Source organism: Nicotiana sylvestris, chromosome 8 (assembly GCF_000393655.2).
Source record: "Nicotiana sylvestris chromosome 8, ASM39365v2, whole genome shotgun sequence".
NCBI lineage: Eukaryota > Viridiplantae > Streptophyta > Magnoliopsida > Solanales > Solanaceae > Nicotiana > Nicotiana sylvestris.
Window position 1 is genome coordinate 224,163,370 of NC_091064.1, and position 72,089 is coordinate 224,235,458.

At 38.7% G+C, this 72,089-nt stretch overlaps 4 protein-coding genes across 11 annotated transcripts; 1 reads left to right on the top strand and 3 right to left on the bottom strand.

The window, feature by feature from the left end:
* Positions 1-2,497: 2,497 nt before the first annotated feature.
* Positions 2,498-12,588, bottom strand: LOC104222821 (putative late blight resistance protein homolog R1B-16). Of its 6 annotated transcripts, XM_070152985.1 has the most exons (5): positions 12,479-12,493; positions 11,537-11,618; positions 7,880-8,056; positions 3,609-6,233; positions 2,498-2,893 (listed from the first exon to the last, which is right to left on the bottom strand). In XM_070152985.1, exons 4-5 carry the CDS (start codon positions 6,217-6,219, stop codon positions 2,871-2,873), a joined length of 2,634 nt encoding a protein of 877 aa, XP_070009086.1. In that variant the 5' UTR covers positions 6,220-6,233; positions 7,880-8,056; positions 11,537-11,618; positions 12,479-12,493; the 3' UTR covers positions 2,498-2,870. The 6 variants fall into 6 exon arrangements, with proteins under 6 accessions (XP_070009086.1, XP_070009085.1, XP_009772438.1 ...); XM_070152984.1 differs by lacking the exon at positions 7,880-8,056 and having other exon boundaries at positions 12,479-12,588; XM_009774136.2 differs by lacking the exon at positions 12,479-12,493 and having other exon boundaries at positions 7,880-9,001; positions 11,537-11,755.
* A 10-nt stretch (positions 12,589-12,598) lies between these two features.
* Positions 12,599-15,084, bottom strand: LOC138876426 (putative late blight resistance protein homolog R1A-10). Its single transcript, XM_070155346.1, has 3 exons — positions 14,109-15,084; positions 12,806-14,022; positions 12,599-12,691 (listed from the first exon to the last, which is right to left on the bottom strand). Exons 1-3 carry the CDS (start codon positions 15,082-15,084, stop codon positions 12,599-12,601), a joined length of 2,286 nt encoding a protein of 761 aa, XP_070011447.1.
* Positions 15,085-19,539: 4,455 nt separating this feature from the next.
* Positions 19,540-51,377, bottom strand: LOC104215746 (putative late blight resistance protein homolog R1A-3). 3 transcript variants are annotated; one of them, XM_070155593.1, is made up of 4 exons: positions 51,069-51,377; positions 21,268-23,903; positions 20,767-20,882; positions 19,540-20,225 (listed from the first exon to the last, which is right to left on the bottom strand). In XM_070155593.1, the coding sequence occupies exons 2-3, from the start codon at positions 23,885-23,887 to the stop codon at positions 20,806-20,808; spliced, it is 2,697 nt and encodes an 898-aa protein (XP_070011694.1). In that variant the 5' UTR covers positions 23,888-23,903; positions 51,069-51,377; the 3' UTR covers positions 19,540-20,225; positions 20,767-20,805. The 3 variants fall into 3 exon arrangements, with proteins under 3 accessions (XP_070011694.1, XP_070011693.1, XP_070011692.1); XM_070155592.1 differs by lacking the exon at positions 51,069-51,377 and adding an exon at positions 24,412-24,677; XM_070155591.1 differs by lacking the exon at positions 51,069-51,377 and adding an exon at positions 24,073-24,402.
* Positions 51,378-63,282: 11,905 nt separating this feature from the next.
* LOC138876428 (tropomyosin-like) lies at positions 63,283-64,101 on the top strand. The gene is made up of 2 exons (XM_070155347.1): positions 63,283-63,507; positions 63,655-64,101. The coding sequence occupies exons 1-2, from the start codon at positions 63,283-63,285 to the stop codon at positions 64,099-64,101; spliced, it is 672 nt and encodes a 223-aa protein (XP_070011448.1).
* Positions 64,102-72,089: the final 7,988 nt, after the last annotated feature.

Genomic DNA, 72,089 nt, shown 5'->3' on the forward strand with positions numbered 1-72,089 from the left:
AAATATATATATATATATATATATATATATATATATATATATATTTTTAGAGCTCCATAATTTAGAGCTATATAAAATATTATAGCCAAAAAAAATTAGCCTAAATATTGTAGTTCTATCCAAGTTTTATTATAAATTATCTTCAAAAAATATTATCTAAAAAAGTAACATACTTAAAAAGGTAAAATATATTTTATTTTTCAAAAAAATGCCACATATACAGAAAAATTCACGTAGCAGGCGAGTGCACCCACACTTTTTGTCCATCAACGTCCAGGGAGTAATTTCTCTCAAAAGGCCAAGTTGAAGGGGGTAATTAAGACCACGAATAGTTTAAGGCTATAACTAATAATTCATGTCTAAATTTATGGGGGTTTTCAAGTATTTTGCCTAAAAAAAACTATTGATATATTATTTCACTCTCAAGTTTCCTAGAACTTAGCTAAATAGAAATTTGTAATTTTAAAAATGGTTATCCTCTACTTAAGTAAGGAGAAAGAAAACACAGCTAGGGAACATTGTCTCATAATCCCTAGTTGTACAGGTACGGCCGAGGTTCCATGAATGTTCGACTTGTAGCATTTTGTCTCACGATTAATTCTGGATTAGATATTGCTCTACATGACAATTATTATGTGGTAAGAAGTGAAATAAGCCTTAAAAGGCCAAACTCCGGACAAGTCCTCTTTCTTCGCGCTTACTAAAAACCATCCTAATCTCCACTTTACTTAGTTCGGCATTTGAAGCTACCTCCATAGATTTGAATCGTGACATCTTGATGTGGTAGCCTTCTAATTTAATGTTTGATACATCAATTATATGTCACACCCCTTTCTAACAATTTGGCTAATGTTTCAAATAGGTTTTAGTGGATAAAATATTATTGCCCTTATTTATTTATTTATTTTTATCTCTCAATTTTACTTTTTACTTTAGCTCTTTCTTGAACATCTATTAGTAAGAGTAACAATTAAAAAAAATTAATTCTTTCTTGATTTTTCAATTACTTTAAAAAAACAACAAGTAAATAGGACCAGAGAGAATAGATAGATTCCACCAATATAGCCCAATAGAATATAATAAATTAGCTATTGGTTCATCTTAATTAAGTAATTTGGCTTAAACCTTATATTTGTATTTTTAGAAACTCCACCAAATAGCACAAATAATAAATTTCGAACCTAGAGCCATGATAGAATTCTACTCTTTGCTCACTTTTTATCAAACTAAGATGTTGATGTAACACATATCTAGGTGGGCACGTCTAAATATATTTTGTATTAAGAGAAAATTCATCATCAATTAACTACTCCCTCCGTTCACTTTTACTTGGCATGTATACTAAAAATAAAATTTTCATTTTTACTTGTCACTTTACACATATCAAGAGAAGACAATTTTTTTCCCTGTTATATACACAATATTTATTACTCATTTCAAATCATTTTCTCAAATACAATAAAATGTGCATCAATTAATATGGGTATCATAGTAAATTATGCACTTTATTTATTATTTCTTAAGGGGCGTGAAAAGTCAAAACGTGCCAAGTAAAAGTGAACGGAGAGAGTAGTTTATACTAATTGTCAACCAACCTCAACCTTCCTCTTCCGTCCAGACTTGGGATCGGCGACAAGACTTTGAAAAAGGGCAAGTATAATTGCATATGTCGACAATCGTTTTCTAAAATAAAATGAAAGAAATACTTTTTTATATCATTTTGTTAAAATGAAAAAAAAATTACTTTTCTATATCATGAAAAGAAAGTACTACTTTTTTTGCATGAAAAGAAAATATTTATTTTGTTGAAATGAAAAAGAAAGTACTCTTAGTAATATCTCTATTGTGTTGGATGGGCGTTGGGATGGTAGGACCGCAAGGGTGGGTGGGGTAGGGTGGTTTGGGGGGTGGAAGTAGGTAGGGGTATAGGGGGCGGGTTGGTGGGGATAAGGAATATAGTGGAAAAGATTGAAAGAGAGTTTTGGAAAATGTTTTCCCTTCTCTTGATAAGGAAAATATTTTCTTCTAACTGAAATATTTTTTCAAAATATTTAAGCCAATCAAATATAGTAAACAGTAGTTGCAATGTTTAGAAGGAAAAAAAAATTACTGATATAGTCAACCACAGTGAGAAGAAACATACAAAGAAAGAGGAGTTGGAATAGTAGCATTTTCAGTTTAAAAAACGATATCATGTATTTTGAGGGAGTAAAAGTTTGAAAGATAACTTACTAGGCTAACCCAAATTTTACCCGCATTTTATCCATGAATACCCATATTTCTACTGGTTGAATATGAGTTGAAGCCCAAATTTTACCCTACTTAAATACCACTCATTTAACCCACTAAAATAGGGGCGAATTGAGCGGGTTGACAAAATATGGGCTGATTTTGGCAGCACTAGTTTGACTCAAATGAACCAATCAAGAATGCCTGCTTCCTACCTACATACCTTAGGGATAACAGGTATATGAACATTTCTAAATTAGGAAAGGCATAAATAACTCCAGCAGATTATTGATATAACATCTGAAAAACAACAAAACATTGTCGGAATGATCTCTAAATACCCGTTCGGACATGCTAAATATGAATATAAATCCCACACATTATTACAGAGCACATTAAAAAAAGATTACCACAATTCTTGCTAAGTATGACTATAGAATCCCACACCTTATTACAAGAGCACATTGAGAATTTGATCTCTGAGAAGTTTTGAGCAAAAAATCACCACATTTCTTGCCAGAGAAATGACATGAAAATTTTAAAGAAAAACCAATAAAGAGAACACAAGCATATAGCAGGCATAAATTACATCTTCCTTTGTATCTTCATCTGTGCATGTTCCTTGAATCTTTCTCCACTTCTTACAAGGCCGTGCTTTCTGAAGCTACTCTGTTAAAGAAAAATCTTCAAGATGACTCTTGAGTAAATGTAAAGAGAAAACAGCGAGAAATTTAATTTATATATAAGCAACACATATCCACATAGCTTATATGATTCAGCATATTTAGTTACAAGTAGTAGATAATAGGTAATGATATGGTTCTCTAAGCAAGGCACCTTCCCAAAGGTTTGTTGTTCCTAACATATTTCTATTACCAAATCTACCTAAATTAGATTTAGGGCTCTTTCTTCCATTGTAGAACAGAAAGATACACAATGTACATTAAAATACACAGTTTAAAGAATCGAACAAACTAACCGAGGAATCAAATTCAATTTGAGAGACCTAATATTATTTGTAGTTCACCTTTACATGTTTGTCTATTCCATGAACAGTACTGATTTAGTTTTCCTCTTATATCAATTACTGCATTGACAGAGACCACACTTAGAAGAGTTTACTAGAACCATGCAATGATTTTTCTGAATCTTTCCACTGACCTTGTATATCATAATTAAAAGACCGTAAAACAAGCACATGCAACGAATGTAACAAACTCTTTATTACAGTCAACAATATACTCCTATTTAGTAGTTATGCAGAAGAAATCCTATTACAATCAATAACTTAATTCTTCCCTAATGATTCAACACAGTTCATGATCAGAAGTCAAAATATTTAATGGATATTGAAAGTTCATCCTTGATGATTTACTTACTTGAATCAAAGGCATAAACTTTAAGCATGTTGTTTCCCAATTCCTCGTGCGTTTCCTGGATCTGCTTGGCAAAAGTGACAAGAGGATGATAGCATTTATGTAATTCAATTAGCTGCAGCGTCACACTATCTGCAAACCCTTCTGGGATCTCTTGTAAGAGTCTGCATTCTCTGATGCAGACACGCTCAAGGCATTGAAAATAATCATCGGTGGCTGTCCAATATCTAAGATACAGATCCTCAAGGAGTAAACACTTCAATTTAGGGAATCCCATCTCTGTTATTTCCCACTCATCGCCTGAGAACGCATAATTTTTCAATTCAAGCACCTCGAGATTGGGCAACTTGCTAAAAATGTTCATGCAATTCCATGGAAGACAAGTACGGCTAAGGGTCAATTTCTTGAGATTTGGTGGGAAAGAACCTGGACCTGGATTGATTAAACACGGCAGCCGGTCGGAAATAACAGCAGGCAGAACTGTAACATTTAGTGCCTCGAGCTCTTTTAAATATTTAAGATTAGTTTCCCATCCCATCTCGCTCTGAAATTCCTTTGCTTTACCAGCAATTTCCAATTTTTTTACTTTCTTAATCGCTTCAAATATTTCTTTTGTGCAACAAGAAGGTATCAACCCAGAAACAGTTTGTATGTTTTCCAAAACCAAGTTCTTCACCTCATTTTCTGATACCATCTGAGGAGAATCCAAATACATACACCAACAATGGAGATGCCTTAACTGAGATAATTTCCAAATAAAATTTGGTAAGGAGTACATTTTCCCTGAACTAGTGTATATTGGATGTGGACGAACGGTGAGAGTTTGTAAATTCAGAAGTTTAGAAATTGGTAATATTCCAGACCTCCTAATCGTCAATGCCAAATACCTTAACAGAACTAGGTCAAGTATAACTATGGGGAAATCAAAGATCATCTTTTTCTCCAAGTCCAATACCCTAAGAAGTTTGAACGGAAAGCTTTCTACATTACGGACTGTTCTAGAATTGACAGAAAAGGAACGTAATTTGCTATAAGCAAGATCAGGGAATCGACGGCGAAAATAAAAGCCCCATGAATGTTGTGACACCCACCTGCAGCCTTCAGGAATAACCCATAGAGGTCCATCAATATCGGTATTCACAATATACAGAAGATTCTGGCTGTCGGCTTCTTTCAAGCAGAAATCATGAACAAGATCGTGAATCATACATGTCATGATGTTACCATCCATACTTCTCTTACTAACAATAACTAGACTTTTATCAATAAGATAATTTAAATGACTAGCGGCCACTTCTTCCAATCCCTCCATCCCATTTACCTTTAGGAGCCCTTCTGCAATCCATAATCTAATCAACTTTTCCATAGAAATTTCACTAGCCTTTGGAAAAAGTCCAAAATACAGAAAGCAACCTTTCAGATAAGAAGGAAGATGATTGTAGCTTAAAGCAAGCACTCCTGAGCATTGTTGATAAGCATCAACTTCTGCTAATGAGCTCACACTTTCAGCTACTTTTTTCCACTCGTCCAGTGTCTTCTTGCCGGAGAGAATCTTGGCAACCACAGCAATGATAAGTGGTAAACCATTGCAGTTTTTGGCAACCTCCTTTCCGACATCCTCAAATTCAATCGCAAAACCTTTTTCTACAAATGCTTTTTGGTAAAACAAATTCCAACTGTCCTCTTGGTCAAGTAAATGCATCCTGAAAGGATCCTTCGGAGAGCTAGCATATTGAGCAACTTCAACGTCTCGAGTAGTCAACAGTACCCGACTTCTTTTACCATCATCTGGAAGACACAGTCTAATCTCATCCCAAGCGTTTTTGCTCCATATGTCATCCACAACAATCAAATACCTTCGACCCATTAAACTTTGTTTCAAGCAAACGGCTAAATCTGAATTGCTTTTCTTATCAAGGTCTTCTTCCTTCCCAATATTAGCATCTATTAGGAGGCCTAAAAGCATATTTCTATAACTATAGTTCTCAGATACGGTAATCCATCCACGGATGTCAAAGAAGCTCAAAATTGAGGGATGAGAAAACAACTTTTTGGCAAAAGTTGACTTACCAATGCCGCCCATACCAGTAACAGAAATGACTTCCAGTTCAGGCGAGCCACTCGTGAGTTGACTCAGCATGTTTTCTTGTTCAATGTTGTACCCCACCATATCGTTCTCAAGGGTTGAAGCATGCAATCGTGGTGAACTTGAATCACCAAGTGAGGAATTTCCAGCTTGCGAAGTGTTATTGTGACTGTGCTTGATGAGCTCTTCCTTGAGGGAATCAACATTTTCAATACCTCGTTGTAAGATCTCAAAAAGACTCTCGAGGGCTTCCTTTTGATGGAGTCTGTCATGTTGTTTGTCCATTACCACCTTCATCTGTGATTCAACTTCATCTTCTGCTTCATTTGCTATGCGTCTGACCTTTGCGTGCAAAGTCTTCGTTTGTTCACCATCAAAATTGTTGAGAAGTTCTTCCAGAGAATCAACCTTCTCGTAGAGTAAATTCAAACTTTCCACATGAGTGTCCAATAGATCTAAGTTTGATTGCAAAAGCTGAAGTTGTTCTAGTGTTCCCATTAAAGAAGTCAATGCAACATATGCAGCCATCTCTCTCTGTACTTCTGCAGTAAGGGAATGAATTATTGGACTAGGTAGAAATTTAAAATGACAGATATGGCAAACACTAACATTGAATTATTGTTTCGCATGCAATAAAAGTTGTCATTGTTTTAACAATTGACGTGCTTCACAGTCTCGTTAGTGAGCTTACTAGGATTCTTGTAGTTTTGTCAGAAACTTATATGATAGTTGAGAATTTTTAAAACTCTAGAGCTTTTTATTTTTATCCTATTTAATATTGGATTAAGACGAGTCAAATGGACTGATATAGACAATGAAAATTTATATAATGGACTCTAACTTGGCAGGGATTGTTGCAATTGATGTGTGTCACATCAATGCTATTTCTCAAGTTTTGCTAGAACTTAGCAAAGTAGCATGTTACAAAATCCTCCAGTGATTTTGTAAGAAACTGCAAATGCGATTAGTGGTAATAATTAACAAATACTCAATCCGACAAGAAGTTATCTATAATTCTGCATATATATTCAAGTTGTTGTTCCCCCAATAACCTCTCAAAGTATTGATTACCACCCCACATTTTTTTACTGCCCAATCTCAGTCCACCATATACACACTGAAAATACAGTAGATAGATTTCACCAATGCAACCTAACACATGCGCAGGGCTATTGCAGAATATAAACTGCGGATTAATCATATTGATTATACCCAAAATCAGATCTAAGTATCTAACATATTTAACAAGTCCTTCATTTTAACGCATACCTTTCTAATTACTCGGGACACCCCAACCAAGAACTGGTGCGCTCCTCCGTACATTATATAAAGAATAAGCTACGTATCACCAAGGCAATCGGAGGAAAAGGTACAAGATATCACATTAACCCACAAAAATAATGCTCTTTCAAAAAATACTAGCAACAGAACACAAGAAAATGACTTTCTGATAGAACATACAACAACAACAACTCAGTAAAATCCCACTACTGGGGTCTGGGGATGGTAGTGTGTACGCAGACGTTACCCCTACCCCGAAGGAGTAGAGAGGCTGTTTCCGAAAGACCATCGGCTCAAAAAAACAAAAAAAAAGGAGACAATATTAGTATCAGCAAAGAAATCATATGAAAAACAGGAACAACATGAAATTCAGAAGAAGGATGCAAAGCAAAAGCGTAAATAGTTCCTGCGCTTAAACGTGAAATAGTAAGACACAACATTGCCACTAACTATCTTAGACAAAAACCCTACCAGACTGGTCTCGCAATGGTACAAAGTAAGGAAAGACTCAAACTACCTCCTAACCTACAACCCTAATACTCGACCTCCACATTTTTCTTCTGAACAACATGAAATTCAGAAGAAAGATGCAAAGCAAAAGCGATAGCTAGTAAATAGTTCCTGCGCAGGAATAATGTTCTGATAGAACATATTTTCTTTTAAAAAAAAGATTTAATTCATATCAAACACACTGCACATAAACTTTAATTGCTCATTTTTAAACCACAACTAGCATTGCACTCAAGAACAACACAGAAGGTTTAGTATGATCCTTCGAATCATGTAATTAACTAACATGGGATGATAAAATATGATGATCAGGACACATATCAAACTCCATATGCAGCAATCCAAAAGAGTGAAGCATAAACAGAATGATATGAAAATTGTAAAATAAGAGAAGCACCTTAATTAAAGCAGAGATCTCTGGCTTATGGCTACTTCTCCCCCTCAACTGTGAAGGAATTTTGGATTGAACTGTGTATTGGTCGATATCTCTCTCTTGGAAGCTCTTGAATGCGTTTGCCTCACTAATGTTGTGAAAGCTTCTTTATAAGAGAGAGTAATGATTTTTTTCTAGTTTCTGGTGAGACAATAACAGCAACAAATATCATAAACATAATAGTAGTTGTACTTACATTATTTCCTCTCTATTTTATATTATTATTGTTGTTATTATTTATTGAAATTATTTGAGCATTTAAGATTAAAAATATTCCATGAGTCATGTTAGTTGGCTTATAAGTTGAGGCTAACCACAATTAAGGAACAACATTTATATTTAAAATATTATCCATCAACAGTGGATTAAAATATCATTCATCAACTGTGGCTGCCCACTACTTAATTAATGCCTCTAACATGCATGAGTCATGGGATATTTTTATTTGCATATGGTTTTCTTAATATTGGGTTAACGAGAACCAATGCCGATTTAGAGCACAACTTATGGGTTCACGAGAATGCAGTAGCTTTTGCATAGTCCGTGTAAGAAATTTACTAAATATATACAAATATTTGACTGTTAATCCAGTTATTATTTTACATTAACTTGAGATTGTTGTAATCAACCCATAAAACTTCAACTTTTGGATCGTCTATGATGGGAAGCAATTAGCCAGTCAAAAGTCAACTTAACTCTCAACAACTATATATGACAGCTTTTTAATACCAACTCGCAGCATTAATTAAGGGATAACACTAAACAATGATTTTGCACATGTAATTTTTAATTCTGCTTTTGCCAGTTCAACCAGCAAGATAAGCATTAATGTAAGCATTAATCAAGGAGCAACACTTGAATGAGAAGTCAGATTTTAACATAAAACTTTTCCCTGTCTAGTATAGCTAAAGTCAACTGGTGAGCTAAGTCTTAACAAGTATTATTAGCTAATTGTAGCATTAATTAAGGAATAATAATTGAATAATAATTCATGACTTAAGTGCAATGCTTCCATATATTGTTGTAATTCCACGAGCACCCATTCTTCACCAAAAAATCAGCTGTCACATTTGCTTCTCTGAAACACTAAACAAATATAAAGTACAGCATAAATATAAGCTCTCTTATCTGCTAAACTGCTATTTTAATTCTCCAAGACGTAATTACCGAATCCTCAATTTCATTACCTAAGAACCTGCAGGAGGCAGATTCCTCAATAATCTGTTTAATACAACTCGAGATCATATATAGATTCGAGTATCATTCTAGTAATACTTTGTTCAACATGAAAATGATGAATACTACAAAGCATTATCATAGTAAATTATCAGTCAATCTCTAGGAGGAAAGTTTCAAGTGATCCTCAGAAATAATCAGCTAACTCCAAGAGAAGTTCATACTACAGAAGATAAAACTGAAAACCTGTTACAGACATGCTAATTGAGCAATATGATCAATCCTTTCACTGAATTGTCATGCACATTGAACCTAATGTCGCAACATTAAGCTAATTACGCATATTACTGCACCGAGCGACAGCTTTATCTACATTAGATGTTCTAGGCCATAGAGGTGATGTAAGTGCAAAAGTTTAGGCCTCTTGACATGTCAGAACACCAATAACTCTCTCAAGCCTCTGTCTATAGAGTGTATAGTAATTCTACCATAATATGAGAAGTATAACCACATTTCATGTATGAAAAAGACAAACTTTGCAGAACCTTTCGCTTAATCGATCGTGGTGAAATCAGCAATGGATTCAGCGGATCGATGTTTATATATAGCTCTCTCATATTTTATTCATTGCCACTTGTGGGTAAGGAGAAATAGAAGTACGCAAGAAAGAAATGACTCAACATCAAGAGTCAATTTTCAGAGACTTGCGCTGGCATGATGATTACTTAAGAAAAGTGAAGAACGGTCTGATTTAGCTTCCAATTCTATATGGACAAACGACATATGACTTGGCAATTTTCATACATATTTCCTAGTTGAGGTACTTTATATGAGTACGAAAAAAGGACGCCAATATGTTAGAATTGCCTTTTTTTTTAATCTATGATCATACTCCCTTAAATTCATACCGCGCTGCAATGAAACCCTTCCCTCAAATAGAACTGGTTTTGCCAGTTCAACCAGCAAGATATGGCTAAACAAATATAAGTGATAGAAACTAAGCGTCCACCAAACTGTATAGAGAACCGGATTCTCTATCAGTTCCAACTGTAAGCAACAAACTGTAAAACCAAACAGTATAGGAAATTAGAGTCCATAGTCCTATTCTTTATAAGCAACATATATATCCACGTAGCTTATATGATTCAGCATATTTAATCTCAACGAAAGGACAATTGTTAAAAAATGATCTCCCCTTCTTATTGATGTAGTAGTAGACAATAGATAAAGATACGCTTTGTAGTTCTCCTTACATGTTTGTCTATTCAATGAACAGTGGGTTAGTTTTCCTCTTATATCAGGAAGGAATAAGCTGCATTCAGAAGTACATAATGTACAAGGATTGTATGAGCTCAACTAATGAAAGAAAATAAACAAACATAAAATGGCTCAATTACTGCAAGTAACACTTTGACAGAGACCACCCCTAAAAGAGTTTTCTGGGATGAAATTGATAAATAGCTACTTTTTAGGTCGGCTATTAAAATTTAGCCGTATTTTAAGTTGTCATGGCAAAGTAGTCACTCATTAATGCTGAGATACAAGTCTGGACAAAAATACCCCTATCTAAAATATGGAAGAACTCCAGGAACGACTAATGGACTTTATATTTATAAGTTCAAAATTCAGGAATTGTTCCTGGAGTTTGAATGACCTGAAATAGTAACTCTCAATTATTGAACTATAATGTGAATTCAAAAATTATGAATCTTTCCTAGATTTTCCTTGATTTTGCACTAGTAAAGGTTCAAAAATCGAGTAACCTATCGTGGATTTTGTATTTAAAGGGAAAAAATTGTGAAATGTAGTGTGAATATGCAAAAATCGTAAATCGTTCTTGGATTTTCCAAGAGTAAAGGTTCAAAAAAAAAGTAATTTATCTTGGATTGTGAATTTTGTACTAGTAAAGATTATTGATAAAGTACAATGTGCATTCAACAGCAAGGAATCATTCATGGATTTTTAACTAGTAAAAGTTAAGAAACCATAAGTCGTTCCTGGATTTTAGGTATTGTACTAGTAAAGATTTAAAATTTATAATTATAATATGAATCCAAAAGCCAGGAATTTTGGATTTTGCACTAGTAAAGGTTCAAAAACCAGGAATCATTCTTGGGTTTGAAAATTTAGCAAATCTTTGAATTCCAGCATATTTTACTGGGGTTCCACCTGTCAAAGCTTTGAACTCCAACACCGATTGCTGGAGTTGTGTTCCATGTTTTAGTTGGGGGCAAAAACGTCAATTTAACTGGACATGTGGTTCCTTTGCCATGACAATTCAAAATATGGCTAAACTCTAATAGCCGGCCCAAAAAGTGGCGAACCCAGCTAATTTTTGCAATTTTCAGACAACCAACATGTATAGGACTGCCAGACATAACAAAGTGTAAAATTAGAAATATCAAACAACCACTAAAATTTGTGGAGAAGTGAAATGCGTCTTACCGGCAAGATTCCATTGAATTCCCATTTTACACCATTCTTGATCTGATTTACTTCGAGGGTTTCTTTGGAAAGTATGGTTTGACTGGAATAAATGAAGTAGTTGTATCAGTAAATGGAATTGGACCCCTTTATGGTTTGGCTTTAAATGAAAATAGAGAAAAACATTGGGGACCAAACAACAAAACATTGTTCTTGTTCTCAAGCATATTTGGGATCAGAGAAATTAATTTTATTTCTTAAAAGCAATTGTGGAAACCCTTTGGAAGAAAGCATAGAAAAATGATTTATCTCATTTCTATTTAAATGGAAGGAGAAAATATATAATTTTCTACACTAAAACGACAAACATCTCGACCAAATCATTTGATTGATTTGGGTAATTGCTATATTAGGTAAAACTTACCCCCATGGCCCCGACATATATTTACACTAAATCATATCAGCTTATCATAGTTAAGTAATTTTATGAGGTAAAAATATACACACATGCCATGCATCTATTGATTTGGTATACACAGTATGAACATGTATTTACCACTACAATATTTTAATTGCTTCATTGTTGATTTGGTTAGTGGACGAAGCCTCTAAAGATGGTAGGTAAGATTATCCGCTTATCTATTTGATGAGTTTCACTCTTGCAATTGATGAGTCATTCTTACAAAAATGATGAGTTAAATACAAATATTAAGTACTTTGCGCAACAACTTCTTTAAAAACATTCACTGACCCTGCATATCACAATTAAAAGTCTATACAACAATCACATGCAACGAATCTAACAAAATCTTCATCACAGTAGAACAATATACTCCTGTTTAGTAGTTATGCAGAAGAAATCCTATCACAGGTTAATTCTTATCTAATGATCCAACACAGTTCATGATCAGAAGTCAAAATATTTAATGGATATTGAAAGTTCATTGTTGATGATTTACTTACTTGAATCAAAGGCATAAACTTTAAGCACATTGTTTCCCAATTCCTCGTGCTTTTCCTGGATCTGCTTTGCAAATGTCACAACATGATGACAGCATTTATGTAACTCAATTAGCTGCAGCGTCACACTATCTGCAAATCCTTCTGGAATCTCTTGTAAGTATCTGCATTCTCTGATGTATACACGCTCAAGGCATTGGAAATAATCATCGGTGGCTGTCCAATAATCAAGAGGTAGAAACTCAAGGAGTAAGAGCTTAAGTTTAGGGAATCCCATCTCTGTTACTCCCACTCCTTGCCCACGAAGGCACGATCCTTCAATTCTAGCACCTCGAGATTGGGCAACTTGCTAAAACTGTTCATGCCGTTCCATGGAAGACGAGTGCCGCTAAGTGTCAGCTTCTTGAGATTTGGTGGGAAAGATCCTGGGCTTGCTTTTATTAAAACGTGCATTGCAAAACTGATAGGATGGTACCTAACTGCAACATTTAGTGCCTCAAGCTCTTTTAAATATTCAAGATTATTATCCCATCCCCTCTCATTAAGAAATTCCTGTTCTTTACCAGCAATTTCCAGTTTCCTCACTTTCTTGATCCCTTCAAATATTTCCTTTGTGCAACAAGAAGGTGCCAACCCAGAAACAGTTTGTAAGTTTTCCAAAATAAAGTTATTCGCCGTTTTTTCTGAAACCGTATGAGGAGAGTCAAAATACATACACCAACAATCAAGATGCCTCAACTCCGATAATTTCCAAATTCCATTTGGTAAGGAGTAAATGTTCCAAGAACCTGTGCGTCGTGGACGAACAGTCAGAGTTTGTAAATTCAGAAGTTTAGAAATTGGTAATTGTCCAGAGTCAGAAATCCTCAACGCCAAATACCTTAAAAGAACTAGGTCCAGTATTGCTTGGGGGAAACAGAAGAAACTATTTTTCTCCACATCCAATACCCTAAGAAGTTTGAAATGATACTTTGCTATATCAACGTATCTATAAGAACGATAGAAAGAAAAGGAACGTAATTTGCTATGAGCAAGATCATGGAATTGATAGCGATCACTATCCAAAAGAAGTTGTTGTGATACCCACCTACAGCCTAGAGGAAAAACCCATCCGTGTTCATTAATTTTGGTATTCTGAATGTATAAAAGACTCTGGCTGTTGGCTTCTCTCAAGCTAAAATCATGAACAAGATCATGAATCATACATGTCATGATTTTACCATCAAAACTTCGCTTGCTAACAATAACTAGACTTTTATCAATAAGATAATTTAAATTCAAAGCAGCCACTTCTTCCAATCCCTTCATCCCCTTTACCTTTAGGAGTCCCTCTGCAATCCATAACCTAATCAACTTTTCCACAGAAATCTCACTTGCTTTTGAAAAAACTCCAAAATACAGAAAGCAAGCTTTCAAATAAGAAGGAAGATGTTTGTAACTTAAAGCGAGCACTCCTGAGCATTGTTGATAAGCATCAACATTTGCTAATGAGCTCACACTTTCAGCTACTTTTCTCCACTCTTCCAGTGTCCTCTTGCTAGAGAGAACTTGGCAACCACAGAAATCATAAGTGGTAATCCTCTGCAGTTTTTTGCAACCTCCTTTCCGACATCCTCAAATTCAATCGGAAAACCTTTTTCAGCCAAAGCTTTTTGGTAAAACAAATTCCAACTGTCATCCGTGTCAAGTAAATGCATCTGAAAAGGATCCTTAGGAGAACTAGCATACTGAGCAACCTCAACGTCTCGCGTAGTCAACAATACTCGACTTCTTTTATCATCATCTGGAAGACACAGTCTAATATCATCCCAAGCTTTTTTGCTCCATATGTCATCCACAACAATCAAATACCTTCGACTCATTAAACTTTGTTTCAAGCAAACGGCTAAATTTGAATCACTTTTCTTATCAAGCTCTTCTTCCATCCCAATATTAGCATCTTTAAGGAGGCCTAAAAGCATCTTTCTATAACTATAGTCCTCAGACACAGTAACCCATCCGCAAATATCAAAGAAGCTCAAAACTGAGGGATGAGAAAACAGCTTTTTGGCAAAAGTTGACTTACCAATGCCGCCCATACCAGTAACAGAGATGACTTCCATTTGAGTAGAGCCACTCGTGAGTTGACTCAACATCTTTTCTTGTTCAAAGTTGTACCCCACCATATCGTTCTCAAAGGTTGAAGCATGCAATCGTGGTGAACTTGAATCACCAAACGAGGAATTTCCAGCTCGCAAATTGTTGTTCTGACTGTGCTTGAAGACCTCTTCCTTGAGGGAGTCAATGTTTCCTATAGCTCGTTGTAAGATCTCAAAAAGTCTCTCGAGGGCTTCCTTTTGATGGAGTCCGCCATCTTGTTCCTCCATTACCACTTTCATCTGTGATTCAACTTCGTCTTCTGCTTCATTTGCTATGTGTTTGACTTTTGCGTGCAAATTGTCCATTTGTTCACCATCGGAAATATCAAGAAACTCTTGCAGAGAATCAACCTTCTCGTAGAGTAAATTCAAATTTTCCACATGATTATTCCATAGATCTAAGTTTGATTGCAAAAGCTGAAGCTGTTGTATTGTTCCCATTAGAGAAGTCAGTGCAACATAAGCACCCATCTCTCTCTATACTTCTGCAGTAAAGGACCTCCACATTAGGGAATGAAGCAATTTGGACTCAGTAAACACTAAAAATGACAGACATAACAAATTCACATACAATACAAGTCATCATTTTTTTTTTTTTTTGGTAAGGTAATAGGTTTTTAAATTTTTAAGGCTTAATACATACTCAACCTTGCAAATTTGGGGCAGAGCCGACGGAAGCGGGAGTGGAAGTGAGGCTTGATTCTCAAGTCATCCCTAAGAGGGGTAGTTTCAAGTACCTGGGGTCGTTTATTCAGGGGTCCGGGGAGATCGACGAGGATGTCACACACCGTATAGGGGTGGGGTGGATGAAATGGAGGTTAGCGTCGGGAGTCCTGTGTGACAAGAAAGTGCCACTGTTACTGAAAGGTAAATTTTATAGGGCAGTGGTTAGGCCTGCTATGTTGTATGGAACCGAGTGTTGGCCGGTGAAGATCTCACACATCCAGAGGATGAAAGTTGCAGAGATGAGGATGTTGAGGTGGATGTGCGGGCATACAAGGAAGGATACGATTAGAAATGAAGATATTAGAGAGAAGGTGGGTGTGGCCCCCATGGAGGACAAGATGCGGGAAGCAAGACTCAGATGGTTCGGGCACATTCAGAGGAGGAACACCGATGCACCGGTGAGAAGGTGTGAACGACTGGCGGTGGTGGGTACGAAGAGAGGTAGATGGAGACCTAAGAAGTATTGGGGAGAGGTGATCAGGCAGGATATGACGCGACTTAGGGTTACTGAGGACATGGCCCTAAACAGGGAATTGTGGAGATCAAGCATTAAGGTTGTAGGTTAGGGAAATTGTGATGTCTTTTTTACAGCGTACTAGAGTGAGACTAGCCAGTTAGGAGTTAGTCTTAAGATGCTATTGATCAACTACTGATGATGGGCTTTATCTGCTGTGTATTAATACCTTACATCTTTCTCGTATTTCCTATATCTCTTATATTGTTGTTACTTTATTTTTATGGTATTTATGTTATGTTATGGATCTAATGGTATTTTATGTTGTTTTATTATGATTCTATTGATAGTACTAATATAGTGTCTCTTGTTAAGTCTTTGAGCCGAGGGTCTCCTGGAAACAGTCTCTCTGCCCCTCGGGTAGAGGTAAGGTCTGCGTACATATTACCCTCCCCAGACCCCACTTGTGGGATTACACTAGGTTGTTGTTGTTGCTGTTGTTACATACTCAACCTCTCTAACTTGCACAAACATTCGTTTTCTACCCACTTTTTCTTTGCGGGTAACACATTACATACATAAGTTTGAAACTTCGGTAGCTAAGACTCCCTGAATGGCCTAAGACTACTTTATTCTTGTTTTCTGCAAAACCAACCATGCTCAACCACAACCCTCAGCGCTCAAAGATTTTGATAAAGCAATCTAATATCAAAACTACAGCAGTTTTCTCCACTCAGAAACTATGGAAAAGCTTTACCTATTCCTTATAGCTAGTAAAGATCCGGCGAAGGTGACAGAAATTTTGGTTGCGAGGTAAAGAGTAAAAAGGTTACAGGTGGATTTGGGATCGGAGATGGTGAGGGGAAAATTTGGTAAAAAAGCTTTTGTCTTTAGCTCCAACGGTCTTTATTTCTGCTTCTCCAGACCACTTGGTTTAAAACATATTCTCACCGTTCATAAACAATTATTAAGCAAATAAGACTAGCCTGGTTTCCATATTCATGTAGGAGAAAGAGATGGAGTAATGTTTCTGGAATTGGGAGGATTTGGCGGTGGTGGACCGTCGACATAGGTGGACGCATTGGCGGAGATGGAGTTTTCGTCGACGGAAACGACGGTGTAGGTGACGGCCGGACCTTTTTTCTGTTTAGGTGACCGTCGGACTTGGGTATACAACAAAAGCCCCAATTTTTAGTAAATCCGCGTACACTTACTAAAACAAGACATAGATTTAAATTCCATTAAAGGTGTGTTACATGTTGGGGGTGTGAAAATGATATTTAAAAAATGACTAAAACCGATCAAATTGTACCGTATCGAATCAAATTTTAGGTTTTTTTAAAAATAAAATTGTAATTTTTTATATAAATTTATAATCGTACCAATAATTAGAATATTTTTTTATTTTATGAAAATAAACTGAAAAATAATCGAATTGTATCGAATAAATTTATAATGTGAAAAATATATTTATATATTAAGTTAAAAATAATAAACTATTAAAAAAATTCTTAGGCCTTCGAATTATTTGCAAGCCAACAAGTAATTAAGTCCTATAAAAGTACATATGTTATTGCATTCTACTTCTACTATTGACTTTTACATGACATTTAAAATAGTTAACGAAAATTAACCGAACCGTACCAATATCGAAGAGAAACCAACATGATTGGGACGGTCTTGAAAATCTAATTTTGGTTATACATAATAGAATAACAAAAAAAATTATTATGGTATAAATTTTATAAAATAACCTACCGAACCATTGACACCCCTAGTTACATGCTATGAAAAATACTTTTCGAGAAAAGAGTTATCTTTTTACTTTGACTTTGAGAAAAAAATGGAGAAAATAATTTTCACCCAAAAAGAGGAAGATGATCACTTTGCGCAAAAGTTATTTTTCTTTACATTATCTCAAGCTTTTATTTCATATCATGCCTATTTTGTATATAAAAATACGGTGAGTTGAGGTGTTGGTTAAACTTTTAAGGGAAAAAATAAATATGTTTGGGTAATAGCAAAAGCTGAATAAAGTAACTTTTTTTTTCTAAAGCACTTTTGGAAACTTATCGAAACACAAAGTATTACTTTAATATTAGCGAAAGTATTTTTTTAAATTAATTAATCAAACATAATTTGTTAATCTCGAAAATTACTTTTTCGAAAATTACTTCGGACAAGAATAACTTTTCAAGGATTTTTGCAGCTTGGGCAAATATATTATTTAACATTATTATCAATCTTTAATTAAAACATAAAACAGAATTAATGATATCTAAAAATTAGAGAAGCACCTTAAACCAGCGACCTTTTGGATTGAACTTGTACGTCTTAATTGGTAGATTTCTCTCTTTGAAGCTCTTGGTATATAGATATTCTTTTCGGGTTGGGAAGGGAATTTTCTAGTGAAGAACAATGTGAATGAGAGCACCCTCGGAATAATAACAACATCAACTACGATCGTAATTATTGTTATTATTTTTATTTTTCAAAGGTTATTTGAACATACATTAAAATATTCCAAGGTTCATGTTAGTGTCATTTTCAATTTCCAAATGTTGTTCCTTAGTTGTGGCTGACCTCAACTTAGCAACAACAACAACGACCCAGTATAATCCCACAAGTGGAGTTTGGGGAGGGTAATATGTACGCAGACCTTACCCCTACCCTGAAGGGTAGAGAGGCTGTTTCCAGGAGACCCTCGGCTCAAAAAAGCAACAGGAGCCGATATATTAGTACCATAAAAATGCATAATAAAATACCAGCAATATAAGAGATATGAAATACAGAATACGAAATACGAAATAGATGGTTGGTATAGTACAACTAGCAGGTAAAGCTCTGCATCAATAGACGACCAATGACATTCTTAGTCTAACTCCTAACTGGCTAGTCTCACTCTATTATGCTGTAGAAATATTCACAAGTTTCCCCTAACCTACAACCTTAATGCTCGACCTCCATAATTCCCTGTCAAGGGCCATGTCCTCAGTAATCCTAAGTCGCGCCATGTCCTGTCTGATCACCTCTCCCCAATACTTCTTAGGTCGCCCTCTACCTCTCCGCGTGCCCACTACAGCCAGTCGCTCACACCTCCTCACCGGTGCATCAGTGCTCCTCCTCTGAATGTGCCCGAACCATCTGAGTCTTACTTCCCGCATCTTGTCCTCCATGGGGGCCACGCCCACCTTCTCTCGAATATCTTCATTCCTAATCTTATCCATCCTTGTATGCCCGCACATCCATCTCAACATCCTCATCCCTGCTACTTTCATCTTCTGGATGTGTGAGTTCTTTACCGGCCAACATTCAGTTCCATATAACATGGCAGACCGAACCTTGTTCTTAGCGTAAGTACAAATTGTTGCATTAATTAAGAGGCAATACTTTAATAAGTATTCAAGATTTTAACATAGTTTCTTTCAGAAATAAAACAATAAACCTCCTAACGTAGACCTTGTAATTTTTTTATAAAGTGTATAGCATTTTACCAATGTAGTATCAATACAACTGTCACAATATGAGTACTATAATCACGCCGCTTATATGAAAAAATAAGCTTCGCAAAATTCTTTCACCTTATCTATCGTGATAAAGTAAGCAATGTATTCGGTGGATCATAGACCTTAATTACCCTGAGATTTGGGAAAATATTTATGGGGTCGAAGTGATTTCTGAGAGAAAGATGAGATGGCTGTGAGCATGGAAATTTGCATTGCCGAGTAGATAAGAATTTGGTGATGTAGGTAAGGTCGACCATTAGCTCATAAAGCATATAATTTCAGCAATTCAAATATTCATATATGTGATTATTCATGAAAATTATGTGAAGGTGAACACAAAGAATCAAGGAAATGATGAGTTTGGTTGGCTGGCTTATCTAGTGCAACCAAACACCACGGTTGTAATTAAATTTCATCACTGCCCGCTACGTAAATATATAGTGCATGTCATTGATTCAGACTATCCTCTCTTCTTGTAACACCACCATAGTTCATGTCTTTCTTTGAACATCTACAACCGTGGTTCAGTGAGACCTCTTTATAATAGCATCCCAATATAATAACATTTCAGGAAATATGACATGAAAAGTTCAAAGAGAAACCAAGAAAGAGAACACAAGCGTATACCAGGCATAAGTTACATCTTCCTCACTCGTCTACCGCGAGACTCATTTGCGCATCTTCCTTTGTATCTTCATCTGGATGTTCCTTAGGAGCAGAGCTAGCTTCAATATATAGTTTCGGCTGAACACAGTAATTTTGATCCAAACTCTGTATTTATCTTAAGAAATTTATTTAATATGTGCAAATTGTTAATTTAGAACCCACTAGAATTCCGAACTCATAAACTTCAATCTTGGCTCCGCCTTTGGTGTTCCTTGAATCTTTCTACACTTCTTCTCTAGGCCATGCTTTCTGAATGTAATCTGTTTAAAGAAAAAAACCTCCAAGATGATTCTCGAGTAAACATAAAATGAAAACAGTTAGAAATTAGATCTCAAAACCCTTTTCTTTATAAGCAACACATATCCACACAGATCATATGATTCAAACATATTTTATTTCAACCAAGCTACAATTGTATAAAAACGTACGATCTCCTACTTATCATTGATGTAGAAGACATAATTCCTTCTTTTTTCTTCGCAACATTTTACCCTCCCCCCCCCCCCACAAATCCCCCCACCCTCGTACTTTCACAAATCTCCTTACAATTTAAAATCAGGCCTCTTTCTTCCATTGTAGAACTAATTTATATAATGTACATTAAGAACATAAGCAAGCTGTACAAGATAGTATGAGCTCAATTTATCAAAGAAAATAAAGACAACATAAAATGGCTCAATTACTGCATTGACAGAAAGCAACCATAAAAGAATTTTCAGACAATCAACATGTATCGAATTGCCAGACATAACAAAATGTAAAATAAGGAATATAAAAAAAACCCAGTGAAATGCGTCTTACCGGCAAAGATTCCATTGAATTTCCATTTTACACAGTCTCTCATCTGATTGACTTCGAGCGTTGCATTTTCATTCGAACCAGCTTGAAGAAAAGAGTTACTCCTTCATGCTGAAGAACTGAAGTAGTTGCGTTCAGTAAATGGAATTTATCTAGTGTTTGGGATCAATTAATTGAACCCTGTTATGGTTTGCTTTAAATGAAAATAGAGAAAAACATTGGGGACCGAACTGCAAAAGAATCACAACAGAAAATTGCAGACAAAACATTGTTCCTGTTCTCACTTCTCAGAAAATCATTTGTTTCTTAAAAAACAATTGTGAAAAGCCTATGAAAGAAAGCATAATTATCTCATTTCTATTTGGTGAAAACATTTGACCCTTAAAACAGAAGAAATCCTTAATCTTATCACAGTCATTAGGTTAATTCTAACCTAATGCTCTAACACAAAAAATAAAACACTTAGTGAGTACTGAAAGTTCATTGTCGATGAGATTTACTTACATGATTCAAAGGCATAAACTTTAAGCAAGTTGTTTCCCAATTCCTCATGCATTTCCTGGATCTGCTCCGCAAAAATCACCAGAGAAAGACAGCATTTATGTAACTCAATTAGCTGCAGCGTCACACTATCTGCAAATCCTTCTGGGATCTCTTGTAAGTATACGCAATCTCTGATGTATACACGCTCAAGGCATTGGAAGTAATCATCGGTGGCTGTCCAATAACTAAGAAACAGATGCTCAAGGAGTAAGAACTTCAATTTTGGAAATCCCATCTCTGTTACTTCCCACTCAATGCCAACGAAGGCATGATCCTTCAATTCTAGCACCTCGAGATTGGGCAACTTGCTAAAAATGTTCATGCAGTTCCATGGAAGACAAGTACCGCTAAGTGTCAACTTCTTGAGATTTGGTGGGAAAGAACCTGGACATGGATTTATTGAACGCGGCATAGCGTTGGAACTGAACATGGCAAGACGGTGCCAAACTGCAACATTTAGTGCCTCGAGCTCTTTTAAATATTTAAGATTAGTTTCCCATCCCTTCTTACTATGAAATTCCTCTGCTTTACCAGCAATTTCCAATTTCTTTACTTTCTTAATCCCTTCAAATACTTCCTTTGTGCAACAAGAAGGCGTCAACCCGGAAACAGTTTGTATGTTTTCCAAAACCAAGTTCTTCAACTTATTTCCTGATACTGTCTGAGGAGATTCCAAATACATACACCAGCAATGGAGATGCCTTAACTGAGATAATTTCCAAATATCATTTGGTAAGGACACGCTCCAATCACTAATATATGATAGTGGCCGAACAGTGAGAGTTTGTAAATTCAGAAGTTTAGAGATTGGTAATTGTCCAGACCTTTTAAACGTCAATGCCAAATACCTTAAAAAAACTAGGTCTAGTATAGCTATGGGGAAATCGAAAAAACGATTTTCCTCCATGTCCAATACCCTAAGAAGTTTGAAATTAAAGTGTGCTATGTTAAGGTACAAATCAGAATGGTAAAGAGACAACGAACGTAATTTGCTATGATCAAGATTATAGAATCGACTGCTAAAATGAGTGGAGCGCTCTGATTTTCTTAATATCCACCTACAACCTTGAGGGAAAACCAATCCAGCTCCAGCATTATCTGTATTCTCAATATACAAAAGACTCTGGCGGTCGGCTTCTCTCAAGCAGAAATCATGTACAAGATCATGAATCAAACATGTCATGATTTCCCCATCCATACTTCGCTTGCTAACAATAACTAGACTTTTATCAATAAGATAATCTAAAAGACTAGCAGCCACTTTTTCCAATCTCTCCATCCCCTTTACTTTTAGGAGTCCTTCTGCAATCCATAATCTAATTAATTTTCCCACAGAAATTTCATTAGCTTTTGGAAAAAGTCCAAAATACAGAAAGCTACCTTTCAAATAAGAAGGAAGATGATTGTAGCTTAAAGCTAGCACTCCTGAGCATTGTCGATAAGCATCAACGTCTGCTAATGAGGTCACACTTTGAGCTACTTTTCTCCACTCATCCAATGTCCTCTTGCTAGAGAGAATCTTGGCAACCACAGCAATCATAAGTGGTAATCCTTTGCAGTTTAGTGCAACCTCCTTTCCAACATTCTCAAATTCAACTGGAAAACAATTTTCTGCGAATGCTTTTTGATAAAACAAATTCCAACTGTCATCTGGGTTAAGTAAATGCATCCTGAAAGGATCCTTAGAAGAGCTAGCATATTGAGCAACCTCAACGTCTCGAGTAGTCAACAATACCCGACTTCTTATACCATAGTCTGGAAGACACAGTCTAATATCATCCCAAGCTTCCTTGCTCCATATGTCATCCACAACAATCAAATACCTTCGACCCTTTAAACCTTTCTTCAAGCGATCTGCTAGTACTTGATCACTTTTGTTTTCAAGCTCTTCTTCCTTCGCAATATTAGCATTTTTAAGGAGGCCTAAAAGCGTCTTTCTAAAACTATAGTCCTCAGACACAGTAACCCATCCACGAATATCAAAGAAGCTCAAAACTGCGGGATGAGAAGACAGTTTTTTGGTAAAAGTTGACTTACCAATGCCACCCATACCAGTAACTGAGATGACTTCCAATGGAGTTGAGCCTCCGGTAAGTTGACTCAGCATGTCTGCTTGTTCAATGTTGTACCCCACCATATCGTTCTCAAGGGTTGGAGCATGCAATCGTGGTGAACTTGAATCACAAAGCGAGGAATTTCCAGCTTGCAAATTGTTATTTTGACTGTGTTTGATGAGTCCTTCCTTGAGGGAATCCACCTTTTCTATAGCTCGTTGTAAGATCTCAAAAAGATTCTCGAGGGCTTCCTGTTGATGTAGTCCGTCATGTTGTTCATCCATTACCACTTGCATCTGTGATTCAACTTCGTCTTCTACTTCATTTGCTATATGTTTGACTTCAGCGTGCAAATTCTCCGTTTGTTCAGCATCAGAATTATCAAGGAGCTCGTGCAGAGAATCAACCTTTTCGTAGAGTAAATTCAAACTTTTCAAACTAGTGTCCCCTAGATTTAAGTTTGAATGCAAAAGCTGAAGCTGTTGTATCGTTCCGATTAGAGAAGTCAGTGCAACATATGCAGCCATCTCTCTCTTTATACTTCTGCAATAAAGGATCTACAGATTAGCGAATGAAGCAACATGTACTCAATATACACTTGAATTGGCAAGCATGACAAATAGTAAGATTGAACTGTATCACATACAAATTGTCATTTTCTTTGGATAGGTAACAAGTTGTCAACTTTTTTAAGGCTTAATACATACTTTACCTCTCTAACTTGCACATTAGCACTGAAGCTCAAAACTGAAAAGCTTTTGTCTTTAGCTCCAAAGGTGTCCATAGTAAAGGGCAGCCTGGTGCATTAAGTTCCCGCTATGCGCGGTGTCCGGGGAAGGGCTTAACCAAAGGTGTCCAGAGTGTTGTTCCCATAATCTAATACATAAACTTATTTGTTTCTGCTTCTCCAGACCACTTGATTTAAATATTCTCAGTATTTCATTAAGTACTTAGCAAATAACAACACAAGAGTATACGAATACAACAGTGCGCAAAAATTACTTCTTCTAAATATCTTCCCCTTAAAAAGCACACGCAGTTAGGTTCTTACCTTAAGCCAACTACATTTCTTCAATCTCTCCATCGCTCTTTTCCCCTTGTCAATACATTCATGGTTCTGGATACGAATTCAGAGGCGAACCCAGGATTTAAAAATGGAGGGGGCACTACTATCTTTAATTTAGACGGAGGTGAGGACTTCACCTGTAGTTGTTGGGTCTCGGCGGATGCCGGCAAACTTCCGGTGATGACTGACATTGCGTGAGTGATTTGAGGTGAAGTTGGGTTTGAAATTTGTAAAAGGGATTCTGAGTTTTGTTCTTAGGGCCCGTTTGGACTGAAATTGATTTTTTTAAAAGTATTTATGTGTTTGGATACACGTATTAAAACTGACAATAAGCAGTTAATATGTTTAGTAGAAAAGTGCTTATAAGATGTTTTTTTGTTAAAAAGATTAAAATAACTTTAAATTTTTTACAAAAAATTATGAATTAAAAAGTTTCTTTGTAGAGAAAATGATAAACAACGAATATGGAACAAAGAGAAAATTGAACATTTTATTTTGGAAAAAATATTATTAAGAATAAACTAGTAAAAATCTTGGTCAAACTAAAAGTTCTTATAAACTGAAAAGTCATAAGTTGGGGGTGACCAACTTATGGCTTATGGCTGATTTTAGCTTATAAACACTTTAGATGTTTACCAAATGCATAGAAAGACCAAAAATTTCTTATAAGTTTAACTGGCTTATAAGTTTAACCAAACACCTTCTTAGCAGCGGGAAAAAACAAGTGTGCTTTGGAGCTTTTTAGGGGAGGAGTTTAATCAAAACTCAAAAAGAAAACAAATTTGGGTTGTGGGGTGTGTTTGGGGTGGGTAGGTGGACCTAAAGTGACAGGCAAAAACAAATAAAAGCAAAATACGTTAAAACATTATTAAACTTGGCACAAATTATTAGTTTCCTTCCCAAATTATATCTAGTCTGAATTACCTCCCTACACTTGAATAAATGAAATTAAATACCCCCTCGATCTCATACACCTTGGTTAAGTGTATACCCACGTAGGCAAAATAATGGGATATATTTTATATTACCTATACTAAAACTAAGAAAAAGAAAAAAAATGAAAAAAAGTGGACTAAAACCTAAACTAAAAGGACAGCTAAATTAATCATTCTGTCCAAACTCTTCTCTTTCTAAAATTCCCTTAAATGGTTCTCCCATTTTCCCCTTCGATTTATCAATAAATCTCAAAATAAATTCATTAAATAATTTTCAGTAAGTTTCCGTTTATATTTTGTTTGTTTGGGTATTTAATCAGTGTGGGTGAGTTCCAATAAAGTGAAGTAGTATTCTAACTGTGGCGGGTCATCGATCAACTAAGTGGGTTCATTTTCAATATTTTGAAGAAAGTTGGAAAGAAAACCAAGAAATGTGTCTAAGAACTTTTGCCATTAAAGAAGAAAAATCACAATCATCGGAAAAAAAAAAGAACACTAATTGTGCTTTAATGGAGAAAGTTATAACGAGGAAGAAATAGGAAGAATAGCCATGGGAAAGATGGAAAAAATAAAGGAAATCGTTAATTTGGGGGCTTTTACCGTTTGAGTTGCGTGGGTGACATTTTTTATATGCTCTCACGGGTCAAAGGTTGTCTCAGACCACTTGCTATGTCATGTGGTAGACCGAGGGGTAGTTAAATTTACTTATTCAAGTATAGGGGGGTAATTAGGAGTAGGCATAGTTTGGGGAGGAAACTAATAATCGGCACCAAATTTTGGGGTGCTTTAAGATATTTTGCCTAAATTAAAAAAATGAAAAGTTAACCTAGAAAGAAAAAATTTGGGTTGCAATTAGTGTTCAACTAAAAAGATAAAAACCTTAAGGAAGGAGAGGCAGTGAGGAATCGAACCCCGGACATTCCACCAAACTGATAAGCAAATAACAGACTCGGCCAGTGCTCCAAGCAAATTTTAGTGTTTCAGGGTGCCTAACTTAGTATAAAACAGTTTCTCCAGGTATACATACATATATATGTAGAAATGTTCCCGAGATTTACGGGGTCCGATGACCCCTTACCACACACATAGGTCCGCCTCTGAATACGATGCGTTGGCATAGGTGGAAGCATTGACAGAGATGGAGTACGTATTGGTGGAGGCGACAGTGTACTGTAAGTAGGGGTGACAAACAAGAGGATCGGGTCGGATATGGGATGGGTCAAAAATGGGTCATGAAAAAATGGATTAATTATCCGTACCAGACCCATATTTAATACAGATAAAAAATGAGTTAACCAACAGATAATATGGGTAGCTATATTATCCATGGCTTCATCAATATGATCATTTTTGGGAGAATTACTAGTCTCCCAAAGTTGAGAAATCTTCAATTTGAGGTTTTACAAATGTAAGAGTTGAACTTATTAGTTATCCATTGGTTATCTATTTTCTAAATGGATAATATGTTCTTATCCATATTTGACCCGTTTTTACAAAGTTTATTAACCAACTCATTCTTAGTGGAAAATATGGGTGGTTAACTATTTTTTTAAACAATTTTGCCACCCTAACTTTAAGTGAGCAACAAAATGTTTTCCTTTTTCTTTCTTTTTTTGGTTGACCACGGGACTTGGGCAAGGTAGACAAATTCATGTTTACTGACTAGGAAAAGTAAACAGAATATGATCAGCTATTTATGTAAGATCCCCGTCTGAGTCGACTTAGAAGCTTAAATCAAATGACCTAACATCATACTTATGATACATGGAAAGTCATGGTACCAATAACAGACACAAAAGCATTACCATCCCACATTCAATCCAGATTCTATATTAAATTGAGTTAGCTTATATTACTGTTAGGGCTCCACCTCTTTGAGCTTGGCATGACAACGAGAGCATTGTCATGGGAAGCAAGAATGTTGCCAAGCTAAGGTGTACGAGTAGCACCGAGGCAAAAAGGGAAACATGAAAGTGATGACCAACGCATTAAGGCATCAAAGCATGCAGTAGTGATGCCAAGGCAAGGCAAAAACGAAATGGGCAAAGGCATGCGCGCAAGGCAGACTTATCATGACATTGGGGTGCATCAAAAGGCTATGTGCGTGGGTAATAGCATGGGGAAAATGCGGCTACAAGGCATTGGCGTCTGATTCAGGCCAAGGCACGCACATGGGAAGCAAGCTTCAGATTGGCCAAGTCAAGGGCGGTTACACGACACATGTTGTGCACATGGGCAGCATTTGGCTTTTGCTAAAAGCTGGCAAAATTGTTAGCATGTTTTTGGGGCTATGATTCCATTATTATTAGCATGATCTACATGATCCTAGTAGTTGGGTGATGTCAGCTACACTAGGCTAAAATAGTGGGTTGTGTGAGACAAGTGTCTAAGCCTAAGTGCGACAAATGTAAGGCAAAGGGGTTGTTTCATGTTTTATAAATGGGCAGCATCCTTATGCTTGTGGGGAAGGAGAGAAAAATATGTATGAGTGCATGTTAAAGTCTGTTTTCAAGATGAAAACATCTAAGGCTAAGAGTAGTTTTGTGAGAAAATCTGAGGGTCAAGAGTGATCTTCTTGTATACGGCATTGTACTTCGAGTTGAATTTCTTTGTATGCGCTAAATACAAAGTTGGGAAAAGAGTTTCATGTAATTGTGCCTTGTGTTCTTGTTAATTTTCTGTTGTCTTTACTAAATTTCATTTCCAAAATCAATTCCTAAATTTTCTATGTTAAAGCTGCCTAAAAATATTCTAAGTTCAAAGTTGCTATAATTTTGGCCGAGTGTTGTGAGAAGACTGAAGTCAAGGTAGGACTTGGCTGCCGCTAAGGCTGGCATGTGGGCCGGTTAGGGCCGAGATCGAGCCAGGCCCGCGAGCCCATATGGGTAGTGGGCCTAAACGGGCCTAACCGTTTAAGCCCCGGACCAGAGGTGGGCCTGCCAAGTGGGTCGGTTACGTTAAAAAGCCCGTTAGGACAGACCATTTGGGCCCGGGATGAGGTTCTAAGTGGGCCGGTTCAACCGGTCCCAAACGGGCTCAAGCGGGCCCAAGGGCTAAATTTAAAAAAAAATCCAAAAAATTTTCTGACTGTTGGGGGTTTAAAATATGGTCGTTGGCCTGCAAAAATAGCCGTTTGGGCTTTGTAAAATAGCCATTTAACCCCTCCCCCCTCCGCAACTTTGTTTTAACCCCAAACTTTTTATAATTACACTTTTTCCCTATTTTCAACTATAAATACCCCCTCATTCTTTCATTTTTCTCACAAAATCATCAATCTCTCTCTAATTTTCTTCTATAATTGGTTACTTTATTGTTGCAATTTCTGTGAAAAATTGTGAAGTTGGTGAATTGAAGTATTCAAGTTTTCAATGATAATTAATTTTCAACAAGTTGTTCGTCAATTCGGTAAACTCGTTCCAACTCTTTGGTTTTAATATTATAGTTTTGTTTGTTTTATTTACTTTGGATAATTATAATTAAGATGGCCTATTCCTTAAAAAAATAATTAGTAAACATAAGGAAAAATCCAAGAGTGGTGAATCTAGTGGCCAATCTATTCCTCCTCTAATTCCCCGGGCTCCCCTACCCAAACCCCATACACACCCTCCACCTGCTCATATTCTTGATAGTGATAATACTTTATTACAATTTAATGAGAGTCAATATGTGCATAATGTTGGAGGTAGTGAACACTTAGATCATGAATATATGAATTCTCTTTATGGTAATCCAACTATTGATGAAGAAGATGAGCAGCAAATAGATTTGGATAAAACGCAACCGGATGATGATACACCTACTAGTCTTGTTGCTGAAGTTAACCCAACTAATCCAATGATGCCCCGGTTGACCCCCTATTACTACCCTTACTTTTTCTAGACAACCTTCTAAACGGGCCGAAAGAAAGGTTCCTAAACCTTGTCCAACTAGATGGAATTACATGTATGAAAGTTTAGTTGTTGCATATGAATATAGAAACACCATAAACTCAACGTTTAATGCTCATGTAAGTGATAATGATGAGCACCTTACAAATGCGGATTGGGATAATGTTAAAATGCTTGTAGATTTTTTAGAAAGATTTCATGTTGCTACAAATGAATTTTCTAGGCAATATTATCCTACTATTTCTAACTGTTTAGTTTATCTTGCAGAACTTGCAAATTTGTTTGCTTATTTTTCAGAGGGTGAAGAAATTTATGAAGACGCTATTAATTCTATGAGAAAGAAATTTAAAAAATATTTTTTCCCTATTCCCCCTATTTATGGTGTTGTTGCCTTGTTAAATCCTACTATGAAATTATGAGGTCCTCAATATTGGTATCAATCTATTTATAATGGTTTAGAACTTGAAGATGATGAGTTGTCTAAACTTTCGGACGCACAAGCCTCAATTAAAATAAATGCTCTAACTATTTATAATGCTTATCAAATTACAATAGATAATGCTAGACCAAATGTTCCAACTCCTTCTTTTTCTAGTTCTCAATGATCTAAAAGAACCGCAGGAGTAAGAGAACTTACTGCTTAGGCCGGGTTTAGGGGTTCTCAAGGTTGTAGCACTAGTGATTGTTTACAACTAAATGAGATTAAAGTTTATTTGTCACAGGGACTTGAGGAAATGAATCCCGACGGCTCATTTAATCTTTTTGGAATGGTGAAAAGACAAATAAAAGCACTTTCCCATACTTTCAAGGATGACCCGAGACATTTTAACCATTCAAGCTTCAACAGTGGCATCGGAGAGCGCTTTCAGTCAAGCAAGACTTCAACTCGGTGATTATAGAGCGTCTATGAGGGAGAGCTTGGAAAAATCAGTACTTTTCGGATATTGGATCCGTTCGGAACGAAGAAATTTTGGACTTGCTGAATCACACCCAGAGGTAGACGAAGCTTACGAAGAAATACTAGCTGAACTTGCGGAGGATGCAGCTTCGCCCGGAAGCGGTGATGTACACTTCACTATCTCTCTCATCCCGAACTACACGTGGCCTGATTCCTGTATAACCAAGGATATGTAGGCAGCTCAGATACCAGGGCTCGGTCACATTCCCTCCCTTTCCTTAAGTGTAGTCCGTCCAAGTAATGGTCGGGTCAAAAACACGTCTAGTCATTCTTTGTCGGAAAACTCTTCGTGTTTCCAGTCAAAGAGGGGCAGCTGTAAGCACGTGATTTTTGACCCTCCCCGAGAATTTTCACATTTTTAGCGTGAATATGTGAAATTGGGTCCAATATAGTCATTTTAACTATTTTACTTTATTTCGTTGCAAAAAGAAAAATCACAAAAAATATATATATAATTTTAGTTTATGTATTTCTCATAAACTTGAAAAATACAAAAAAATTGTACTTTATTTTGGTACTTTATATAAATTCGAAAATTACAAAAAATATAGTTCTATTAATGTTTGCAGTCATTATAATTTTGAAAAATACAAAAAATATTACTTCATATTTTTGTCTTTATTAAAGAACGAAAATTACAAAAAATATAGTTTTATTAATATTCTATAGTCATTTTAACTTTGAAAAATACAAAAAAAATTACTTTATATTTTATCTTAATATTTAAAAAACGAAAATTACAAAAATAGTTTTATTAATATTTTGTAGCCATTTTAAATCCTTAAAAATATTTAAAAAGAAAAAAGATATAGTTTTGTTAAATACTAGTCTTATTTTTGGTAGTTATTTTGCTTACATAGGACTAGTTAAGTAGCGTGTTCCTATTTCTCGGGTCCGGGCAAAAGAATAATATTCGGGTTCAAACTACCCGGTTTTAGGCCTAATTTTTGGACCTAGCCCATAATAAACCGTGTCCAGGACACGTGGGGAACCCCACCACGCGTGGGGGACATATGCCTTGAACCCCACCACGCGTGGGCTCATTTTTCTGAGCAAACCCATGCTAAATACACGGATGAAACAAAGGAACAGGGGACTTTTTTGAAAATTTTGGGGTTTGGACACTGTTCACGCTCCTTCTTCTTTAGAAGAAGAAGCAGAAAAACCTACCCGAAAAAGGACTCCATTTCCGGACTTCCCCCCAGCACCGGACCAACACCCCTACTGCCCAAAACCACCATGAACGACCACTAAGCTCCTTCATCCCTTCCGGCACCCCCACGCACCAGCCCCCTCGCCGGATCATCACCAAACGTAAGCTCCAAACCCTCCCGTAAAACCACCCACGAAAACCAGTGACACCACCAGCCCCATCGCCTTCTTCCTCACCACAAAACCCTAGCAAAAACCTAGGAGCCCTCCCCGTCAACCAAACAACCCGTCAGCCACCTTCCTCGTCGGAACTCCATTGTCGACCACGTCCAAACACCAAGCAAAACCCAACAGCCATCGTCGACCACTATACACGACGACCTCCGTTGTCACTGTCACCCCAGCACCACGACCAACATCAATAACCCCCCAGCTCGTCGTCCACCACTAGTTCCCCTACCCACGACCACCTACTACCCAGCATCGTCCAAAACCCCCGTCGTCAACGAACACCCAAAGCTAAGCCCGTCAGCAGCCCCCCCTGGCGTCGACCTTACTACTGTCGGCATTGTCGAGCAGCTGTTGGTTGCCTCGATTCGACTTTGGTCCGAGCTTTCGGTTTTTCCGGTGAGTTTGCTTTTGCTCGTCGAGGTGTGCTGTCCGAGGTTCCGTCGTTGTTCTTCGTTCAGAGAGGTCCGGCTTGAGTTCCGTCGGAATCGTGTTTGTCGTTCTGAGTTTGTCGAGGTGCAAAGGTTAGTAAACCTCGATGTATTAGATAAATAAACTTTACGTTGAATGTTTGAGATGCAATATAAAAATTGGTATGGAAATTTTCTGCCTATGTTTCATTGTCTGCATTTTGGTTCATTTTCATGTTATGTTATTCTTGTTTATTTGATGTCGTTTAATTAAGTTGGACTAGTCGTTCTATGACACAAGTTTGACGTTAATCTGTTCGTCCTTTCCTTCGGTTAGGTCATTCGACGCTCAATAGTATTAATGCATGCTGTTACTACTACCGAAACACTCATTCACTAAACCCCTTTTATTAAACTTCTAACAAGTCATGGGATTTTAGTTGTAAAGAGGCCGTAAGTTCTAGTATTGTTAAAGACATAAAAATGGCATCCTTTTAAAAAATAAAAAATAAAAAATAATAATAATAATAATAATAAAGAATAAAATGAGACGAGCCTCGCCGAATAAAAGGGACAAATTGCGGGGCCCTCACAAAATATATGTATTAAATACTTAGATTCCGGGATGGGCCGTTTAACAAATTTCACGGCCCTCCCCAAAAATAATAATGCGCTAGTTGCTTTAGGCGCGCCTTTAATAATGTTATCTCCCTAAACTCGGGTGCACATTTATGTGACCCAAATCCAAATCTCAACGGAGTCGAAATATGTCTCTAGTCACGGGCGCATTGATTGTGGCGTGGCCCGAGATGCATTTCCATGACGTTGCAAATTCCTTTAAAAAATAAGAATGAGATGAGCCTCGCCGAATAAAAATACAAATTGTGGGGCCCTCAGTATATATTTGCTTTAAAAATTGTTTAGACTTCGGGATGGACCGTTTAGTAAAATTCCACGGTCCTACCCAAAATAAATACGCTAGTCGCTTTAGGCGCGCCTTTAATAATTTAATTTTCTTAAACTCGGGTGCACATTGATGTGACCCAAATCCAAATCTCAACGGAGTCAAAGTGTGTCGACGACCACGGGTACATTGATTGTAACGCGGTTCGAGATACATTTTCACAACGTTGCAATTCTTGATAAAAACAGTAAATGATAAAAGCGGTTAAAAGTTAAATTTTGCACATAAGTTCACACTTGTATAAAATCAGATAATCAAGCCGAATATAACAGTTGAGCGACCGTGCTAGAACCACGGAACTCGGGAATGCCTAACACCTTCTCCCGGGTTAACAGAATTCCTTATCCGGATTTCTGGTACGCAGACTGTAATATAGAGTCATTATTTTCCTCGATTCGGGATTAAAATTGGTGACTTGGGACACCCTAAACCTCCCAAGTGGCGACTCTGAAATAAATAAACAAATCCCGGTTCGATTGTCCTTTAATTGGAAAAAACTCCCCCTGCGCCCATCGGGCGCGGAAAAAGGAGGTGTGACAGCTCTGGCGACTCTGCTGGGGACACGACCCAGAACCACTAGTTCAGGGTTAGAATTCGAGCTTAGATAAATTGTTATATTTGGTTTTATCTGATTTTTACATATTTGAGCCTAATGTGCTAAATGCTGCTTTTACCGCTTTGATATTATTTGAACTGTACATATGAACTGTGCCGAAACCTTTCTCTTCTTACCTCCGGGGAGAAGCTCGCTGGTCGAGACTCCCTATTCTGTTAGTGTCAATACCCGAAATAAGAAAGAGGACGGATAAGTTACGAAGCCGGACGGCCTTTTGGTTCCCGGTAAGTTGCCCCCTCCTCGACTCGAGTTGTCCGCTCGGGTACACTGTCTAGAACACTGACCCAGGTTTTTGAACATAGAATAACGTGACTTCATGCCGGATCCCTAGTAGGAGCGTTTATTTGCATCATGTGCATTTGACTTAGGGGACTCAACACAGGGGTTGGGTCCGTCTAGGACAAGCAACCTGAAAATAATAGACCATCTTTTGGCATCCTATGTGCTACATGTTGTATTTATTCAAGGGTGAATGGGTCATTTGGCGGACCAGCGATAGTTGAGAACAAATAACGCTCCTTATCATGCTGATCACGCTAAATAAGAAAGTTGCACGATTTTTGATAAGCATGCTATTATATTAATTAAGCACATGGGGAACATTGTGGAATTCAAGAAGCCTTGGTATTCCACATGTCCCCCACGCTTCGTTTTTGGGAAAAGCACATGGGGAACATTTGTGGAATCCAAGAAGTCTTGAAATCCACTATGTCCCCCATGCTTCATTTTTGGGAAAAAGCACATGAGGAACATTTGTGGAATCCAAGAAGTCTTGGAATTTCCCATGTCCCCCATGCCACATTTTTTGAAAATAATAACAAAATAATAATAAATAAAAAAGAGCATTGGAAAATTCAAAAAGATTTTGTATGTTGAAAAAAAGAAGGAATGTTTTATGTTTTTTGTTAATTTGTTTGTTTGTTATGAATGAAAAATAATAGTCTATTTGATCGTTGTGAAAAAAAAATATATATATATATAGAAAATGGAAAAGGGTCTTCTCAAAAATAGTTTATTGGCCCGAACTACGCGGGTTTGATTCTCACCGGATGTGAGATACGTAGGCAACCCTCATCGGGTCCAACCCCACCTTTTGCTAAAATAGCCAAAAATCAAAAATTTTAATCTTGTCATAAATAAGTCGGGTGATGTCCAACCCCACCTATTGCTAAAATAGCCAAAAACAGATAATAAATAATAATCAAAAAATATATATGTCAAATTTTAGTTCTGTCATAAAGAAATTGGGTGATGCTGTTTTGTCAAAACATAGCCGAATGTTCCCGAAAGGGACGCCGGAAGGCTGACTTTGCATAAACAGCCACCTTTGGGTCATTTTTAAGACTTGGTCCAGTTGACCCACACAGCCTTAAAAATCTTCGTCCTCGAGACGTTGAAAGGCCGTGTTTGCAATATTGACTTTTCTAATTTGAAAAACGATAAAAAGAGTCATAAATAAGTCGGGTGATGTTGTTGTCATAAATAGCCGAATGTTCCCAAAAGGGACGCCGGAAGGCTGACTTTGCATAAATGGCCACCTTTTGGGGTCATGTTTAGGATTTTTGGTCTAGTTGACCCACACAGCCTTTTAAACCTTCGTCCCCGAGACGCTGAATGGCCGTGTTTTGCAACACCACGTTTTCATTGTAATTTGAAAAAAAAAACAAAGAGTCAGCGGTCAGGTGAATACCGTTTGAATTTTGTCATAATAAGCCGAGCCAGCTTCGGCCGCGTCTTAAACCGTTCTTGCCGAAATAGCCTTAGAGTATCTTTCAGTTGTCGAAAGGCTATTTTCGTAAAAGAATGGACAAGTTTGTAAAAGTGTCATAAAATAATCCTTCTCGGCCTCAAAATTCATGTGAAAGTTGGAAGGGGCCACGTTTGCAAAAACAACCATTTGGTTAAAATTAGCAAACGGAGGAAGGAAGTTGGCCATTTGTTTTTAAAGTTTGCAAATCTTATGATTAGAATATGTGGGTTGTTTGATTTTCGAGTTTGTAGGTCATCTTCAAACCTTTGAAACCCAGTTTGTTCTAATATGAAAATTGAAATGTTTATTATTGTTTATCTTTTATTGGCACGAACTACGCAAGGTCTGATTCATGCGGGGTCATGATACGCAGGCAATCTCCATAAGATTCGACCACAACAAAAAAATAAAAAAATAAGAAAAAAAAATTTTTGAAAAAAAGAGAAAAAAAGAGAAAACAAAAAAAAATGAAAAATCTAAAGAAAAAGAAAATACAAAATATAATAAAATACAGGGGTTCCCAAAGTACTTCAAAGGGGAAATAAGCAAGCCGGGATGACGCATGTTGTTTGAAGCAAAGCATGTTAGGAACCGTTAACTGCCTAGGGGCATTGCATCCTCAATGTGTTGTTATCAAATCTTTTAAACTCTAAACGCTAACAAGTTTGTTGTTTTCCGAATCTCAAACAGTTAGTTGTTAAAGAATTCTGGCAACACACCCTTACCAAACTAGATCCAAAGGACCGATAACAACAAGCATGACTACTTCAGAGAATAGTACCGAGGAAGAAAGGCCGATGAGCCAGTTGTTAAAGGAAGCGATGGGAAAGATAGAAAGGATGGGACTAGAGATGAATGCAATGCAGCTAGCTCTAGCCAAAGCACAAAAGAGCCCTGAGCCATTGGGGCACATGCCGGAATACCCTCACTCCGGCCCTTCAACAAGCCTCCCAAATCCCCATTACCATCAAGAAAGAAGCCCTCATGATTCCCAGGCTCCACCACCCCATCAACCTCTCCCCACACCCGATATTCCCACTCTTGTGGGACCCACACCAGCCCCCTTGCACAGAACGACCAGTGAGCCATTGTTTCATGCTCACGATACGCAATACTATCCCCCTGAGCCTACATTCCATGCCCCCGAACCACATGCTTACAATCCACACTTGGAGGTACCGGCAGAGATCGAAAAGCCGGTTAAATCCCCTGAACAGGATGAGGTGTTGAGAAAGTTCAAAAGCCTGGAGCAGTCCTTCAGGAACCTGCACGGTTTGGGCAACCAGGTCAGCGTAGCATACAAAGATCTATGTCCTTTCCCAGACGTCCAACTCCCAACTGGGTTCAAGATGCCTAAGTTTGATTTATATGAAGGGCACGGTGATCCCATGGCATATTTGCGGGGATTCTGTAGCAAAATGAGAGGGGCAGGCGGCAAAGATGAGCTGCTAATAGCTTGTTTCGGCCAGAGTCTGAGCGGATCTGCACTAGAATGGTATACCAGGCAGGATTCCAGTAGGTGGTATACTTGGGATGATCTGGCGCAAGCTTTCGCAGGTCATTTCCAGTACAATCTCGAGATAGTCCCTGACCGTCTCACATTGTTGAGGACTGGAAAGAAGCCTGGGGAAAGTTTTCGTGAGTTTGGTTTCTGCTGGAGAGAACAAGCGGCCAGAGTTGATCCTCCCATGAAAGAGGGAGAAATGGTGGACTACTTCTTGCAAACACTTGATCCAACTTACTTTGGTCACTTGGTGACAACGGTTGGGAAATCCTTCAATGAAGTGGTAAAGATAGGGGTCATGATAGAGGAGGGCCTAAGGTCTGACAAAATCCTAAATTACTCAGCGCTCAAGGCAACGACCCAAGCTATTCAGAGCGGCGCGGGAGGTGTGCTCGAGGTCGCATCAGTCGAAGCAGGTACTGGGTCCAAATTCAGAGGTCCTTCCCCTCACTACCAGCCCAGGCCCCACACTCCATACAACCTTCCACAACCCTACTATCCACCATCAGAGCCACTCTTTTCAGACCATCATGCCCAAGCCTGCCCCCGAGCTCCATATAATCCGCCTCAATATTATCCTCCGAACAAGGTCCGGTCGCAGGGTCAACCATCAGGTCACCCCCGCTGGCGAGAGCCAGCACCACGTAATGCATTCTTGCCTTCACAACGTTTTCAAGCACCCAACGACCCTAGAAAACAGGGGCATGGGGGAAAACAAAGGCAAGGAAACAATTTCACGCCAATTGGGGAGTCCTACGCAAGTTTGTTTGAAAAGCTAAAGCTTTCAGGACTGATTGAGCCGCTCCTTGGCTATACTCCAGATCCATATGCAAAAGGGTTCAATCCTGCTGTACGATGCATGTACCACTCTAATGTCCAAGGACATAGCATTGAAGATTGTCGTTCTTTGAAAAAGGAAATCGAAAGAATGATTCAGGAAGGGGCAATTGTGATCGACGACAGTGACAGGGAGCAGGCGAATCATCTTGAGAACTTGTTGATTGATGTTGATAATACTGAAGTTGGGGATGGTCTTGGCAATGTTGATATAGAGCTCAATGGCTAAAATGTCATGCTTTGCAGTTGGAAGATACTCCATTTTGGGTCAGCCGGAGATGCCGTGCTTGGATAGTTGGAAAGACACTCCATTTTGGGTCAACCGGAGAGGATCTTTGATGGTCTATTTTGTTGTCATTTCCGTTGTTCGGATTATTAGGATTGTAATTCGGATTTGTTTTGTGTCAATGTCTTTCCGCTTATCTTTCCGTTTTGTCATAGCGGTTTGTTTAAGTTTTGTCCAAGTTGTTTAGGATTTTATTCCAGTTTGCTTTGTTTTTAAAACCATTTGTTCAGTCCAATGCAAAAAATTCAGTCTTTGATTATTCCCAGTCATCTTTCTGTTTAGTCATTATGTCATTTTTATTCAGCACCGATTCTAGTGACATGACATGCGCACACAGTTTGGGCCTAGTCTTTAAAGTTAATCATGAAACCCCAGAAAGGCGGTCAAACCATTTAAAGAAAATAAGGACGGTTTGAGATTATTTGGAGCCCGAGTCATGTGGAACTGGGGTAAGTTAAACACAAAGAAAACCGTTAAAGAAAGATTCGCCTAAATTGGCATGAGGGTCGTTCATAATAATGAGAATGAGAGTGTCGCCCAACGGTGCTTTAGAAGTGACAAACGAGCAAACAGATGTTGAATATAATTGTCAAGTCCGGCACCATCAGAAGAGACTACAAATTTAAATTGTGTTGTTTGCACTAAGCATGTTTTGAAGACTGGAATGACGAAGGCATTTTGTTCTGCTACCTAAACACTTTATCCTTCGTTACCCCTTTTGAGCCTTATTTATTTTTCTTTCATACCCCTCGTTCGGAATCAGTAACAACGAAAAAAAGAGAAAGAAAGAAAACAACAACGAAAAAAAGAGGAAAAAAAAGAAAAGAAAAGAAAAGAAAAGTGATAACAAAAAGCAAAAAAAAAAAAAAAAAAAGTCAAATGGAGAAGAGGAATTGGGAACTACGTTTGACCTGATTCCTCAAAGAGGATACGTAGGCGCTTCACGGCTCGGTCATAGTTTTGAAAAATGGAAAAAATCAATTAAAATATCCCCAAGCAAGAAACTGGGGCAAAAGTTGCGTTTGTTGTAAATAAATCTAATTCCGAAAGTTGTAACTAATAACCCAAAATTAATGTATTTTTTGAGCCTTTTATACCCTTTCTTTCTAGCCTATCCAAAACCCACATTACGGTCCAAAGAAAGACCTTCTGATCAATCTCCAAAAGATGCCAAGTCAGACAAATGAAGAGTCTTACCGGCGAACATAACATTCTGTTCCACAGCAGAAAGGACTCTAATCTCCGACAGAAAGAGTCATACCGGCAACACTCCAAATCCCCCCAGCTGGAAAGTGATACAAATGAGAGAGTCTTATCGGTGAAAACCTTCATAGGCACCATAAGGCGATGAAAGCTGAGAGAAAAAAACAAAAATGAGAGAGACTTGATAGTGAAAACCCTTCAGGCACTACAAGTCGAATAGGATTGAGAATCAGATGGGGAATTGCCAATTGAAGATCTTGAAATATGATTGGCGCTAGAGGATAGGACACATAAGCATGTCATGACCATTAGAGTCGGTATCTGCGTTTGATAGGGTTTTATTCATAGTTTCTTTTGTTAAAGAGTCGTCTTTTTCCTTTATCTTTTTATTCTGTTCCCTTTTATCTTTTTTTCCTTTCATAGAAAAATTCCTCAATAGAGTCTGTTTGGTCAGAACCAGTGGGAAATGACTTCAAAATAGGCCATCATCAGCTTTCCAATCAGGCAAGATGAGATCTGACTAGTACATCCAAGTGGTATAGTCAGCAAGGAACAAGCGCGCGGCTAGTGTCGAAAGATATCCCCAGCAAAGGGAATTGACAAAAGGATTGACAAGTGCCAAGAGGGTACCCTTGTCGAAATCAAAGGTTATAAACCTCAAGACCGAAGCCCCTGGACAAAGCAAGGAGAGCAATGAGCATGGTGTGGGAAATTCATATTAGACCAAGAGGTCAGGGAAATGCCAGTTTCCGAGCTATGCCACAAAAGAAGAGGGATATCCCCAGCAGAAAGGGATTATCCCCAGCAAATAATATCATCCTAACAAGTTTTGGAGCGCAGAGCAGGAAAGGAGAAAGGGAAAAGCCATCCCCAGTAGGAGTATCACAACCAACCACCATGTTTTAAACTAACAAATTTTGTTTGATTTGAAACAGGTAAAGGAAATGGCATTGATGCCAAAATGCATGCCGCAAGGGATATTATAAAACTAGGGCAGAAAATTTTCCTTTCATTTAGAAAATTTTCTGAAAGTCAGATACCCATTTGGGGAAGGATAAAGATAACGCCAATCTCAAGGGAAGTGGTATTTGTACCAGTGTTGCCCCCAACATAATAAGTTTAAATGGAGGAAGTTGTTCCGCAGCGGACAACAAAGGGATGAAACTTGAGCTCAGTAAGCACTAGTTCTGAAGGAATCAGAATCCCCCGGCAGTGTTATCCACGACAACGTTATCCCCAGCTGATAACATTTTACCCCCAACAGGTAAGCAAATAATTCCCCAACAGTGTTATTCCTAGCAGTTTCGAGGAGTCCAATACAAGTTTGGTGAAAATCGGTATCCTCAGCGGTTCCTTTCAGGTTAAGGCAAAACAAGTCTCAAAGGAGTTAGTCTTCAAAGGAAGAAGCTAATAATAATAATAATAATAAAAAATAAAAATAAAAAATAAAAAAATAAAATGGGGAAGGTAGAAAGGGAAATCCATCCCAATCCCCAGCAAGTATTCGGGGTAAGACATTTTCAAGTCTTAAGGATATTTTGGGTTCATCCGCCCTCGAATAGGATATTTTGGGTTCATCCGCCCTCGAATAGGATATTTTGGGTTCATCCACCCTCGAATAGGATATTTTGGGTTCATCCGCCCTCGAATAGGATATTTTGGGTTCATCTGCCCTCGAATAGGATATTTTGGGTTCATCCACCCTCGAATAGGATATTTTGGGTTCATCCGCCCTCGAATAGGATATTTTGGGTTCATCCACCCTCGAATAGGATATTTTGGGTTCATCCACCCTCGAATAGGATATTTTGGGTTCATCCGCCATCGAATAGGATATTTTGGGTTCATCCGCCCTCGAATAGGATATTTTGGGTTCATCCGCCCTCGAATAGGATATTTTGGGTTCATCCGCCCTCGAATAGGATTCTATTTTTAAAGTTGTTGTCCATACCAGGCGCCCACCTGTATAACGAGAGGAATACGTTTCAGTCCTTAAATTTTATACCAGGTGCCCACCTGTATAACAAGAGGAATACGTTTCAGTCTTTAAATATACCAGGCGCCCACCTGAATAACGAGAGGAATACTTTTATGTCTTAGTTTAAACAGGCGCCCACCTGAATAACGAGAGAAATACTTTTGTCTGTGCATTTCATATTTTAGGCGCCCACCTGTATAACAAGGGAATACATTCCACGTCTTTACCCATAGGAGATGCATTTCCTCCTAAGTTTGTTTTAGTTGCACTCATAGGAGATGCATTTCCTCCTAAGTTGGTTTTAGTTTCACCCATAGGAGATGCATTTCCTCCTAAGTTTGTTTCAGTTCTACCGATAGGAGACGCACTTCCTAAGTTCAGTTCTACAAATAGGAGACGCACTTCCTAAGTTCAGTTTTACCATAGGAGACGCACTTCCTAAGTTCGTTTTACCCAATAGGAGACGCACTTCCTAAGTTAAGTTTCACCGATAGGAGACGCACTTCCTAAGTTTAGTTCTACCAATAGGAGACGCACTTCCTAAGTTCAGTTTTACCATTAGGAGACGCACTTCCTAAGAATAGTTTCACCAATAGGAGACGCACTTCCTAAGTTAAGTTTTACCAATAGGAGACACACTTCCTAGATCCATTGTACCAATATGAGACGCACTTCCTAAGAATAGTTTCACCATAGGAGACGCACTTCCTAAAAGTTCAGTTTCACCATAGGAGACGCACTTCCTAAGCAAGTTTCATCAATAGGAGACGCACTTCCTAAGTCAGTTTCACCATAGGAGACGCACTTCCTAAAGTTCAGTTTCACCATAGGAGACGCACTTCCTAAAGCAAGTTTCACCAATAGGAGACGCACTTCCTAAGCAAGTTTCATCAATAGGAGACGCACTTCCTAAGTTCAGTTTTACCATTAGGAGACGCACTTCCTAAGAATAGGTTCACCAATAGGAGACGCACTTCCTAAGTTCAGTTGTACCAATAGGAGACGCACTTCCTAAGGAGACGCACATCCTAAGCAAGTTTTACCAGTAGGAGACGCACTTCCTAAGATAAGTTTCACCCAGAGGAGACGCACTTCCTAAAAATAATTTCACCAATAGGAGACGCACTTCCTAAGAATAGTTGTACCAATAGGAGACGCACTTCCTAAAATTCAGTTCTACCATAGGAGACGCACTTCCTAAGTTCAGTTTATCATAGGAGACACACTTCCTAAGTTCAGTTTTACCATAGGAGACGCACTTCCTAAGTTCAGTTTCACCAATAGGAGACGCACTTCCTAAAAATATTTCACCAGTAGGAGACGCACTTCCTAAGCAAGTTTCACCAGTAGGAGACGCACTTCCTAAGCAAGTTTCACCAGTAGGAGACGCACTTCCTAAGTTCAGTTTCACCAATAGGAGACGCACTTCCTAAAAATATTTCACCGATAGGAGACGCACTTCCTAAAAAAGTTTCACCGATAGGAGACGCACTTCCTAAGCTAAGTTTTACCAATAGGAGACGCACTTCCTAGATCCATTGTACCAATAGGAGACGCACTTCCTAAGAATAGTTTCACCCAGTAGGAGACGCACTTCCTAAGAACAGTTATCCCCAATAGGAGACGCACTTCCTAAGTTTATTGTACCCAATAGGAGACGCACTTCCTAAGTTTATTGTACCCAATAGGAAACGCACTTCCTAAGTTTATTGTACCCATAGGAGACGCACTTCCTAAGTTTATTGTACCCACAGGAGACGCACTTCCTCAAAGTTTAGTTTTACCCGTAGGAGACGCACTTCCTAATCGAGATTTTATTCATAGGAGACGCACTTCCTAGTTTCTAGTCACTGAAGTTTTCACCCTTAGGAGACGCACTTCCTAGTTTAGCTCATTCCGATTCAACCATAGAAGACACACTTTCTAGTTTGAGTCGTTGAGGTTTTTATTTTAGCAGACACATTTGCTAGCAAGAGTTTTGGTTTTACTCATAGGAGATGCACATCCTAGCCTAGTCTTTAGTTTACTCTCATCATTGCATCAGTAGTGTAAGTAAGTTACGATTTTGCTAACGACTCACAAATCCTTCCCAGTACAAACTGGGTTAGGAAATTTTGTTTGTTTTAATTGTCAGGGACCCGCCTGTAGAACGGAGGTTGTTGCGTGTCGAAGATAGAAGAAGTCAGGAGTCCGCCTGTAGAACGGGGAAACATTTTTCAAGATCAAGCAGTGACCCACTGGAAAGCAGAAGGTTACAACAAAAATCCCCAGCACTCAATCCAAGATAGAAGCAACAAGAAGCTCGCCCCAAGAATGCAAGTCAACAGTCTGGGATGATCAACAGAAGCTGGTCACCAAAAAACAAAAAAAACAAGAAGAAAAAAGAGAGAAAAAAAGAAAAAAGAAAAGAACCCAAATTACGGAAGTGGAGAACAAATGTGGTCTGCTCAAGAACTAGCACCTACAACTAGCAAGTATCAAGGTTCAGATCCAAAGTCTGTATGAAGCACCATTCAAGACTCAAGACCAAGTTTCAGAAGACTTAAGAGATAGGAATCCTTGTAACTAGTAGCTGATAGGCTTAGTTAGTCTTTTTCAGTTTTCATTTTTGTTGTAATGACAGGACCGCGGACCGGAACCTCAACGGAACGGCACCTCGATCGGCTCTCCACCTCGGTACACTTCACTATCTCTCTCATTCCCGAACTACACGTGGCCTGATTCCTGTATAACCAAGGATATGTAGGCAGCTCAGATACCAGGGCTCGGTCACATTCCCTCCCTTTCCTTAAGTGTAGTCCGTCCAAGTAATGGTCGGGTCAAAAACACGTCTAGTCGTTCTTTGTCGGAAAACTCTTCGTGTTTCCAGTCAAAGAGGGGCAGCTGTAAGCACGTGATTTTTGACCCTCCCCGAGAATTTTCACATTTTTAGCGTGAATATGTGAAATTGGGTCCAATATAGTCATTTTAACTATTTTACTTTATTTCGTTGCAAAAAGAAAAATCACAAAAAATATATATATAATTTTAGTTTATGTATTTCTCATAAACTTGAAAAATACAAAAAAATTGTACTTTATTTTGGTACTTTATATAAATTCGAAAATTACAAAAAATATAGTTCTATTAATGTTTGCAGTCATTATAATTTTGAAAAATACAAAAAATATTACTTCATATTTTTGTCTTTATTAAAGAACGAAAATTACAAAAAATATAGTTTTATTAATATTCTATAGTCATTTTAACTTTGAAAAATACAAAAAAAATTACTTTATATTTTATCTTAATATTTAAAAAACGGAAATTACAAAAATAGTTTTATTAATATTTTGTAGCCATTTTAAATCCTTAAAAATATTTAAAAAGAAAAAAGATATAGTTTTGTTAAATACTAGTCTTATTTTTGGTAGTTATTTTGCTTACATAGGACTAGTTAAGTAGCGTGTTCCTATTTCTCGGGTCCGGGCAAAAGAATAATATTCGGGTTCAAACTACCCGGTTTTAGGCCTAATTTTTGGACCTAGCCCATAATAAACCGTGTCCAGGACACGTGGGGAACCCCACCACGCGTGGGGGACATATGCCTTGAACCCCACCACGCGTGGGCTCATTTTTCTGGGCAAACTCATGCTAAATACAAGGATGAAACAAAGGAACAGGGGACTTTTTTGAAAATTTTGGGGTTTGGACACTGTTCACGCTCCTTCTTCTTTAGAAGAAGAAGCAGAAAAACCTACCCGAAAAAGGACTCCATTTCCGGACTTCCCCCCAGCACTGGACCAACACCCCTACTGCCCAAAACCACCATGAACGACCACTAAGCTCCTTCATCCCTTCCGGCACCCCCACGCACCAGCCCCCTCGCCGGATCATCACCAAACGTAAGCTCCAAACCCTCCCGTAAAACCACCCACGAAAACCAGTGACACCACCAGCCCCATCGCCTTCTTCCTCACCACAAAACCCTAGCAAAAACCTAGGAGCCCTCCCCGTCAACCAAACAACCCGTCAGCCACCTTCCTCGTCGGAACTCCATCGTCGACCACGTCCAAACACCAAGCAAAACCCAGCAGCCATCGTCGACCACTATACACGACGACCTCCGTTGTCACTGTCACCCCAGCACCACGACCAACATCAATAACCCCCCAGCTCGTCGTCCACCACTAGTTCCCCTACCCACGACCACCTGCTACCCAGCATCGTCCAAAACCCCCGTCGTCAACGAACACCCAAAGCTAAGCCCGTCAACAGCCCCCCTGGCGTCGACCTTACTACTGTCGGCATTGTCGAGCAGTTGTTTGTTGCCTTGATTCGACTTTGGTCCGAGCTTTCGGTTTTTCCGGTGAGTTTGCTTTTGCTCGTCGAGGTGTGCTGTCCGAGGTTCCGTCGTTGTTCTTCGTTCAGAGAGGTCCGGCTTGAGTTCCGTCGGAATCGTGTTTGTCGTTCTGAGTTTGTCGAGGTGCAAAGGTTAGTAAACCTCGATGTATTAGATAAATAAACTTTACGTTGAATGTTTGAGATGCAATATAAAAATTGGTATGGAAATTTTCTGCCTATGTTTCATTGTCTGCATTTTGGTTCATTTTCATGTTATGTTATTCTTGTTTATTTGATGTCGTTTAATTAAGTTGGACTAGTCGTTCTATGACACAAGTTTGACGTTAATCTGTTCGTCCTTTCCTTCGGTTAGGTCATTCGAAAAATAGTATTAGTGCATGCTGTTACTACTACCGAAACACTCATTCACTAAACCCCTTTTATTAAACTTCTAACAAGTCATGGGATTTTAGTTGTAAAGAGGCCGTAAGTTTTAGTATTGTTAAAGACATAAAAATGGCATCCTTTTAAAAAATAAAAAATAAATAATAATAATAATAATAATAAAGAATAAAATGAGACGAGCCTCGCCGAATAAAAGGGACAAATTGCGGGGCCCTCACAAAATATATGTATTAAATACTTAGATTCCGGGATGGGCCGTTTAACAAATTTCACGGCCCTCCCCAACAATAATAATGCGCTAGTTGCTTTAGGCGCGCCTTTAATAATGTTATCTTCTTAAACTCGGGTGCACATTTATGTGACCCAAATCCAAATCTCGACGGATTCGAAATGCCTCTCTAATCACGGGTACATTGACTGTGACGTGGTTCGAGATGCATGTCCATGACGTTGCAAATTCATTAGAAATAAAGAACGAGGTGAGCCTCGCCAAATAAAAATACAAATTGCGGGGCCCTCAATAAATATTGCTTTAAAAATTGTTTAGGCTTCGGGATGGACCGTTTAGTAAAATTCCACGGTCCTACCCAAAATAAATACGCTAGTCGCTTTAGGCGCGCCTTTAATAATTTAATTTCCTTAAACTCGGGTGCACATTGATGTGACCCAAATCCAAATCTCAACGGAGTCAAAGTGTGTCGACGACCACGGGTACATTGATTGTAACGCGGTTCGAGATACATTTTCACAACGTTGCAATTCTTGATAAAAACAGTAAATGATAAAAGCGGTTAAAAGTTAAATTTTGCACATAAGTTCACACTTGTATAAAATCAGATAATCAAGCCGAATATAACAGTTGAGCGACCGTGCTAGAACCACGGAACTCGGGAATGCCTAACACCTTCTCCCGGGTTAACAGAATTCCTTATCCGGATTTCTGGTACGCAGACTGTAATATAGAGTCATTATTTTCCTCGATTCGGGATTAAAATTGGTGACTTGGGACACCCTAAACCTCCCAAGTGGCGACTCTGAAATAAATAAACAAATCCCGGTTCGATTGTCCTTTAATTGGAAAAAACTCCCCCTGCGCCCCTCGGGCGCGGAAAAAGGAGGTGTGACAAGTGTCATAATAATAAAAATTATAACGCATTCCTTTGAATATCTTTTTACAATATTTTGGTCTTTTAAATTTGAATTTAAAAATTTTAAGTCACAATTATATAATATAATTTTCAAGAAATTGCCTTAGATAAATTTTTTTTTAAAAAAATAGGCCAGGCCCAATTAGGCCCATATATATATATATATATATATATATATGTGTGTGTGTGTGTGTGTGTGTGTGTGTGTGTGGTTTAGGGTTTACAAGAAATTTCCTTAGATAAAAAACCTAAAAAAAAAAGTCAGGCCCACATAGGCTCGAGACCGGCCCACTTAGCCCGGACCATTAGTTCGTGGTCCCGGTCCTGGTCCGGTTACCTCCAAAAGCCTACAAAACCCGGGACCGTTTAAGCCCTGCCCACAAAGTTCGGGCCCACATAAAATCGGCCCACGAGGCCCGTTTAGGCCTAGCCCGTTTGCCAGCCTTAGCTGCCGCACAGGCTGGTTTAGGTGGACAGAAACCACGTCCATGACAATTGGTATCAGAGCAGAGTAGTTTCGTGACAGAGACACAACGACCAATGGTAGATTTCGTGGTCTTGTTCGAGAACATAGCCGGTGGTAACAACGAACTGCAGGAAAGGCTAACGAGACTGGAGGCATTGATTGGTAATGTTCCTAAAGGTGACGAATTTCAAACTCCAGTAACAAGTCTTGCCTACCTTGAGGTAGAATTGGCAAGGCTGAGTCAAGAGAGTGCGGATCTGAAAAGCGAGACAGTGGTGTTACGACGTGCTGTGGGCGAGGATGCTCCTCAACGTGGTGTTGATCGTCTCATGGTAAAAATTCCTGAACCTAAGGCATTTGGTGGTGCAAGGAGTGCACGTGAATTGGAGAATTTTCTTTGGGGTATGGAGCAGTACTTTCATGCTATTTGTGTGCAAGATGAGAAAGAGAAAGTAACCCTGACTAGCATGTATTTGAGTGAAGATGCTAAGTTATGGTAGCGTACTCGTGTAGCTGAAGATGAAATTCTGGGCAAGCTAAAGATTGAGTCGTGGGAGCGGCTTAAAAGGAGTTGAAGGATCAATTCCTTCCTAGCAATACGTCTTGGATTGCTAGGGACAAACGGAAAAAGTTGTGGCAAACCGGATCAGTTAGAGCATATGTCAAAGAATTCACTTCTTTGATGTTGAACATAAGCAATATGTCGGAAGAAGATAAATTGCACGACTTCATGAACGGGCTGCAACAGTGGGCACAATTGGAGTTGCGTAGGCAGAATATTCAAAACCTCGCAAGTGTTGTGACTGCGGCTGATGCATTGGATGATTTTACTTGGGTGAAGAGATTTGTGCTTTAAAGTCCAATGACAGAAAGAAGGACAAGGCAAAGGAGTGGAAGAAATGTGAAAATAACAATGCTAATGAAGACAAGGGGAGGAAAGAGCAAGGAGAAAGGCAACAAATTCAGTGGTTGTTTCATTTATGATGGGCCACATCGAGCAAGGGACTGCACAAAGAAGGCAGTGTTAAATGGAATGAATGACGCGAATAAGAAGGCTGCATTGGAGGCAATAACCGGTGACAAACAAATGGCTGGTGTCAATGCAATTGTGGCTGAAGAGAGATGGGGCCAAGTGGCGTTGCTTGTCAACCCCTTAGGACTTATAAATTGAGCCAAATCGACACGGATGGTTTCTTAGGGCTCAGCCTCTTTGAGCTTGACTTGATAACAAGAGCGTTATCATGGGCAGCAAGAGTGTTGCCAAGTTAAGGTGTACGAGTAGCACCAAGAGAAAAAGGGAAACGGGCAAATGATGTCCAAGGCTTTGAGGGAGGCAATGCAGCTTGGCAAGGGCTTGACAACGAGATGCGGGCTGAGGGTGACACTTTAACATGACAAAGGAATCAAGGCATGAGGTAGTGATGCCAAGGCAAGGCAAAAACAAAGTGAGCAAAGGCAGGCCAAGTGCAACGGAAAGCATTCGCGCAAGGCAGACTTGTCATGAGATTGGGGCGCGACAAAGGGCTATGTGCGTGGGCAATGGCATGGGCAAAATGCGGCTACAATACACCTGAGTACAAGGCATTGACGCCTGATTCAAACCAAGGCACACACATGGGCAATAAGCTTCAGATTGACCAAGTCAAAGGCAGTTACACGGCATATGCTGTGCACATGGGCAACAGTTGGCTTTTGCTAAAAGCTGGCAGAATTGTTAGCACGTTTTTAGGGTCGTGATTCCATTATTATTAGCATGAACTATATGATCCTAGTAGTTGGGGGATGTCAACTACACTAGACTAACATAGTGGGATGTGTGGGACAAGTGTCTAAGCCTAAATGCAACAAGTGTAAGGCAAAGGGGTTGTCTCATATTTTATAAATAGGCAGCATACTTATGCTTGTGGGGAAGGAGAGAAAAACGTGTATGAGTGCATGTTAAAGTCTGTTTTCAAGAGTGAAAATATCTAAGTCTAAGAATAGTCTTGTGAGAAAATCTGAGGGTCAAGAGTGATCTTCTTGTACACGGCATTGTACTTCGAGTTTGAGTTTCTTTGTATGCGTTAAGTACAAAGTTGGGAAAAGAATTTCCTATAATTGTGCCTTGTATTCTTGTTAATGTTCTGTTGCCTTTACTAAATTTCGTTGCCAAAATCAGTTCCTAAATTTTCTACGTTAAAGCTGCCTAAAAATATTTAAGTCCAGAGTTGGTGTAATTTTGGCCGATTGTTGTGAAAATGTTGAAGTCAAGTGCGGGACTTGGCTGCACAAGCTGATTTTGACGGACAGAAACCACGCCTGTGACAATTACCATCTCAGGCTTCTCAGCCAAACATACACACACAAAAAGGATTAGATAGATTCAACCAATTTAAATCCAGCACAAGCGCAGGCCTAAAAAATGGAATATAAACCGTGGATTTACGCCCAAAATCAGATCTAACATAGTTAACATTTAACAAGTCCCTAATGTTTAACGCATGTTTTTCTAATTACTCAGAACGACCCAACCATCATGTATATATGCTACTCTTTAGTGACCAACTCCATAAGTCAGATATAGTCGGAATCAAAAATATTTATGGGGTTTTAGTGACCTCAAGTTAATATATAATAACAACTAAGTTCACGCTCAAAAACTTATAAATATTTATTAAATTTCTTAATTACATGGTATGGATAAAACTAAAGAATTTACGTGAACCCTTAAACTTACTTACGTGATAGATCCACCCCTTCATAAGGCATATCGCCATCCAAACCGGCACACATATACAACAACAACAACAATAACAAACCCAGTGTAATTCTATAAGTGAAGTCTTGGGTGGAGAATGTGTACGCAGACCTTACTCTTACCTTCAAAAAGGCAGAAAAGCTATTTCCGAAAGACCCTCGGCTTAGGGCAGCGCACACACATACTAAAACAAGATAAATCCATCAAATACAGGATTTCCACAACATGAATCATATACTCATAGAGATGCTGATCTTCCAATTAAGAACACTATACGGACATGAATTCGCTCTCATCTTTAAACAGAACTAGCGTTGTACTCAAAGAACAAGACAGAAGGCTTAGTGTGTATAATCATTTCGATCATACCAGGGGAAAATAATCGGAAATAACCAGATTTATAATTGGTAATTAAAAAATAATCACAATTTCAAAAGTAAACGAAATTTAGTTATTTTTTTATAAAGATAAAATTTGAATAAAACATTCTTAAAAATCCGTAAAAATTCCAGCATAATACGATGGAGTTCAAATTTTTTACGTATAAGATTCCAGCATAATGTACTGAAATTTCATAATATGCTAGAGTTGCAACATAATATATTAGAAGTTTATATGCAGAAGCTCCATAATCCAGCTGGAACTTTTGATGTTTCAGCAAAATAGTAGTAACTATTTTTTAATGACCTTGCAAACTCTGACTATTTTCAATTACCAGTCCGAAAAAACTGGCTAGCCTGTGCTATTTGTCCAACATGCCATGACAAAATTAAATTTCATGATCCAAACTCCATGTAGCAATGCAAAATTTTGAAACATAAACAGAATGATATCTAAGGTTAAGAGAACACGCACCTTAAACCGGAGACAAGCTCTAGCTTTTGGTCTTTAATTCCCACAATTACCTCGTGAAGGAAAGGTGATGGAGTCTTAGGATTGAACTATATATATATAGGTAGATACCGTGGTAAAATGTGTTTGCGTGTGTGGTTTAGATGTGTAATGTGGGTGGTATATATTGTTTTTTTTGGTTTCCCACCCGGTGTTCGGTATCCGTATTGAAGCCCGACTATATCCGGATTCACGCCGGATAGAGCCCCATTCGGGAGATAGCACTTTCTACCAAAGATTTTTCCATACCCGAGCTCGAACTTGAAATCTCTGGTTAAAGAAGGAGCAGCCCCATCCTTTGCTGGTATAAATGGTGTATTTATAAGAGAATGAGAAGTAAAACGATGAGGCCGGAGAGTTGGATATATATATGTATATAATTATATATGTGGGAGGAAATTTCCTGTTAATTAGAACAATGTTAACGAGAGCACTCTCCTGGTTGAGGTGAATTAAAGAAATAACAACAGCATTTAAATATTGTGCCTTAATTGTAGCTGATCTCAACTTAATGCCACTAATATAATATGAGTCATGGAATATATTTCTAATTGCATATGGTTTTCTTAATACCGAGTTAATTAGTTGGAACCAACTAGGCAGTTAAAGTCAACTTAACTTCAACAGTTATAATTTAAATAGTACAGGCTAGCCAGTTTTCAGACGGGTAATTGAAAAATAGCTAATGTTTGCAAAGTTATTGAAAAATAACTACTATTTTGCTGTTACACAGAAAGTTCCAGCATAATATACTGGAGATTGGAGCACTTGTGTATGAACTTCCAGCATATTATGTTGGAACTCCATCACACAGAAAGTTCCAATATAATATACTAGAGACTGAAGCACATGTGTATGGACTTCCAGCGCATATTATGTTGGAACTCCATCACACAGAAAGTTCCAATATAATATACTAGAGACTGGAGCACCTGTGTATGGACTTCCAGCGCATATTATGTTGGAACTCCAGCACATTATGAAATTCCAAGCATGTTATGTTGGAAGTTTACATGTAAAAAATTCGAGCTCAGCATATGCTGGAATATTTTTCGGATTTTAAATAGTATTTTTGTTCAAATTTATCTTTTACATGAAAAGTGGCTAAATTTCAATTACTCTTGAAACTATGATCATTTTTCAATTATCACTTGTAAATCTGAATATTTTGAATAGTTTGCTAGTATGTACCAACTTGCAGCATTAATCAATATAACACTTAAATAATAATTCAGGATTTTAATTCATGTTTTGTTAAATTCTGGTTTAGTTAACTAGCAAGAGAAGTCTGAACAGCTATTATAGCATTAATCAAGAGGCAACACTTCATGTGAGAAGTCTAAGATTTTTTTCCCAAGTCTAGTTTATGTATATTCAACTGGCCAGCTAAGTCTTAACAACTACCTAGATAATTGTAGCGTAATTAAAGGGATAGCAATGTATTATCAATTCATTTTTAATTGGGCGAAAATTATTTTGATCTCTTAACTTAAGTTTAAAAAGCAAATATTAAACAATAGGCATTTTGCTCCTCCAAAATCAATTGCGTTTTTAAAATACCTATTTTACGCTCAAGCTTATTAATCTTTGTCTGTTCTCTAAATAATAATAATAATAATAAAATTCAAACACACACATATATATATATATATATATATATATATATATAATAGAGAATAAAGAGAAAGTGAGACTTAAATATGTACTTAATGCATAATATTAAACTAATAATCGTAAAAAGCAACGATAAAATTTGTTATGAATTCATAACAGTACAATTCTAGTTAAATTTTAAACAGTACAATTCTAGTTAAATTTTATACAGTACAATTCTAGTTAAATTTTATGGACTTTAATTATTAAATTTGTAATAAGATATTTTAATCGGTAAAACGCTTAGGTAAAGATAAAATATATCTTATATAATATAAGAAAACTATATGCATAGAGGAGGAATTGCAAATGTCAAGCGCAATATAGATAATGCATATGATAGGAGCCGTAGAATGTCGAGTTCGGGACCTAAATAATGTGTGTTTGGACTCAAAACACACAAATAAGTATATTAAAAAAACGACATTTCTATATATAGCGTGCAACAACAACACGCTATATATTAACGGTAACATTTGCCGTTAAGTATAGCGTGTTGTTGTTACATGCTATATGTGTCAGACGATTTGACTTCTCATATAGCGTGTTCAAATTAAACGCTATATATAACGTTTTCAAATCATTTGCTATATATAGCGTTTAATTTGAATTCGTCTTCTTCCTCGACAGAACCCTCCCCATTTTTTTACAAACTCTCCTTTCTCCTTCTGGTCCCCCCACCCCCAACTGCTCGACAATCTAAAAAAAAAATTGTGGGCCCCTCCCGTCACACAAAAAGTCAGGAACGTAGGTCCTCCATCGTAGTAGAGTATTCTGGACTCGGGGTTTATCTCCTTCGTCTTCAAATTTTCACGCAATACACACACAACATCAAGGTATTTCGATTTATTTTATGTCCAAACTTGTATAATAATGTATATCACTGCCTATTGAATGTGTTTCCATGTCCTTTTGTATTGTATTTGCAAAACTAGTATGTTATATTTATCCGGACTTAGATATTAGTGTAAAATTTAGATTTAATTTTTTATGTTAATATAAGTATTTAGATATTAGTATTTCTATGTCATTATGTGTTTTTTATTTGCGAAACTAGTATTGTTGCAGCTATTTTTTTTTAATGTTATGTGATTAAAATATATATGTTGTTTATATTTAGTTTATTTATTAGCGTAGTAAAATGTAGAAACTTTTAGCATAGTAAACTGTATAGTATTTTAGTGTAGAATCCTTGTAGTTTAAGTAATTTTAGAATGACAGCTGAAAATATATACTTTGTACAAATTTAGAATTTAAATTATAAAACAAACACACAAAATAATCGAAAAATTAAATTTGACATACATAAATATTCACGATAGTTTGGTGCTACTGGGCCTTAAATATCGAGCATGGAACCCAATTGTTACATATACTTTGTACAATTAAATCTCTAAAAAAATTTAGAATTTAAATTATAAAATAAACACACACAAAATTATTAAAAAACTGAAATTGACACACATAAATATTCATAAAAATTTGGTGCTACTGGGCCTAAAATATCGAGCATGGACCCAAATTATTACATATACTTTGTACAATTTAATAATTAAAAATTTAGAATTTAAATTATAAAACAAACACACACAAAATTATCAAAAAATTGAATTTGACACACATAAATATTCATGTAAATTTGGTGTTACTAGGCCTAAAATATCGAGCCTGGACCCAAATTGTTACATATACTTTGTACAATTAAATATCTAAAAAATATAGAATTTAAATTATAAAACAAACACACACAAAATTATTAAAAAAAATTGAAATTAACACATATAAATATTCATGAAATTTGGTGCTACTGGGCCTAAAATATCGAGCATGGACCCAAATTGTTACATATATTTTGTACAATTTAATAATTAACATACAATTAATGTTGTTTAATTTACAGTTGACGACATGGACGCGCCTATACATCTCGACCCTTACTCTCGTGAGCTATTAGTGCTTCAGGGCGATCATAGGTCCGCCCATATATGGGATGGAGAGTTACTTTCCCAGACTCTCCGCGCTAGGAGAGTGGACGACCTGTGGGATTTTCTTCATGACAGAGTTCTCCACGAGTGTGTAGTCCATCGTCTCCAGGCCACGGGATTCTATAGGATTATTGAGATCTCCCGGATATAGGTTGACTGGGCGTTGATCACGGCGTTGATTGAGTTGTGGCCACCGAAGACCCATACTTTTCATTTGCCCATTGGCGAGGCTACCGTCACGCTACAGGACGTTGAGGTTTTATATGGCCTGCCTGCTGATGGCATGGCCGTTTCACTGCCTATTGCTATGAGATATATGTCGCGTGATCATTATTTGGATATGCTGCATCAGCTCACTGGTTTCAGGCCTCAGGATGAGGTTGCATCGTCTGGTGCTAGTCGATTGGCTTTGACCCCTATTAGACAGCACCTGGAGCTACTCCACCCCGATATCACTGACGATACAGAGGAGGAGCATATCACCCATTATACGAGGTTGTTGTTGCTTCTTCTATTTGGAGGGGTCTTGTTCCCTAATACTTCGGGAAACCTTGTCAGCCTTAGATTTTTGCTTCATCTTCAGCTGCTGGATGAGTTACCCTATTACAGCTAGGGTGTTGTTGTTATCGGCTACATGTATAGGCAGATGTGCTGGGCGAGCATGGCCACTCAGAGAGATGTTTGTAGTTTTATGCCGCTTCTACAAGTGACAACATATTCCAATAAAGTGTTCATCATTTCCAACTCTACCTAGTTAGACTTTATCTTAACCATTACGTCAACTTTGTATGTTAGGTTTGGGCCTGGGAGCGGTTCTTGCAGTTTCAGCCACCGCGACCACAATTACCTCCTACTGTAGTACCTCCCTTTCTCCCTCTAGCCAGGAGGTGGGTTCTCCGCCGTAGACTATTACGAGAGTATGATGCTCATCATAATCTCCCCCTCTGCAGGGACGTGTTGGATCTGCTGGAGGGCGCACAGGTAAATATGTACCTAAACTTACCTTGTGTGGATTAACTTAGTGTTGCGCATACTCACGTTTCATGTTCTTATTTGATAGTTCATCTGGACGCCATACAGCGAGGATTTGATAGCTTCCCTGCCACCTTATTGCTCGGCTGGTCGACATATTTGGAGCACTTCTACCCCACTCATATGCCTTGATATTGTGGAGCATCATGCCTCGGAGTGGGTACTTCGGCAGTTTGGTCGCCCATAATATATACTGAGGGGGCCTATATGGGATACGCTCAAGCTTCCATTCAACAACCGTCCCGGGGTTAAATTGCTACAGTGCAGCCATGTACCTAGGGAGATCTGCAAATGACTTATCCCAGTTACCTTAGACTATTTCAAACGCTCTTTTCCGCCCGAGATATGCCTTTCTTTTAGTAATTGTATGGCCATGTTCCTGGTGGACTGCTGTAATGCACTCTTTGATTCTATACCTTATGGTTGCTTCGATGTGTGGAATAAGAACGAGAGAAATCAAGTCAATATCTAAGTTGAAATGATTCCCGTTGAATGTGTCCATTTCGCATGTGTGAGTGGGAGTGTATTTACTCACTTTTCACAGACCTGTCTTCTTCTTCATCGCACGCAACATCCAATGACATGGCCAAAACCACCTGCGACAAACAACCTTGTATACAACCGGACTTGACTCCCATACCGTCATCTTACGACACTCTTTTACGTTGTGCATTATACAAGCCCTGCTTAGGCGCGCTTTATCAAGAAAAAGTATTCCCTTTGCCAGCACCGTTGGTCTAGACTCATCCCACATTGTTGTCCGAATTTCATCAAAATCCCTTGTTAGAGCTTCCACATCCGGCATGTTTGGCAAGTTATCAAGGTAAGGAACCTCCCTTGAATGAAACGACACTTGGGACTCATGCACTCTTCGTCTAGGGGGGTGAAGCGTACTCTCTCGTCAAATCAAGTCCTTCCTTCTCATCCTCCTCATCACCATCCTCACGATGAAAGGGTGTATCGTCTCTAGATTCATCAGCATTGTTGTCGTAATCACTATTCTCTTCCTCTCTCTGTGCATCTGCCAGATCCTGATTTAATACGTCGTCTTTGGGCAATTGAGTGAGTACATTTGCTTCAACTTTCTCGTTTTCACTGCACAATCAACAAATTAATAAGATGCTAAATTTACAAAATACTTTTCATATAGCCGTATCACTTCACTTACAAGTCGTAATGTGATGAAATTCCATGATGGACATTTTCATGTAGGTGATAGCTCCCGGATGGACCACTTTGATCCAACATACCAAAACTATGCTCGGGTTCATTATTTATAAAACTCATATCCGGCCTGTATCCCATGTTAAATATATGAGCGTTAATACAAATTGAATACAACAAAATTGTACATCGTACCACAAAGGAAAATTGAAGCTTACCACTCGTCTTGTGAATTATGTAAAGCAGGAGGGGATAAGTTTAAATCAAGAAAAACTCTTTCATCAGGAACATGTCCGGCAAAAACTCCTCCAGAATAGCCAGCCGATGACTAGGGGTTATCCGGAACATGTCCGGCCACCTCATTGTTTGGAATATCTTGGACCTTGACGTACATATCCAACATATTTATTACAAGATATTCCCGGTATTCATCCGGAGTCCTCAGAAAATCCCTCAAAGTTTCATCATCGTAGATGTTTAACTCCGAGTAAAAACAGCCCCTTGCGGAGTGACGGAATACGGATATCTTCCGGTTACTTTAAGTATCACTGAATGTTTCCTCTTTCCCATTTTTTTGCATAACAACGATATCAATTTATTGTACTCTAGTGTAAGTGGTAATTTAACATGACCCTGTGGAGATAAACTATACCTCACAGAGTTATTCTCCGTCACAACCTCACCCCCCCAATATAATGAAACTCTTATTCTACGCTCTTCAGACATTGCAAAAAAAAAAATGCTTCAGAGTTTAACAATAAGAAAATATTGAAGAGAATTAGAATTGTATGTGAACGATTTTTCCAAATACTCTGACCACTTTATATAGGAAATGGCTAGTCCGGGAGGTAGAAAATTTTGGATATATAGCGTTTTCTAAACACACGCGATACATTGAAATAATTATGATTGTCAGTTCACTTATTGGTGGGGCCAAAATCAGAGGATATCGTTTTCTGTTTGTGCGCTATACATATAGCGTGTAACAACAACACGCTATACTTAACGGCAGACGTTACCGTTAATATATAGCGTGTTGTTGTTGCACGCTATATATAGAAATGTCGTTTTTTTAATACACTTATTTGTGTGTTTTGATTCCAAACACACATTATTTAGGTTCCGGTTTCGTAGAATGTCTATTGTGCAATATTAGAGCAGAACTTTAATTAATTTTTAAGATGAACTTCTGTGATCAAAATGAATTTTCACCCTTTTTCTTTTTAATTGCACGTGGTCAAGGTTTAGTTAAGAGACTTTCTTTTTACAGGAAAAAGGAAAACATAAATCTCCTAGTGAACTTTATTTAACGTAGCAGTTGTGCTTACACATTTACCAAACTTCAGTACTGTAACAATGAACAAAGATAAATTATAGCATAGGTCTAAAATAAATAAATTATTATGGACTTGAACTTATTATGAGTAATTTGATCTTTCCTTCCAATAGAATTATACTATATCACATTAAACTCTAATGTAGCAACAGTGACGTTAGCCACGTAATGAACCCCCTTCATTAGAAAATTATACTGTTTAATATATGTAAAAATTATTTTTTATACCTATATATTAAATTTCGAATACCTTTCACGAAAGTCCTGGTTTTGCCACTGTGTAACCACATTAAAAGCTAGGCATATTACAACCCCAAAAATGGACAGGGTCTTAAGCAAATTTGTTTACCTTTAAAATTGGATAACAATTGACTTTGTTAGTGATTTTAAGGACACGCGAATTAATGCTCAAATCGGTACCACGTCACCAAAAAATTATAAGAGTCTCCAGAACTAATAATGATGTATTGCTTATGAGTGTAAATTACAACATGTCCGATGAATTGTCAAGTCCTCTTTATATGTTAGGGGAGACCTACCTTTTAAGGTATTATTTTATGTTCTATAAAAGACAAAAGTCCTTGATTTGCTGACCGTTGGTCTTTTTTTTGACATGTTCCGTGATTTCCGCGGTAATGACCGGTTAGTTGCGGGAATTGCGGGCCCCTGTCGGATAAGTTGGCAAGGCTTTCTTTGAGACCGTTAGAACCAGGACCCATTACGCCTTCGATAAACTAGAAGGCAAATCTGGTGGTTTCGATGACTAATTTTGAAAATGCTTTGGGTCCGATCTCAATTACCACATTTCCATCTTGGCTGATTGTGTTGGACGTTAGATCGAACTTCGAGCTCAACTTTACCGAATTATAGATATTTCAACCCCGACATACCATTTTGGATGCTTGATCGAACATCGAGCTCGATTTTACCCGTATACAGATAGTCCCCTCATTTTTCGTAGAGTATGTGACGAGAAACAATCTCAATTCTCACTTCGATAAATCATGACGTAAACGACAAAAGATAATTGAAACATCCCGTCGGTAAAGTTTTCCTGGCATTAAATGTGTGTTAGTTAATGGTCCGTCACTCCAGGATGTGAACCGTCGTTTGGGAAAACTATAAATACTCTTTCATCCATTCATTTGAACTTTACATTCAAACGTTTTGCTCTTGTGCTTTAAGAAACTTCATCACTCTCACTTTTTGGTTTAGATTCAAAACTTCTTCCCTTCTGGTTTTCTGAAAGCTTTCATAATCTATCTTCCTATCACAACTTTTCTTTTATCAACACCTTCTTTTCTCCTTTATTTAGAAGCAATGGCAAACACTTCAAAATCCGTTCCCAAAAAGAAAACCCCTCTTCCTCGCGACCATCTGATAACGTTTCGCCTGCTGCTATCGAGGAACCGACATCAGAACCTCCTCTAAAAATGTTTGTCCCTATGGGGTGCCCAACCGGAACCGATTTCGAGGTTGAGAAAACCTATCTGTATCGGGTCGGTGCGAGCCGATCTCGATATATATATGCTCGGCCACCGACAGTGTCCTCACCAAGGCCAAGGAAGAGTGCAACTAGGCTGATAAATATGTAGTTGTCCCTACGCCTGAGAAAACGATTACAACTAACTTGGAGGTTTTTTAAGTGTTTACACTTACCCCTTCACGCTGGGCCCCTTAGACCCGATCATTATTGTCTTTTGTAAGAGGTGCGAGGTGACCCTCGGGCAAATTCATCCTTCGTTCTGGAGGATAGTAATTCTCCCCCACTTTTTCGTGAGCAAAATCGAGGGGTTTCCCTTCACCATCAACCATTTCATGCGCTTGTATAGTCCCCAACTCTATCGAAGGGGATTAATCAAGCTTGCATGTCTGACCAATAAGGCCCCGTTCTCGAGCATCGATGAATACCGGGACCGAGGCTGGTTGGGCTGATTCGTTCGAGTGAAGACTTCGAATTTAATCCCTATCGAGTACATGCCATTTCTTGAGAAATGACACATGTCACGTAAGTACAACATTAGTTTCAAGGTTTTGTTCATTACTCTTCCCTTCCTTTTCTTTTCTCATTAGTGCCTTGTGGCGGTGCAGTTATCGCTCGGATTCCGGAAGTAGTTCCTCGACTCAAGCATTAGGTCGACGGTATTGCAACACAGAGATCATACTCCAAGCGTTCATGGCGTGAGCTTTCGAAGGGCCGATGGGAGGCCCGTTCCCATGGTGAGATTTTTCTTTAAGTTACATTTGACCTTAATTTCACACTACCGATTTCTAACTTGTTTTACTTTCTTTTTTTGTAGGTTTACCAAAAGATGTTAAAATGAGGCCTCCATCCGGTGATGATGATGTCTTCACAGAGTCCCCCGCTTGGAAGAAGGATAAAAAGAAGAAAATAAAAAGCCTCCGAGCTCTCCGGGCCCCGATAAGGACAAACCAAAGAGACGATTGGTGAGAAAACCCAAGGAAAGCAGCAGTGCTTGAGCACTGCCTCCGGATTCACTCCACCGATTGAGAGATGAGTCCAATGGGGGGAAGGAGGGGCCTATGACCTGATGGATAGCGTACCGCCTCAACCCGAAGGGCAAGGATCTTCCGAGTCGGTGGGAGGGAGGGGGGTGAGGCTGACCCTCATCAAATTAGAAAAACTGAGGCGGTCGGGGCCGAAGCCTCACAAGCTGTAGGCAACGCTTAGAAGGAAGCACTTAGCGGAATAGATATTGCCGAGTCGCCCTCATTCACATAATCGATGTTTAACGAGGTGCAAACTGCTAAAGAATGCCATGCCGAAGTGAGTCATGAAACGAATGACCTTGTCCGCAGTATCTTCGATGGCATGGACTCAACGGCCACGGAAGATACTACACCGCATATCAAGGATAATCCATTGCCCCGAAGCAAGCAGACCCTCTTCAAGCTCGAGATTGGTCGGTAAATTTCCTGCTCCGAGTGCATATCCCGATCGGAAACGTTACCATTATTTTTTCCCTTTCGGAGGATGCCCAAATTTACTCCCCCCCATAGGGATAGCCAGCTATCTTCGGTGTCTGGTGACCGAGGATGATCAAGCTAAGATGAATGGGTGGATGCACCCTGTCTTTTCAACAAAGCGCAACAGGCGTTGAACCGGGTAACTTCATGCTTTCCTAAGTGAATTTTTGATTTACACTTAGAGTTTTTCTACAATTGACTTAGCGTTCCTTTTCTTTTGTAGGTTTCGATGCTCACCGCAAGGCTTTTTTGAGGTACCGGGATGACCTGAAACAACTCGAAGCCAAAGTTCGAGAGCTTACTGAGAAGAGAGACGCCTTTAAACTTCTCAGTGAACAGCTCGAAGAGGAGGCCAAGAACCTCCGTGCCGAGCTAGAAGTTTCCCGGAAGGATCATGCTGACTTGGTCGAGCAGGTAAAAGTTTTTGAAGTAAGTATTGATGAATTTGATTCGGTGACTGATGGTCAAAATCCACAGGTCCAGCAAAAACTCGATCAAATTGATCAACTCCGAGCCGAAATAGATATAGTCAAAGCTGAGAGCGATGAATGGAGAGGAAAAATGGATCGTTTGGCCTCGGAAAAAGAGGCTGCTCGGGCACAATTAACTTCAGCCGAAATTCAGCTAAGAGCGACAAAGGAAAGAGACGAGGTTTAGACAAAAAAGGTTGAGAAGCTCCAATCTCGGCTTGGTTCGGCCGTCTCAGATCGAGATAATCTGACCAAGGAGCTTAAAACGTCCAAGTCAGAGGTCGTCGTGGTCAAGGCCGAAGCTGATGAAATGGTGGAATAGTACAAGGCCAATGCTTAAGTGGCTCAAGAACAATCAAAAAATATAGTCGATCATATGAAGTGGCAATCTCGAAGGTAGGCCCTCGAGGAAGTTCATGCTCGAGGCTTTAATTTATCGGCTGAGATTGAGGATGCCAAGGTGCTAGAAACCGATGCTAAGAAGCTAGCCTATCCCGAAGAGGAAGATTCCGAGTGCTCAGTCAAGTCCGGGGGTGGAGAAGAGCTCAAAAATCCCGATGACGAGGCGGGCTCCGGCCAAGATCGGGCTGCTTCTGTTTGATTTTATTTCATTTTGTACTTAGTACTTTGTGTCAAGGCCTCTCGTCCTCCGTAAAGACAATACTTCGTAAATATATATATTTTTTTTTTTATAATTCTCGAGTTCTTCCTTTGCTTTTCTTTTTATGTTTTGCAAGGATTGAAATGCCTTAGCATTAATTAGACATGTTCGGAATTTCAAATAGGCTTTGCCTTTAATTTCATTATCTCTAAGGCATCGTGGAATCTGGCATGTCCGGGAACTTTTCCCCGAAACACTTATACTTTTTAGAATATGATTTGCCGAGAGTGTGTTTTGCTTTTTCATAAGCTTTATTAACCTCGGGTTTTGTTAACCCGAAAATGGCCTTAGCTTTTAGTTTGGGCAATTCCAAATAAACTTCATGCCCTCGAGTTCTGTTAACCCGGAACGACCTCAACCTTTTAGTTTGGGAAAATCCAAATAAGCTTCAAGCCCTTGGGTTTTGTTAACCTGGAACAACCTTAGCCTTTTAGTTTGGGCAATGCAAAATAAGAATGACCTTGTCCGCAGTATCTTCGATGGCATGGACTCAACGGCCACAGAAGATGCTACACCGCATATTGAGGATAATCCATTGCTCCGAAGCAAGCAGACCCTCTTCGAGCTCGAGATTGGTCGGTAAATTTCTTGTTCCGAGTGTATATCCCGATCCGAAATGTTACCATTATTTTTTCCCTTTCGGACGATGCCCGAATTTTCTCCCCCATAGGGGTAGCCAGCTATCTTCGGTGCCTAGTGACCGAGGATGATCAAGCTAAGATGAACGGGTGGATGCACCTTGTCTTTTTAACAAAGCGCAATAGGCGTTGAACCAGGTAACTTCATGCTTTCCTAAGTGAATTTTTGATTTATACTTAGAGTTTTTCTACAGTTGACTTAACGTTCCTTTTATTTCGTTGGTTCGATGCTTCACCACAAGGCTTTTTTGATGTACCGGGATGACCTGAAACAACTCGAAGCCGAAGTTCGAGAGCTTACTGAGAAGAGAGATGCCTTTAAATTTCTCAGTGAACAACTCGAAGAGGAGGCCAAGAACCTCCGTGCCGAGCTAGAAGTTGCCCGGAAGGATCATGCTGACTTGGTCGAGAAGGTAAAAGTTTTTGAAGTAAGTATTGATGAATTTGATTCGGTGACTGATGGTCAAAATTCGCAGGTCCAGCAAAAACTCGATCAGATTGATTAACTCTGAGCCAAAATGGATATAGTCAAAGCTGAGAGCGATGAATGGAGAGGAAAAATGGATCGTTTGGCCTCGAAAAGAGTGGCTGCTTGGGAACAATTAACTTCGGCCGAAATTTAGCTAAGAGCGGCAAAGCAAAGAGACGAGGTTCAGACAAAAAACGTTGAGGAGCTCCAATCTCGACTTGGTTCGGTCGTCTTAGATCGAGATAATCTAGCCAAGGAGCTTAAAACGTCCAAGTTAGAGGTCGTCGTTGTCAAGGCCGAAGCTGATGAAATAGTGGCACAGTACAAGGCCAATGCTAAAGTGGCTCAAGACCAATCAAAAAATATAGTTGAGCATATGAAGTGGCAATCTCGAAAGCAAGCCCTCGAGGAAGTTCATGCTCGAGGCTTTAATTTATCGGTTGAGATTGAGGATGCCAAGGTGCTAAAAGCCGATGCTAAGAAGCTGGCCTATCCCGAAGAGGAAGATTCCGAGTGCTCAATCAGGTCAGGGGGTGGAGAAGACCTCGAAAATCCCAATGACGAGGCGGGCTCTGGCCAAGATCGGGCTGCTTCTGTTTGATTTTATTTCATTTTGTACTTAGTACTTTGTGTCAAGGCCTCTCGTCCTCTGTAAAGACAATACTTCATAAATATAATTTTTTTTTGATAATTCTCGAGTTCTTCCTTTGCTTTTCTTTTTATGTTTTGCAAGGATTGAAATGCCTTAGCATTAATTAGTCATGTTCGGAATTGCGAACAGGCTTTGCCTTTAATTTCATTATCTCTAAGGCATCGTGGAATCCGGCATGTCCGGGAAATTTTCCCCGAAACACTTATACTTTTTTGAATATGATTTGCCGAGCGTGTGTTTTTCTTTTTCATAAGCTTTATTAACCTTGGGTTTTGTTAACCCAAAAATGGCCTTAGCCTTTAGTTTGGGCAATTCCAAAAAAGCTTCATGCCCTCGAGTTCTGTTAACCCGGAACGACCTCAACCTTTTAGTTTGGGCAATGCAAAATAAGCTTCATGCCCTCGGATTTTGTTAACCCGAAACATCCTTAGCATTTTAGTTTAGAAACGGTCCCCGAAAATAGTCATCGGAGTCCCCGTAAACAGTCATCGGGGGATGAACCAATTAAGCTTTTGATAAGCGAAACTAAAATAAATTTTTATTCATAAGGCAGAGGCTCTCTTTCAATCTTCGGAGTATATAAAGTTTATTGTGTATTTTATGTCTGGGCTCGGGCGATCTATGTGGGTACGGTTCATTCAACCGCTTGTCCCTTTACAAAGAATCCTACCGATCAAGCCTAGGGAATCATATGGACTATACTCCCTAGTGTTTGGAGTTTATCATAGAGAAGCCTCGAACATTATTGACTTTGATTGTAAGTTAGCACGATCCACTATTGCCTAATTAAAAACCTTGCCGAAAAATCCCTTTATTAGAAAAAAATCGGATCAAAGAAAAAAGAGTGCAACACGTGCTTTCAGGCCAAGGAAATTATATCTTGGTACCTGCAAACGTTAGTTCAAAATGTAAATGAGAAGGTGATCGGGTTGTACCATAGCAGTAATATTGTTTTAAGTGAGCTATGTTCCAGTTGTTCAATAGTTGTTCACCGCTTACTATCCCGAGTTTGTACGACCCTTTTTTGGTGATCTCGATAATTAGATATGGAACTTTCCAGTTTGGTCCCAGTTTTCCTTCATTCGGATTCCGATTGTTTGACATGACTTTTCTCAATACCAAGTCCCCGACATTGAATCTTCGTAGGTTTGTTCTTCAGTTTTAAAACCTCTCGATCTGTTGTTTCTGAGCTTCCATGCGTACAAGGGCGGCATCACACGTTCGTCCAGTAGTTCCAGGCTTGTGATTAGGGTCTCATTATTTGTTTCTTTGGTATCATATCGAAACCTAAGGCTTGGTTATCCGACTTCGACCGGTATCAGAGCTTCGACATCGTAAACCAGCGGGAATGGGGTGACCCCAGTACTAGACTTCGAAGTGGTACGATATGCCCACAGGACTTCGAGCAAGATTTCATTCCACTTTCCTTTAGCGTCGGCCAAACTTTTTTGAGGTTTTGGATTATGGTTTTATCTATGGACTCCGCATGCCCGTTCCCGCTAATGTGTAGGGTGTTGATAGGATTCTTTTATCTTATGGTCTTTGTGAAATTTTCTTACTTTGCTACCAACGAACTACTTCCCGTTATCACATACGATTTTGACAGGCATTCCTAACCGACATATAATGTGATCCCAAATTAAATTGATGACTTCCTTTTCTCTGACCTTCTCGTATGCCTGGGCTTCTACCCATTTAGAAAAATAGTCAGTCATAAACAAAATAAATTGAGCCTTACCGGGTGCCCGTGGTAGGGGCCAACGATATCCATTCCCACTTCATGAACAACCAAGGTGACAAGACCGAGTGCAGCAATTCCCCGGCTTGATGAATCACCGGAGCATGCCTTTGGCATCCATCACATCTTTGCACAAATTCCCTTGCATCCTTTTCCATGTCAATCCAATATTATCCGGCCCTGATTATTTTTCTTACCAGTGCTTCGGTGCCCGAATGATTTCTGCAAGTGCCTTCATGAATTTCCCTCAGGACGTACTCGGTATCTCCCGGTCCTAAACATATGACGATCGGTCCGTCAAACGTTCTTCTGAATAAAGTTCCGTCTTCGGACAAAATAAATCGGGCTGCCTTTGTACGTATGGCCCTAGATTACTTTGGATCCGAGGGCAATTTTCTGATTTTCAGATACTCTACATATTTATTCCTCCAGTCCCATGTTAGGCTCGTTGAATTTATTTCAGTATGGCCTTCTTTGACCACGGAACGCATTAATCGTATGACTGCTCCTGCTTTGAGTTCATCATCTTCTATTGACGACCCTAAACTAGCAAGGGCATCAACTTTATTGTTTCGATCACGAGCCATGTGTTGTAGAATCCATTCCTTGGACCGATGTAATGTTACATGTAGCTTATCCATGTAACTCTATATTCGTTCTTCTCTTACCTCGAACGTTCCATTAACCTGGTTTACTACAAGGAGGGAATCACACTTAGCTTTGATCACCTCTGCTCCCAAACTTCTGCCTAGTTCGAGACCTGCAATCATGGCATCATATTCGGCCTCATTGTTGGTTAGTTTTACAATTTTAATAGATTGCCTAACCATATTTCCCTTTGGTGGTTTTTGCACGATACCAAATCCGAATCCTTTCACGTTTGAAGCACCGTCCGTGAAGAGGGTTCAGACCCCCAAAGAGATTTCTGAGTTCAATAATAACTCTTTTTCGACTTCGGGTACTAGAGCCAGTGTGAAATCGGCCACAAAGTCTGCTAAGATTTGAGATTTGATGGCAGTTCGGTACTAATATTCAATATCGTCCCCACTGATCTCGACGACCCATTAGGCTAATCGTCACGAGAGCTTAGGTTTATGCATCACATTTCTCAGTGGGTAAGCGATCACAACACATATGGGGTGATATTGAAAATATGGTTTCAACTTCCTAGAAGCGCTCAAAAAAGCGAGCGCCAAGTTTTCTAGGTGACAGTACCTAGTTTCGGCCTCTCCCAAGGTCTTACTAACATAGTAAATTAGAAATTGCGTACCTTTTTCTTCTTGAACCAGGACCCCACTTACCGCTATTTCCGAGATAGTAAGGTATATGAATAACTGTCCATCTATCTTTAGCGTGTGGAGCAGCGGCGGGCTTGATAGATATCGCTTGAGTTCTTCCAAGGGTTGCTGGAACTCTAGGGTCTATGAGAAGTTACTTTTCTTTTTCAATAACAAGAAGAATCGATGGCTCTTATCGGAGGACCTCAAGATGAACCGACCCAGGATAACTATGCGCCCGATTAACCTTTGCACAACCTTTACATTGTCTACGATCGTGATATCCTCGATGGCTTTGATTTTATTGGGATTGATCTCGATTCCTCTGTTGGACACCATGAATCCAAGGAATTTACCCGATCCAACTCCAAACATACATTTCTCCATATTCAGCTTCATATTATACTTCTTCAATATATCAAAGGTTTCCTGCAAGTGTTTTAAATGGTCCTCTGCTCGTAGAGACTTAACCAACATATCGTCAATGTAAACCTCTATTGATCTTCCTATTTATACTTCGACCATCCGATTTACCAGACATTGGTAAGTGGCGCTGGCATTTTTTTAACCCGAATAGCATTACGTTATAGCAAATGTGTCGTACTTAGTGATAAATGATTTTTTTTCCTAGTCATCCACGTTCATCCGTATTTGGTTGTACTCGAAGTAGGCATCGATAAAACTGAGAGTCTCGTGCCCGACCGTGGCATTGATCATACGATCGATATTGGGCAAAGGGAAAGAATCCTTGGGGCATGCCTTATTCAAAATTTTGTAATCTATACACATTCTTAGCTTATTCCCTTTTTAGGAACTATCACTACGTTTGCTAACCAATCCGGGCATTTAACTTCCCGAATAGACCCTATTTTAAGGAGTTTAGATACCTCGTCCCTGATTAAAGCATGTTTGACCTCAGACTGGGGCCTCCTCTTCTGCTTAACTGGGTAGAATTTTGGGTCCAGGCTTAGCTTGGGAGCGGTTACCTCCGGCGAAATTCCTGTTATATCGAGATGAGACCAAGCGAAAAAATATTTGTTAGTTATAAGAAATTGAATGAGTTTTTTTTCGAGCTCGGGTTTTAGCCCCATGTCCAGGTATACCTTTCGATCAGGCAAGCGTTCACTCAACGTGACTTGCTCCCGTTCCTCGACCGTAGATTTCGTAGAGTCGGAGTTGTCGGGTATTATGATAGATCTGGGTACCCCCTTATCGTTGCCCTAGTCTATCCCTTGTTCCTCCGATTCTGTCGAGTCTAGCATTGGTGATATCTATTTAGTCTCATTTTATCACATCGGAATTGGATTCTTTGATATGGAGAGCGTGGATGTCGGGATCGCCTCATTGACCGTGAATATTTCCCTAGCAGTCAGTTGCTCCTCGTACACTATTTCGATTCCTTTGGGCATTGGGAATTGACACCTGGTGTAATGTCGAGGGTAATTCTCTCATATTATGAATCCATGGTCTTCCGAGCAAAGCGTTGTACCTCATGTCCTCCTCGATTACATAGAACTTGGCTTCCTGAATAACCCCGACGACATTTTCCAATAGGGTTATTTTCGCTTTGGTGGTCTCGCATGACATGTTGAACCCATTCAAGACTCGGACCGCTGGTACGATCTTATTTTGTAGGCCGAGTTGTTCTACAACCCTTGATCTAATGATTTTGGCTGAGCTACCTGGATCAATTAACACATGTTTAATTCGATATTTATTTGCTAGTACCGATATTACCAGTGCATCATTGTGGGGTTGTGTGTTCCCCTCTGCATCTTTATTATTGAATGACAAGGTTGTTTCCGGTAGGTAATCTCGAGTCCGTTTTTCCCTGGTGGTGGACAGTTTGGTACGTTTCAGCATCGGTCCTTGAGGAATGTCGACACCACCGATGATCATGTTGATGACATGCTCAAGTTCCTCTTCTTCGGCTCGTTTAACAGAATCCCTGTTCCTAAAATGGTTTTTGGCCCAATCACTGCGGAATTCTCGGAGTACTCATTGTTGAATAACCGGGCCACTTCTTTCCTTAGTTGTTGACAGTCTTCCGTTCTATGACCGTGAGCGCCATGATATTTTCATATTAAGTTGGGATCCCTTTGGGCTGGATCAGATTGCAAAGGTCGAGGCCAATTGATATCTTTGATGTGACGAATGGTGAATACTATGGCGGAAACGTCGATACTGAAATTGTATTCCGATAACCTTGGTGCTTCTTTAGACCCGATGGGCTTGTCAAAATTATTTTTACCCATGAGACCCCGGTTGTTTTGCCTTCGGTCATTTCTCGCAGGGTTTCGTTCAAACCTACTGCTTTTTCTATCCTTATTGTATGGTTGATACCGCTTCCGATTCTATCTTGATTCGTGATTGACGTCTCTTCTGGATCTGTCCATGATCCTAACCGGGTGTGGGTCCGGAAGGGATCCCGAGCTGGTCATCCTCGACCCTGATTTTTTACTGATATCGGTGATGAACATCGGTCCAAGTAATGGCTGGATATTTTACCAAGTTTTGTTTCAACTGTTGTGAAACCAACGAGCTTCGAATGTTAAGCCCCTGGGTGAAAGTCTAAACGGCCCAATCGTCTGCAAATCCTTCCTCTCCATTTAGAATCAGGACACGAACTCTCTGAGCATTTCATTATCTTTTTTCTTTACTTTAAAAATGTCTGACTTCCTGGTCTCGACCTTTATAGCCCCAGCGTGTGATTTTACGAACGAATCTTCAAGCATAGCAAAAGAGTCAATAGAATTAGAGGGAAGGTTGTGATAGGCGCACATATAGGAGGTTACGCGCTTGTTTGGATCGATTGTTCCGTTGTACTTAGGGATCTCGGGCATGCAAAACTTTTTGGGAATAGGCTTAGGAGCCGCGCTCGGGGGAAAAGATTTTTGAATAAATTTCTTGGAATCCATGCCTTTAAGTATCAGAGGTGCTCTTGGAATTTGATCAACCCTAGAATTATAGGTTTCCACCTTTTTATCATTAGCCTCGATTTTCTTTTCCCCTGCTTCTACTTGTTTCGTCAATTCTTCAAGCAATTTCATGATCTTAGGGTTAGCCCCGACTCACTCTCGTCCGTTCTTTTAGAGACTGGTTCATTTCTGCGGATGGCTTCCCGATGGGGCTCGAGTTCTCTCCTGCTCGGTGCTCGACCTTGGATCTACAACTGAGCTATCGCCGCCTGTTGAGCCTGTAGCATTTTGAAGATCATACGCAGGTTGATTCCATCATTTTCGCCGTCGTATGTGTCTTGGGCAATCAAACAGACTTCGTGTATGCTATTTTCGGGCTCGATAGGCTGATTTGCATCGATGGCCACATTTGAACAGGCATCAATGGGAACCACCACCAGGATTCTACCAAGATCGACCAGGTTTACCTCATTACCGAGCACTGCACTATTTTTCTTGCCATGGTGGCCGGACTCTATGTCCATGTTTTGAGGGACATGTTGTAGGTTTAACATCTCGACCCTGACCTGGAATCAAAAATACTTCAAATAACAAGTGAAAATGGGGTGTGTTATGGTAACTCGTATCAAATTGCCTCTATTACTTTAGCCCCACGGTGGGCGCCAAACTATTTACCCTCAAAATTGAATAACAATTGAATTTGTTAGTGGTTTTACGGACACACGGATTAATTTGATAATGAAAGGTAAATTAAAATGCGATTAAAATAAATAATGACAGAATAAATGCAAATCACACGAATTGGATAACTTCAACCTAGGGAGGTTGGATATCCTCAAGCTGGATAAATGCTCAAATCGGTACAACGCCACCAAAAAATGTAAGAGCCTCAAGAACTAATAATGATGTATTGCTTGTGGGTGTAAATTACAACATGTCCAATGAATTGTCAAATCCCTTTTATATATTAGGGGAGACCTACCTTTTAAGGTATTATTTTATTATTATATAAAAGACAAAAGCCATTGATTTGCTAACCTTTGGTCCCTTTTTTGACGTGTTTCGTGATTTTTTGCCGTAATGACCGGTTAGTTATGGGAATTGCGGACCCCTGTCGGATAAGTTGACAAGTATTTCTTTGAGACAGTTAGAACCAGGACCTGTTACGCCTTCGATAAACTTGAAAGAAAATTTGGTGGTTTCGATGACTAATTTTGACAATGCTTTGGGTCCAATCTCAATTACCATATTACAATCTTGGCTGATTGTGATGGAATTAGATTGAACTTCGAGCTCGACTTTACCCGATTACAAATATTTTGACCCCGACCTAACGTTTTGGATGCTCGATCGAACATCGAGCCTGGTTTTACGTGTATACAAAATTGCAGAGCTGATGCAAGTGCAAAACTAGTGCAGGTGAATGGATGCATTTCTAGCCTGTTTGGCCAAGCTTCTAAAATCAGTTTATTTTGAGAAATGCTTTTCTCGGAAGTACTTTTCAAAAAAGTACTTTTGGTGAGAAACAATTTATGTTTGTCTAATTAATTTGAAAAACACTTTTGAACAATAATTAGTGTTTGACCAAACTTTTGAAAACTACTTCTAAGTGTATTTTTCTCAAAAGTGCTTTTAAGAAAAGTGTCTTTGAAGAAAAACTGCTTTTTTTGCTTCTCAAAAAATGTTTTTGCTTCGCCTCAAAAACACTTTTTTTTCTACGAACTTGGTCAAACACCTCAATTTTTGGCCAAAAACACTAAAAAATCAACGGTTACTTGACCAGAACATATGCAGTTAAGTATCATAGTCGGATCATATCCAAACTAAGTCTCAAACCGAGGAGCAAATGAGGGTAAAATAGAGAATCAACCAACAAAGATTACCTCTACTCATATATGCATATTATCATATGAGGACAAATGGTAAGCTGGAGTAAAGGCCACATGCAATTAGTAGTGTACACATGATATTTCCCACGTGCAATCAGTGGTGTACGCATGATAT

Bases quoted from the DNA above. Each gene is read 5' to 3' on its own strand.
- LOC104222821 (XM_070152982.1), bottom strand. From the start codon at position 11,723: ATGTTTTGTTGTTTGGTCCCCAATGTTTTTCTCTATTTTCATTTAAAG. The intron at 6,234-11,536 runs GTAAGACGCATT...CCCTTACTGCAG, and splicing joins AATTCAATGGAATCTTGCCG to AAGTACAGAGAGAGATGGCT. The intron at 2,894-3,608 runs GTAAGTAAATCA...TTAACAGAGTAG, and splicing joins AGTTTATGCCTTTGATTCAA to CTTCAGAAAGCACGGCCTTG.
- LOC138876426 (XM_070155346.1), bottom strand. From the start codon at position 15,084: ATGGGTGCTTATGTTGCACTGACTTCTCTAATGGGAACAATACAACAG. The intron at 14,023-14,108 runs GTTTTCCGATTG...GTGGTTGCCAAG, and splicing joins AAAAGCTTTGGCTGAAAAAG to TTCTCTCTAGCAAGAGGACA. The intron at 12,692-12,805 runs GTGCTAGAATTG...ATTATTGGACAG, and splicing joins GCAAGTTGCCCAATCTCGAG to CCACCGATGATTATTTCCAA.
- LOC104215746 (XM_070155591.1), bottom strand. The intron at 20,883-21,267 runs GTAAGTAAATCT...CAACTACTTCAG, and splicing joins AGTTTATGCCTTTGAATCAT to TTCTTCAGCATGAAGGAGTA.
- LOC138876428 (XM_070155347.1), top strand. From the start codon at position 63,283: ATGTACCGGGATGACCTGAAACAACTCGAAGCCGAAGTTCGAGAGCTT. The intron at 63,508-63,654 runs GTCCAGCAAAAA...GCCGAAATTTAG, and splicing joins CTGATGGTCAAAATTCGCAG to CTAAGAGCGGCAAAGCAAAG.